Below are 62,381 nucleotides of genomic sequence, written 5' to 3'. Positions count from 1 at the left end.
ATGGTCTGGTCTTTCCACTTCATTTTATACCTGGGGAGCCTGGGTCCTCCGGAAACTAACACTGATTACACATGCACACTCACATATAGGCTTAATAAATACATCCAAACGTCAGGTATGTGGGAGGCCCTTCCAAATAGATCTCATTTGCCATTCTCACAACCCAGAGGAGACTTGATAGATTTAGTTCTTTTTACAGCTTCCCATTTGATAAGTATTTTGGTTTTTTTCCCCTCACACATTTCCACCAGGCAGATTCCCATTTAATAGACGGGAAGACTGAGTGTTAGAGTGCGTAAGAGGCATGTTCGGGATTGCTCAGCTGGGAGCTGTCAAGTGGTACTTGAACCCTTCTCCTCTGGCCCCCAGTCCAGTCCTCTTCTCGATTTAACCTCAAACCTCGGAGCCCAAAGGGTTGCCTGACAGCAAGCAGCTCCTCTCTCTCACCTGGATTCCCGGTCAGGAAAGGAGGAAGCGCTGGGCCCTCCCTCCGTCCCACCCAGCCACCCACCCGAGGTGCCATTAAAGTTAATTGTTTTTACTGCCAGTTTTACTTCGTCTTGTAAATCTTTTTATGACATGGCCCAGGAACACCGAGCTGTGCGCAGAACTTGGGGACAAAATAAGAGCTGGAATACAGAAGCCTGGGTCCCACAATTACCTGGAGGTGGTAAGACAGGGGTGCCTTTGGTTCTTCCCTGACCCGCTATCGGTGGGTGACAGGTCTCTTCCAAGTGTGGCTAGGGCTGCGCCTGTGTGTGTGCATGCATGCTAAGTCACTTCAGTTGTGTTTGACTCTTTGTGACCCCATGGACCTTAGCCGGCCAGGCTCCTCTCTCCATGGGATGCTCCAGGCAAGAATACTGGAGTGGGCTGCCGTGCCCTCCTCTAGGGATCTTCTCGACCCAGGAGTCAAACCTGTGTCTTGTGCGGCTCCTGCTTCGCAGGTGGATTCTTTACCGCTCAGCCACCGGGGAAGCCCTAGAAGGCCGAGATCCTTTGCCCCTCCTCCATCAAATGGACAGGCGTCCCTCTTAAGCCCACATTGCGGAACCTGCCAGAATCTGAGGCCCCTAAGCTCTGATTCCAGAGCTTTCAGAAAGGGGGATGGATGGGGAAACTCCAGTGCAGAAAGTGGGGCGTTTGAGGCACTGGGTCTCTCCCAGCTTCAGGAACATGGATGTATTGGCCAAAGCGCTGAAAGGCAGTGTTGAGGTGGACACACATTCTAGGTTGTGACGGTCCTGCAGACCCAGGTCTTTTCCAGCTGTGTGTGTGTGTGTGTGTACTCAGCCGTTCAGTCATATCCAACTCTGTGACCCCATGGACTGTAGCCCACCAGGCTCCTCTGTCCATGGGATTTCCCAGGCAAGAATACTGGAGCAGGGTGTCATTTCCTTCGCCAGTCGTTCTCAAAATCTATTCCGGGCCAGCACTCCCAAACCTGTCAGAAATGCAAGTTCTTAGGCCTCACCGCAGACCTCTGGGGGAGGGACTTGGTAATCTGATTTCAACAAGCCCTGTGGGGGACTGCCATGCTCGCTAAGGGGAGAACCACCTGTAGAAAGAATACAGGCGCAGGCTTGGGAGTGAAGAGACTGGGTTTGAGTTCTTTTGCTAAAAATGAGGCTTTGGCCAGGAAACTGTAGGAACTCAGTGGCGGGGTGGAAGGGCTGGGAGGGGCAGGAGAGGAGTCGGGAAATAGGCCGCTTAGGCCTCCGGGGAGGATGACGACCAGGGAAATACACCAGAGCGCTCTCCCACAGGGCGACTGAGGTCGGAGGCCGAGTCCGACTGCGGGCTCTACCCCGGGGCCGATCCAGTTCAGGGAGGTCAGAAAGGCAGCTCGGAACGCGCCCAACCGGGACTGGAAACGTGTAAAACCCTCGGTTCAGCCCGATTCCGCCTCGTCCAGGCAGCTTTCTTGGGGGCACCCTAACCTCTCCGAATCTCAGTTTCCCTATCTTGGGGATCCCTGAGGCCGGAAGTTGTAGAAGCACCTAGGAAGCTACGGGGCCCTGCATCGGGACCAGTTTCCGGCTTTTCGCTCCCCGTAAGTGGTTACAGAAAGTCCCCGGGTCAAGATCCCGCCGGCGAGGGGCGAGGGGCGAGGGGCCAGGGGCGAGGGGCGAGGGGCTGCCGGGATTCCTGGCGGCGGCGACTGATCTTTTCCGAGAATCCTCCAATGGTGGTGCCTTCGGGCGGTACGAGAGGGGCGTGAGGTTAACTTCCAGGCTTTTCCTTAAAGCGTCCGGCGAATAACCCGGGGGTTTGCAGAGTTAATGAATTGCACTGGAGGCTGAGCGCGGGGACTCTGATTCCGAGAGCCCCGGCGCGGCTGCGGGGACCCAGTCCTGGAGCGCAGAGCGCAGGGCGCACCGCCTGGGGTTAGAGGTCGACCGTGGCCTTCTCCCAGGTGAAAGGAAAGGGTGAGGATGGGAGGATGGGAGGCGGAGGAGGGCTGGGAGGTGGGCTTTCTTGCCTCTGGAGGGTTCAATAGGCTTTCCAAGTGCTCTTTGTTTTTAAAATTATTTTCTATTGAAGTATAGTTGAATTGCAATGTTGTGTTCCAAGTGTTCTTTGAGCAAAATCCAAACAATGACCCGATCTCCAGTGAATGTCAGTGATGGAGTGCTCTTACCCTCGCTTGCCTTTCAGGACTGAGCTTTTGTTACATCCTGCCAGCAACATCCAGTGGCGAGGGTTCTCCCCAGGACCCCAGACCCAGCTTGGGTTTGAGCTCGGACCACTCTCCCCATCTCCTCTCGTTTCCAGCGGGCCAAGCTCATGGAAGGAGCGGGGACCAGAGAACTCTGACCTCCCCAGTTGGAGGAGATAGAGGTTGGGCCAATTTCTGCCCTCCCAGACCCCGGTCCGAACAGCTGGAGGGGCCTTGGCCTTGCCTGGGGGCCTTGGCTCACCCCCTCCCCTGCGGCCCCCCTACCCCATCCCTGCCAGGCTTTGAAAAGCGCCTTTTACGAACTTTTCCATTTTCCTTCTGGAGGCGTGTTTGTTCTCAGTCACCTCGCTCTGTTTTATGAGCTTCAGAGCTGATCTGCACGTTCTTCCCTCCGTGTAATTTCAATTTGAACTCTCCCCAGAGCGGCCTTTTCCCTCTTGTTGGCTGCCAAGTCGTTTGAAGGCCGCACAAACATTCTTCCTCTCTTGCGTCCCAGGGAATCAGGGTCTACACCCGCGAGGGTGGGCGGAGGCGGTTACCCCGAGAGTTCCGCTGGGTTGGAGCCCTTCAGCAGACGCCTTCCGATCGATGGCTGGCAAGGATGGACTGGGAGAAGGGAAATATTTGCATAACTGGCCCTGTGGCCCCTCTTTTTGAGGAATATGATGTGGTGTGCGTGTGTAAACACCCCCAATCCATATCTGAAGTCTTGGGAATGAAGATAGAGGAGGTGCACAGGGCTTATGGCTGCGGTGATGGGAACCGGCACCTTCTCTCTGTTAACAGCCTGGTTTCAATTTTCAGCTGGTCTCCTGGCAAGGCAGGATTATCCCCACTTCACAGATGAGGAAAACTGAGGCTGAGGTTGGTTCCCCATCCCACCCTGTTGGGATTCAAGTCTTAGTTTGAGTGAACCCTTTTCATAGCAATACTTCTCTGTACTTATCGCTTCCATCAGTAACTACTTAGGACAACTGCCCCTCCTTTGTTAAGTACCTAATCTGTGCAGGGCACCATTCTAAGCCCCTAGCTTTTTCATTTCTCCCAAATGTTTCTCACAGTGACTGTATAAACTATGTTCTTAACACATGATAGTAAAGTGTAGGCACAGAGACGCTGTCACCAGCCTCAGGTCACACACCAAGGGAGACCTGAGTCAGGAGCTGAACTCAGAAGCAGGCACTCCTGACCGTCAGTATCCTGCCTCTGGGACAGCCTCTCCCAGCTCTCTTCTGAGTCATATGAAAGAAATCCCAGGATTACTGACCCTGGGCTGCATTTTCCTCCCCAGGGTCACGCCGAGGCAAACAGGAGGATGGGGGTGGAACAAGGGTTACATAAGGCAGTAACTTCAAAGGTGGTCACCACTAGAATGCACAGCCTTGGCTCTGGGCGGTTAGCCAGCGGCACAAGTCTACACTGCGGGCTGTCCACCCACGGTCTCTCACCTACCTCTTTGTAGTCCAAGGACTGAGCTGCTGGTGGAGGCAACCGAGGGCTGGAGGTCTAGACGTTGAAAGTAAGGGAAACAGAGATCAGGTGTTGATAATCAGAGCAAAAATAATGATACCAGACGTTTTTATTGAGCACTTACTATGCTGTGCACAATATATGGTTCTATTCCCTTTAAAAGGCACAGAGAAGTTAACTCATTTTTTTCAGAGTCACACAGCCAGTAAATTCCTGGCTTCAGACACCCTCCAGTAGGGAGGAGGCCATTAGTGGGGGCTCACTTCATGTAAATTTGGCATATTCTGGTGGAAGCAGGTTCTGATTTTATCTACAGCACAGAATGAGAGGATCTCAGGGCAGTTGGTGCAGCCGGCATCCAGGTGGGGAAACAGGCCTGGCGAGGGGGCGGAGGATGTCCTGTAGGCCCACATCGAGTCAGGAGGGCAAACAGAGGTGGAACCCCCTGGTTCTGGGCCTCAGCATCTCCCTCCCATGCCAGGGAGCCTGCCACAGCCCTGAGGGAGGAAGTGAGGGAAGGGCCTGAGAGGGCCTGAGACAGACATGGCATTTTTCTTTTGTCCTCAGCTTACTGTGTGACTTTGTGGAAGTTGCTCAACCTCTCTGGGCCTCAGTTACTCCAACTGCAAAATCATGGTACAGGGGTTAGAGCATGCAGTTTGCTTTCATCATGCAGCATGTGGGACTTTAGTTCCCCAACCAGGAATTGAACACATGTCCCCTGCATTGGAAGCATGGAGCCTTAACCACTGCACCACAAGGGAGGTTCCCCAAAGGCTTCTTGATCACAGCCCAAGGATGGAGTATATGGGCTTCTACAGGATAAGTGGGTTCTAATCCCATCACTGGGATTCCTCTGAGGCCTCCGGCCCTTGGGACCACTGAGCCAAGGGTGCTGGTGGGGGGCAGGGCGGGGCTGGAGGGTGAAGGTCTGGGCTGGACTAATTGGCCTTGGCCTGGAGGGTCTCTAAGACCCAGTAGCTCTGGGTGCTAATGCCTGCATGTATATCCAGCCAGAGTGACTTATGTGAATACTTGTTTAAGGCCCACATAGACATGGTACACCCCTCCTCTCCTCAGCTTCCGCTCCTCCCCCTTCTTCTTTCTATTATTATTATTAGTGCTAGGGCTACACTTTTTCCAGCAGCACAGTAAGTCAGCTGTATTTCAATTTACTGTATACCATCGAGAGTCAGAGAGGTGAAGACATTTGCTCAAGGTGCTCAGCCAGTAAGTGGCCCAGAGACAGACAGGTAAAAATAGAGGGCAGACGGACTTCCCCAGCAGTCCAGTGGTTAAGACTCTGTGCTTCCAATGCAGTGGCCGAGAGTTCCATCCCTGGTTGGGGAACTAAGATCCCACATGCCACGCAGGGCAGCCAAAAGATTAAAAAAAAAAAAAAAATAGAGGGCAGAGGAAGTCGAGGGAGCAGGCACTGTGACAGAGGAGAGAATTCCCATCTCCTTGCCCTAAATCTGACACTGAACTGGATCATCCTTGATATGATCACAGACACCCAAAGACACCTGGGACACAGAACAGCCCCAGGAAGCGGGTTGTTCCCGGATCAAGGGCTATTCTTACTCTGTGATTCACAGCTCCAAAAACGTGCTGATGGCTGCTTTGGGGGCTGATTTATGTTGGTATCTCCATTCCTGGTAACTCCCTGGGGCAGCGGAGTATTTCATTCAGAGATCTCAGGCTTTCCTATTCTGTTCCAGGGAACTGGGAGGATAAGGTGTGTGCCAAGGTGGGCGCTAGTGCCCAGGGAGGCAGATGGAGGCAGCCTGAGGACCCAGCTGATGCCAGGATCTTGGGATGCAGGTTTCAGTCAATGTTATCAACTCCACCGGGAACCAGAGGCCTCACTGAGGGAGGCTGGAGGCAGGGGCAGGCAGCAGTGGATAAAACCACTGTGCCTTCAGTTAGTCAGATGAACCCTGGGGTATTATTTTATAGACCCAGAGAAGGGCTCTGCTTGGTCAAGACCACTCGAATCAGGGATGGAGTCGGGGCTGGAGTCAAGGGTGGGATCCTGCCTCCGAAGGCCTGGAACTAGCCTTTCCCAGCTTTCCTGTACCGGAGAGACGGCGGAGGAAGCGGTGGTGGTGGGGTGTCTCCTTCATGGCGCCCCCCTCCCCGCACCATGGTGTCGTCGGGGTGGTCCAGCCTCAGCCTCCCTGTGCCCTGGCGCTGCCGGGGCGGCGGCGCATTTTTCCACATCGTGGGCTGGAGAGATGGCCCAGCTTGCCTGGGCTGGGAAGAAGGAAGGGAAAGCAGGGCCTGAAGGGCGATGCGGGGGTGGGGGGAGCGTAGGAGGAGGGAGCTGCGAACAAAGGGGCCCCTCGCGCTGGATCAGGCAGGGCCGCAGAGTGACGATCCACAGGCGCACGCGGTGCGGCGGGTTCCGGGGAGGGCGGGGGCGCAGGGAGACGCAGAGACACAAACCCACACAGAAGAGAGTCCCAGGCTGAGGGGCGGAGGTGGACGGACCGGGATCGGGAGCGAGAGATGCGCAGAGGAGACAGAGGGAGGCAGGCTGGGAGGTTGATGGATGGAAGGAGAAACACCCGGCACGGAAGGGTACTGATGCGCATAGAGGAACACTGGGCAGAGAGAAAGCAGAGAGGAGAGAGACTCGGGGAGGGAGAGACCGAGACAGAGAGAGACCGAGAAGGAAGCCTAAACCAAGAGAGGCAGGGAGAGAGACAGTGGAGAGAAAACAAAGACCCAGAATCGATACAGAGATAGACAGACACTGTGAGTGGTAGAAACAAACAGACCTGGAGAGACAGAGAGACAGAGAGGAACTGAGCAGAGAGAGATGATCCAACTGGTCAACGAGACGTGTAGCCAACAGGGGACAGAAAACCACATCCACGCAAATTCACCTTGGCTGCAGGGATCTGAGGTCTCCTGTGCGATGGGTCCTTGGCTGTCCTGGGTCAGGGGACATTTGCCCCCTCCACGTCCCAGCATAAAGGTCTTTAGGGGTTAGTTTCTTTTCCAGATAAAGTGTTTTCTGTCAGTGGTTTAAATGACCTACCAACCCCAGCACACCCCATCTTCGATTTTTAAATGTCATCCTGCCACCCCTGGGGTGGGCATCTTGAGGGTGTGTCTATCCCCAGGCAGGGTCTTGGGGACACTCCTCAGGCCCTCAAGGGACTTTTTGTCTAGCTTCAGGGACACCCTTGCCTGCGCACACGAGTGTGCACAGGGTTATGCAACCTTCCCAAGATACAAGCATCTTCATCATGTTTGTGTGCACACACCTTCCTAGAAGCCCACCAGACACACACACACAACACTCACTGCAACACACATGTGTGAATTCACACATTCAATATTTGTTGAGGATCTATTACATGCAAAGTGTTAGACTCGGCATTAAAGATAGAAAATGGAGTAGGAAAATTTCTATTAAAGAAAATGGAGGAGGAAATGGCAACCCACTCCAGAATCCTTGCCTGAAACATTCAGTAGACAGAAGAGCCTGGTGGGCTGCAGACCTTGAGGTTGAAGAGCTGGATGCGACTGAACACGAAAGATAGAAAAACAAGACAATGAGAGGGATCTCTCAGTCTTCCTCTGTAGGCAAGGGTGTCAGGGAGGCTGCTGGGGCCCTGGGCGTGGGGACTGTCCTGTCTTTGAAAGTGTCCAGGGTTGAGGTCTGTGGTGTGGCAGAGAGGCAGCGCCCCCACTGCCATCAGGGCTGATAGCACCCACCTTAGTCTGGGTGAGGGGCCTCCCCAGGTATGTTTGTTGTTTAGGCACTGAGTTGTGTCTGACTCCTTTGCGACCCCACGGACTGTAGTCCACCAGGCTCCTCTGTCCATGGGAATCCCCCGGCAAGAGTACTGGAGTGGGTTGCCGTTTCTTTCTCCAGGGGATCTTCTCGACAGGGATTGAACCTGCATCTCCTGCATAGCAGGTGGATTTTACCACTGAGCCACCTGGGAAGCCCCTCCCAGAGTGTAGATTCTTTCTTTCTTCATCCTCAAAGCCTCCCCACTGATACGGGGATTCAGAGGACTGAGGGTCCTGTCCCCCCATCAAGTCTCAGGACTGTCCCCCATATCTGCTTCTCTGGGGGAGTCAGGCGTAGGAGATTGTCTCTTGCTCTCAAGTTGGGAGCACCCCCTCCCCCAAAGGGGATCCTGTGAGAAGTGGGGGAGAAGTTGGATTGCCTTTTATATTGGATTGGCCCAAAAGTTCATGTGGGTCTTCCCATAAGATGGTATGGAAAAACCTGAACCAACTTTTTGGCCAACCCAGTACTTGTCCCGGCATCTCGGGAGGGAATGCACATCTGTCCAGCTGGGCTGAGGGTAATGATCAAACCCAGTGACTGCTTCCAATGCTGGTTGGGTCTTTCTTTTAATTTCACTTCATACGTCCTAGTGATTGAATAGTGATTGAATGGGTCTCCGACATTGGAGGCAGATTTGATTGGGTAACAGTGAATGTTTATTGAGTGCCCACCACACCTGGGTGCTTTGCCAAGTGCTTTGCAGATACTGCCTGATGGAGGGCTCAAAACAGCCCTGTTACGTGGAATGGATGATCATGAGTCCCTTTGTACAGATGCAGAAACTGAGACCCGGGGAGGTCTCACAAGGGGCACAAGAAAGCTTGTGCCCCAAATAGTATGGCCAGAATTCACGCCAAGGCAGGCTGACTCCAGAAGTCAAGCTTTTGACTTACCTGGAGATCCAGTGGTTAAGATATTGTGCTTTGGCTGCAGGGGGCTCCAGTTTGATCTCTGGCTGGGGAACTAAGATCCTGCATGCCTTGAGGTGAGGCCAAAAAAAAAAAAACAGAAAAAAAAAAAAAAAGAGCAGAAGTCAAGCTTTTGGCTAATATCCACCCCTGGAGCAGATAGCTGTAGCCTATCTCTGCAGCCTCAGGAAGTGGGCAAGAGGGGGAATTTGTGTGTGCTTGCAAGTATGGGTGTCGTGGGTGGTGCAGATTTCCGGGGTCAGCCAGCAACTGCCCTGGGATTCCAATGGCAGAGGCCCAGGCTGGGGAGAACTTTCCAAAGGCCAGCCGTTTCCTCTGGGCTGCTCCGGGGCCTTGCCTGGGCCCACCAGCTCATTTAAGCTCTGCTCTGGTCCTGTTGCAGCACTACATAGTGGCCGGCTCCGCGCCCAGTTTGCCTGCCGTGTAACAGGATAGTTTATATTATACCGCCGAGCAGAAATAAAACTACTGACTCAAACATTGCAAACAGATGCCGCCGGCCAGAGCCCAGGGTCCGCGGCCAGATGCTGTTCTGAGAACCCTGGGAGGGCAGAAGCCGGGAGCCTGGTCCCTCCAGACCCTACAGGTTGGGGAGGGGGCCGCTGCAGGAGGAGGTGTGGGGGCGCTGCTAAGGGGCTTTCGGAAATGGAGGGGGGCAGGAAATGAAGAAGGAAAGGGGGGCCCATCTTTTCTTTCTCAAATTTTCTTCATGAATTCAGCCAGTTCGCCACTTGAGACCTGCCAGTTTCTGGATTTTAATGGCTTTTTTCTCCCAGGCAGAGGTGAAAGAAACCCGGGAAGCCTCCTGGAAATCCCATGTGAGTTCTCCTCAGATACCCCCAAATAAACATGCTCTGAGTGCCCTAAACCCCCCTCCAAGAAGATTTTTGCCCCTAAGCGCTCGAGAGAGTTCTAGAACTTCCATCTCCTAATTATCTCCCCCAGCCCCACCCATGTTTGCTGCTTCATCTGCTAGACCGCGGTCACCAGGACCTTCTTAAAACCTGCCAAGTCCTGCTCTTTCTCCCACACCTTGAGTGGCTCCTCACTGTCCACCGTAGCGCTCCTCAAAGGGCAGTCTGAGGAGGGCTCGCGTCAGAATTCCCTGGGGTGGTTCCCAGGGCCCCACCCCTGGGTTAAGGAATCCACCGCTTTAGGGGCCTAGGAATCTGCATTGTAAACAATCTGAGAGGCTTTCTGGAAGGAGACTAGATGTAATTATTTGTTTAGAAAAATGAGCACATTGTAGAGTCAGTAAGGTGATGTCGCGTGGAAAGCGGGTGCAGCTCTTTTCATGCTGTTTATTCAGCAGGTGTTTGGACTACCTACGGCGCGCCGGGCACTGAGCTAGGGGCTGGATCCCTGGGATCCAGTCTAGACAAGGTAAGTGAGGTTCTGGTTGTCTTGTATTTCCAGTGACTTGGCAGAAAGAAGAGCTGGATGATGACTAGAAGGTTTCGAAGACATCATGGGGAGACATCTCAGGAGGGAAAAGTGAATTATCCACAAGGATTCAGGGGCGGTGCTCCTCATCAAAGGTTGGTGTCAGGAAAGACTCTGAGGTCAGAATCCAGACACGGAATTGAAGGTGCTGATGAGCTCCCCAGCAGCACAGACTTTGGGGAGAAGGTGAGAAAAATGAGGAAATGGGGCGCCCCTGCTTTCTCATCTGTGCGTGTCTCCTGCACACTCTGAAGGCAGGGACCTTATCTCCTCATCTTCCGCGTAGCCCCTGGAGGTGCCCGCAGTGGTCTGGAAATGTTTGTGGAATGAATAAAAGTAGGGTGGTAGGAGAGGAAGGGGGAGATGAAAGACAAAGAGGAGAGGAAAGAACAAAAAAAGAATGAATAAGGAGGGCTTTCCCTGGTGGACCAGTGGTTAGGACTGTGAACTTACACTGCTTGTGGGGGCATGGGGGTCCATCCTCCGGTTGGGAAATGAAGATCCTGCATGCCTTGAAGTGCGGCAAAAAAAAAAAAAAAAAAAAAGAATGAATAAGGAGATAGAAAAAGAGGGGAAGAGATGACCAGGCCTCCTGGTTAGTTCATAAACCCCAGATGTGATTTGGAGTAGGAGTGAACACAATGTATGTGTGCATGAGTGTGGGTAGGAATAACGCCCTCGAGAATATGAGAGTCTGTTCTTAGAAACCAAGGCATCTAAGAACACAGAAGTGGCCCCTTCCCTGTGGTCCATTGTCTCTTGGGGGGGGAGGAGAAGGGAGAAGAGGCTGATGTAAAAACTGGGGATGGGAATTCTCTGGTGGTCTAGTGGTTAGGACTCTGCGCTTCCACTACATGGGGTTGGGGTTTGCTCACTGGTCTGGGAACTAAGATCCCACATGCCTTGAGGTGTGGCTACAAAAAAAAAAAAAAAAAGGAATTAAGAAAAATATTGGGGGTGACAGTGGGCATGTGGAGCTGACCTGGCTAGAGATTCATATCAGTGAGGGCAGTCACAGAGGCTGCCAGGGAAAAGGCAATGGTGTGTGTGTGTGTGTGTGTGTAACAGGCAGAGACTTTCAAAGCAATCAAAATAACTCTGACGAACACTCTCTCCTACCCTCTCCCTCTCGAACCCCATTTCCTCCCAGTTGAGGCTCAGGGCAGACATGCCGGAATGTAATTCTAAGAGGCAGGGGAAGCCTGAGCAATTATTTTTACACTAAAATAAAAAAGTTTTTTTTTTTTTAAGCCCTCAAAGATACAGGCATGCTTCAGGCTCAAGACTCGGTGGAGGCCCTGACCACCCCATCCCTGAGCGTGCCTCCCCTCCACCACCCCCATATGGTCTGGCCTCTATCTTCTGCCCGCCTGTGACAGACAGACCAGGCCAGGCACCCCCCAGAGACCACCCCCTCCCTAACCGGAGGCCTGTCCCCTCTGAAACTGATCCCGGGTCTTTGGATCTAATTTGTTTCTCTGTCTGCTGGGTTTGGGAAGGGAGGGGGGGGTCTGGCCTGGAGACATAGTGGTCACAGGTGACATCAATCATGTCTGCGTCTTCCCAGGGACGGGGGTAGGATATCAGAGAGGTGACCAAGCATTTGCCACATGATTCAAATCATCTCAGCATTGATTAATTGGGTTCATCCTGAGTTTCTGAATCATAACAACTGTTTTTCTCCTTCACCTAACGTCAACAGACCCTTAAAGGGGAAGGATCCATTTACCCGCGGCATGTGGTGCGTTGAACGGATCAGCTCCCATTAAATGTTAAATACTGGATGCGTCTTAGACAAACTCGATTTGCTCGGGATACTTTTCAAAGGTTGGGCGATGATTAGACATCTCTCTCCCCGCCTCGCCCCTTCCTCTCCGGCTTTTTCCCCGGGATGTGTTTTGGCTTCAGCCTCTGGCAGATGGGATGCGGGAACGTGTGGGCTGATGCAGAGGGTCCTTGGGGGTGGGGGGTGGAGACGGGGGGCGGCTGAGCCCCCACAGGCTGTTTAAGAGAGATACAGTTTCTGAAAAGTTTAATAAGGCAGAAAACAATCCGGATGCCAAATTTGCCTTCCAAAAGCTAAATATCCGGAATGTTTCCTGCCCCTAAATGAAGGAGAAAACAGCATTTCCCAAGCCAAAAAAAGAAAAAAGAGAGAGGCAGTTTTCTAGAGAAGAGAAATTATGTTTTTGCACTGGTATGGGTTCTGAAAGCTAAATAACCCAGTATGCTCGGCCTGGAAGCAAAATCCAGCTCTGAGGTGATCAGTCTGTGAGTGGAGGGGTCAGGGAATAAAAAAGCAAAAACAAAGTTCAGGTGAATTTCTAGTTGTCTTTCCTACATATGAAAGGAGATGCCCACCTTGGTGACACCAGGTGACACAGGGCTGTGTCACCTGGGACAAGTCACTATGTTTGAATCCCAGTTTTCTGACATCTCACTTTATAGAAAGAGGATGAATCCTAGTCACTGATCTGTTGAGAAGTTTAGATGAAAGAAGGTTAATGAAATAGCTCAATAAATGCAGAGGCTTGATAGGTTAAATGGTGTGTGTTGAAGGTAGGGACGGGGCTATGGCTGGAAGACCCTGGTGCATTGTGTGTGTGCATTCGTTTGGTTCACAAAGTTTCAAAATTTAGACGCGCTCCAAGATTTCACCAAGGGGACAGTTTTGGCTGCGATAACTGGTGGGAAACCTGGCAATGGAGGTCAATCTGTGAGTGTGGGCTTGGCAGCCTCCAGTAATGTTGGAAGAGTGAACTGGAAATTGATTATCGTGTCTGGAAGGTTCTCAGGGAGAGTGGAGGCTCTTCACCCCCAAGAAGCAAACCTCCCGGGAATCTCCCCATCAGCAGTATTTTTGTCTTCTAACACCACGTTCAGATACTTGAGGTGACCTGTGTCCTCTGGGACGCCAGTCTCGTCCTTAGTGACGGACAGAAGGTGACTGAGGCTTTGGACAGGTTCACCATCTACTGTGGCTCTGGGTTAGGGTGAATCTTCCCTGCCTGAGCCTTGTTTTCCCGACTGCTGCTGTTGCATCTGCTAAATAGTTTTGTGGAGTGACTGGGCTTTCCTGGGAGACATCGAAGGGGGTAGATAGATCATAGGGGGAGAAAGAGAGGCAGAGGTGGAAAGAGTCCAAAGACGGAAGGAGACGACAGAGAGACACCCAGACACAGAGGGAAAAACACAGGAGAGAAAAGGACAAAGAGGAAGGGAGAGGGGAAAAAAAGGAGAGAGAGACAGAGAGAATTACCCCCACCTAGATAATACAGAGGAAAGGAGCCAGGAGAGGGTCAGAAATACCTGGCCGTACCTGCAAAGAGAAACAGAACCACAAAGACACAGTCCTACAAGGAAAAAGACAGAATATACAGAGAGCTAATGAGTAGGCAGATGTGATACTTGAATTGTCATATCTTGGACTAGTAGGTGACTGATCCTGACTCTCTTTTCTCTCCTAGAATGTGGAATTCCCTATCAGCATCACCAGGCCTTCAAAGTCCCTTGCTTGCCTGGTGCCCTGGGGGCCACTGCTGGGATATCACAAAGTAGACCTCAGGGCTGCGAGGCAGGATTACATCAGGGGAGGGATGGATGGCGGGGGTGGGGGGAGGATCAAAGGCATCCAGGGCCCTGGCTTCATTGGCAGGACTCCCAGTGGGGCCCACAGGCCTGAATTCCTGGCGGGACCCCCAGGAAACATTCTGATGGGCAGATAGAGCCGTTCTAACCGCAGGCTGCCTTCTCCCTCCCCCTCTTCCTTGTCCTCTGGTTTGTTCCTTGAAATCAGAATTGGGGGTTGCTGAATGCTTCACCCGACTCCGGACAGCAGGGTCTGCTCTTCTAAGGTATCCCCATTCATTCTCGAGTCTCAGTTCCCTTGTGTGTGAAATGGACATTCTAGTAACAGGCGGGGATCCCGAGTTGTCTGAAGACTCAGTGGAGTGATGTTAAGTATTCAGGAGGGAAAAAGAAGAAGGAGAAGGGGAAGAAGAAGAGGAAGAAGAATATGGTGAAAGGGAATTCCCTGATGGCCAGTGGTTAGGATTTGGTGCTTTCACTGCTGGGGCCCAGGTTCGATCCCTAGTCCAGGAACTAAAATCCCGCCAACCAAAACAGACAAACAGAACCCCAGTGTTTTGTTTGTTAAGTGTTCAGGAGGCAGAAAGATGTGCTGTTTTGAAGTGAGACACTCTTGGGTTTAAATCAAGCTGTCTTTCCTATAGTTGTTCAGTCATTAAATCGTGTCCAGTTCTTTGCGACCCCATGGGCTGCCGTACGCCAGGCTTCCTTATCCTTCACTATCTCCCTAAGTTTGCTCCAACTCATGTCCATTGAGTCAGTGACGCCATCCAGTCATTCTCATCTTCTGTCGCCCTCTTCTCCTCTTGCCTTCAGTCTTTCCCAGCATCAGGGTCTTTTCCAATGGGTCAGCTCTTTGCATCAGGTGGCCCAAGTCTTTGAGCTTCAGTTCCAGACTTTTCCTGAGACTTAGTCTTCTGCTGTGTAAAATGGGGATCCTAGAAAGATGTCTCGCTGCATAGCCATGGGCTGTAAACCATCACCCGTGCTCAGCCGAGCCTGGGGCCCGGTGCCTAGGAAGCACAGGGCCCATGGCGGCTCCAGGAGACAGAAGCCAGATTGCTGCCGAGACAGGGGGTAATATATGGCATCTAACTCCAGCCGAGAATTGAATTCAACCTCAGCTGGAGAATTAGAACATTGTGATTAGAAACAAGAGGGGAGAAGGGACAAAACAAGCTGTCTTCAAGTGCATGATGACAGAGCACAGACTCTCCTGGCAGCCCCGGGGGTGGGGGTGGGGGGGGATGCTGGAGAAAGACAGGGCAGATCATATTAATAACAATAAATTATATCTGCACGGTGATTTATGGCTCTGATGCGCTTCCTATTTTGTTATAGTAAGTGCCTTCGGAAGGGCGGACTCCTCTGATGACGGTCACAGCCCTTTTAATGTTGTGGCTGCTGTTAATGACAGTGGTGTGATCTGTGTTATCATTGATGTGATTTCTCCTAGTTTTCAAATTGGGGAAACTGAGGTTCAGGGACAACGGGTAGCTGGCCCAGGGAAAGAGTTGGCCCAGGATTTAAATCCAGGTTTTGTCCTCCTGGATCTTTGCTGGCTGCTTCTTGGAAATGAGAGTCTCTTTTCGGTGCTGCCATTTTATCTCCTCTGCGCCCCCCGGGGAGTTTCAGTTTATTCTTTCTCATGGCAGACAATCCAGTCGTCTCTGCTTGTCATCCAATGGTGAAGAGGCACAGAGATTCCTCCTGTTGAACCCCGAGGTCTTCCATCTGCCTAACCCACCAGCACTCCATCTCCACCCTTTATTCTCACTGGTGGGAATTCCCAGCAAAGAAGGCGTTCTCTCCAGCAGCTGCCCATTGTGGGGCGGGCACGGGTGACTCGGATATGGACTTGAACTTCCAAGTTCCCCCCACTTAGCTGGCTTCACGTCTCTCTTTGAACCCAGCAGTAGCTGGTTCACCGTCCTCTCTCCCTCTCACCTCCTGTCCTTCCCTTCAGGAAACCTGTAGTCCCGATGAACGACCGCGTTGATTTGGGGACCAGGTTCACTTGGTGTTTGCAGAGCGAGCTATTTCAAGAATGTGCAGATTCAGTCCTGGAAATGGCCTAGGAGGAGACTGGCTGGGCTTCAGAGCAGCAGAACAAATGAGCTCCCCCGCCCACCCGCCCCCCGCTCCTTGCACCCCATCCTGCCATTTCCTTTGTCTCAGTCCAAAATCCCCCTTTACATGGTCCCGGAGGCTTCCTAATAAAATAGAACTGTAACTTTATCTAAGACGAGTGCAGCACATGTAGAATGGATAAGGTGTAATTAATAACAGAAAATAATGTTTCCCCCCTCCTGACCTCTCACCCCTATATAAGTGTCTTAAGTTTTATGGCAGCTGGGCCCAAAATGAGTGTGTGTATGCATGTGTGTGTGTACGCCCGTGTGTGTGTGTGTGAGTACGCCCGTGTGTGCGTGTGAGTGTGTGGTGCATGTTCCAGTGTGTGTGTCTGAGCTGAGCCTATGTGGGGCCAATACGTCTGTCTGCTGAGTATTCACCTAGCCCTGACTGGAATTGGTTTATGTTTCTGGGTAGACTGGCCTCTCGCTGAACCCAGGCACTGCCTGAAATTGATCTGATTCCTTGAAGTCCAGATTTGGTCTAGTTCTTGAAATACCTTGTATCTATTTCTATGCAAAACTTGGGGGCAACGCAGAAGCTGAAGAATGGAAAAACTAAAGGGGTGAATGTGGGTGTGTACACACACATAATCTTTTAGATGATCTAGTATGTTTCAGAACCCTGGTGGATTCTGAGGAGGGCATATTGATACTTCTTTGGGCAGGAAACCAAGACCTACATTGGCCTTGATGCTGTAAACCATGGGACAAACAAGGATCTCCTTATGCAAAATGCTCTCTTAAGCAATTGCATCTCATGTGGGGCTTTGCAGGTGGCTCAGTGGTAAAGAATCTGCTTGCGAATGCAGGAGCCGTGGGTTCAATCCCTGGGTTGGGAAGATATCCTGGAGGAGGAAATGACGATCTGCTCCACTATCTTGCCTGGGAAACCCCATGGACAGAGGAGCCTGGTGGGCTTTAGTCCATGGGGTCAAAAAAGAGTTGGACATGACTGAGTGACTGAGCCCTGAGCATGCTCTTTGTCATGTAGCATCATCCACCCTGTTCATCTGAGAAAGAAGTGTGCTTGGCCCAGTGGGGTAGGGGCTGGAGGAAGCAGGACAAAGGATGAAGGGACTCCCATTTCCAGCTCACCACAGACTGTTGTCTGCTGTGGAAATTGAAGGGCACATGCACCCATCCCGTTTGTCTTCATGGAGCTACAGCTACGTTCCCCTCAAGTAGTATTATCTTGCTTTAAAGGTCGCTGGGCTGGCCCGAGCTCTTGGTTCCTCATGATTCATTACGTTTGATGCTCAACTGTTGGAGAAGTCTCTGCAGCGCCAACCTCCGGGTTAATGGAAGCCACACCAGCCGCGAAGCCCGGTGGCTTTGAATCCTCCCAGGATGGGGAAGCCTGGGCAGGACGCAGGGAGCTGCCTCTTTTGATCAGCAGCACTGATGTGAACCCGAGGTCACGCATGTTGGGGGCCCTGTGAGTGAGTCCTGTGAGACAGCGGCAACTGGGCCCTCCATCTTCCTTCCCTTCCTTCCCACCTCAGGCCTGGGGAATCTTGTTTTCCCTGGTTGCTCTTCTCTGGGCTGACTTTTCCGGGACCCCTAGGGCACCAAAGGTACTTGGGTTGGGGGGGAAGATCTGGAGCCTTAAATCATTTGAGAGGACCCCTCTGTCTGCCCCTCTGGCCTTCCTTTCTTCCATTTCTGGCTCTTTCAGGCGAAGATAAAACCAATCCCTACCCCCCCTTCCCCCTCCCAGGGAACGCCGGCTCTCCGATGTTAGGTGACAGGCTGGATCTGAAGGGAGATCTCTTTCTCCCCGGGGGAGTCGTTGGGATGTTGAGTTCTTTTATGGACATGCTTGAACTCCAGAGAGCCCCCAAACTGACAGCCACCTCTGCTCAATTGATCGTATATTTTCCTGACATTCTGTCATTCCATCAAACTTGCCCAAATGCTTTGGCCTGCCATATTTTTATGATCCTTCTTCCAAGAGAGGATCCGTGGAGAGTGGGTCAGCATGATTTATCTCCCAGGAGAAGGGATGGAGAATTTCTTATCTCTGGTATCAAGAAGTGGGATTTCCCTCTTATCACCCTGTGTCTTTTGCTTTGGGGTTTTAAATGCGATACCAATGGGTTGGATTAAGCAATTCAGGGAGTTCTTGAGGCTTCCAGCTTCAGAAAGTTGATGATGACCAGGAATTGAGGACTCCACCGTCTCCTAATTTTACATCCTCCTAGTTATTTAAAATCACAGGAAGCCAGTCCTGGAGTTTGTTGTTGGGACCAGAAGATCTTGATTGGATTAAAATATTTCCCAAGGGGAGGTTTGGAGGCTTTGGCAAAGATAATGAGAGGAGTAGCTTTTCAAAAACAAAACTTGAAAAATTAAGCAAGTAATATATATTCATTACTGGAAAAAAAGTAGAAAAGACAGATAAGGAAAAAAATTACCGGTAATCCCACCCCATGGGGCTTAGTATTCATATATTACCATATATCTTTCCAGTCTTCTGGGTATGGTATATGCTTTCTAAACGAAAATAAAGAGATTGCATATGTTGCTAACGACAGCTTTTATTCACAAAAATTATATATACCTGTAAAATATTCAAGTAATATGGAAAAGAACAAAACCACCACCAACAGAAGCTCACATTGCAACCACTATCTACCTTCAGGTGACTATCTTTCTAGATACTTCTTTCCATATTGTTTGATAACTGCTTTAAAACTTTTAAAACTTCTTAATGTAGGGAATTTCCTGGTGGTCCAGTGGTTAGGATTCTTCACTTCCACTGCTAGGGACTCTGGTTTGATCCCTGGTTTGGGAACTAAGATCCAACCAGCTGCCTGGTGCAGCCAAAAAAAAAAAAAAAAAAAAGTGCTATTTGGCACAATTATAAAAAAAAAAATCTTAAACATAGAATTCACTTCTTCTTGCCAATAATTTTGTCTCTACACCATTATTTCTTAGGGGTAGATTGTGTTCCTTTATAAAGATGCACCAAGGTTTAGCTAATATATAAAGAAGGCTGAGTGCTGAAGAACTGATGCTTTTGAATTGTGGTGCTGAAGAAGAAACTCATGGGACTCCCTTGGACTGCAATGAAATCAAAGCAGTCAATGGGAAGGAAATCAACCCTGAATATTCATTGGAAGGACTGATGCTGAAGCTGAAGCTCCAATACTTTGGTCACCTGATGTAAAGAACCGACTCATTGGGAAAGACCCTGATGCTGGGAAAGATTGAAGACAGGAGGGGAAGGGGGTGACAGAGGATGAGATGGTTGGATGGCATCACTGACTCTGTGGACATGAGTTGGAGCAGACTCAGGGAGATAGTGAAGGACAGGGAAGCCTGGTGTGCTGCAGTCCATGGGGTTGAAAATAGTTGGATATGACTTTAGTGACTGAACAATGACAATCCCTGCCACTGGGCAGTTAGATTATTTCCAGTTGTTCACAAAGACCTCTTCTCAAAGATTAGTTGATGTTTTGCAAACACTCTATCAGGTGGAATATGTGTCCCACTCACAGCGCATTAAACAAAGGTGTACCACACCTTTGTGTGGTACTCACAGCCCTGTATAGCAAGAAAGAAATTTGAATCCCCTAAGACAACCTTTGGTTGCAGAAAGCCTGACTAAACAGTCCTTTAAACAAGGAGAGGGTGTTTGTTGTTGTTCTTTCCCTCATATGTGAATAGTTCAGAAGTGGGCTGCCTTATGAGATCATCAGGATTTGGTTTTGTCTTTTATCAGTCCATCATCCTTAGCATTTGGCCTTTTTGCTTGTGCCTGTCTTCCTCATGTTCAAATATGGCTGCCTCAGCTCCAGGCATCACATCTGCATTCAGACAGGAAGGAGAAAGGGATGGCATCAGAAAGGTATCTTCTTTAGTCTTTCTCCTTGATGAGAAATCAAAACTCTCTGCAAATCCTCCTGGCAGACCTCTGCTTACAATTTCTAGCCCAGACTGTGCCCCACGGACTACCAAGAGGCCAGAAAGGTGAATCTTTTCTTTTTTAAACTGAGCATGCATGTGTAAAAGACAGGAAGGGAGAAGCCTATTGGGAATAGCCTTGTCTGGGGGCATTGCCTCCACTTAACCACTCCCAACCCATTTACTCTGACATCCTGCATCTCACCTGCCTCTTACCATCTCCAATCCCTACTCCCAACTCTTCTCATTTTAGTCTGGCCTCTTGGTTGGGAGACGCATTTAGACTCCTCCATATTGGACTGGGGTTTCCCATGTGGCTCAGTGGTAAAGAATCTGCCTGCAATGCAGGAGCTGCAGGAGACCTGGGTTTGATCCCTGGGTTGGGAAGATCCCTTGGAGGAAGAAATGGCAACCCACTCCAGTATTCTTGCCTGGGAAATCCCATGGACAGAAGAGCCTGGTGGGCTACAGTCCTTGGGGTCACAAAAGAGTCGGACATGATTTAGCGACTAAAACAACACGCAACATGCTGGACTTGGCTTTTCACTCAACTTTGCCCGTGTTAGCAAGATGCTCTCTAGTCTGTTAAGTGCTGGGTTGTTGGAAGACTTGCTTGTGTGAAGATGGATTCAGTGCTGGGCTCTGCAGTTCTGGGGCCAGGAATTCCTTCTCTGAATTCCCAGCCTCCAGCCGAGGCACTTGGCATAATTCATGCTTGTGAAATCCAAATAGAGGGAGGACAGTGGAGTGTCTTTGTAAATCACAGTGATTTCACAGACGTGATAGAATCAGACCTGATAAAGAATGGCCTGAGTGAGATTTTCCCAGGGGGCATCTCTTCAGTGGCCTGTGCTTAATTCTTGATTTGGGATACTTTTCGCAAGAGGAGACACTCTATGGCATTAAGATCCTGCGTCTTTGGACTTCCCTGGTGGTCCAGAGATTAAGTATCCACGTGCCTGTGCAAGCGACATGGATTTGATCTCTGCTTTGGGAAGATTCCTTAGTCAAGGCTATGGTTTTTCCAGTGGTCATGTATGGATGTGAGAGCTGGATGGTGAAGAAAGCTGAGTGCCGAAGAATTGATGCTTTTGAACTGTGGTGTTGGAGAAGACTCTTGAGAATCTCTTGGACTGCAAGAAGATCCAACCAGTCCATCCTAAAGGAGATCAGTCCTGGGTGTTCATTGGAAGGACTGATGTTGAAGCTGAAACTCCAACACTTTGGCCACCTCATGCGAAGTATTGACTCATTGGAAAAGACCCTAATGCTGGGAGGGATTGGGGGCAGGAGGAGAAGGGGACGACAGAGGATGAGATGGCTGGATGGCATCACTGATTGATGGACTTGGGTTTGGGTAGACTCTGGGAGTTGGTGATGGACAGGGAGACCTGGCATGCTGCGATTTGTGGGGTCGTGGAGAGTCGGAAACGGCTGAGTGACTGAACTGAACTTGAGAAGATTCCACATGCTGCAGGGCTGTTAGTCCTGCGTGTTGTGACTACTAAACCCTAGTGTTGCAACAAGACAAACCACTGCTATCAGAAGCCTGAGCACCATTAACTAGAGAGTAGCCCTCTCATGCCTCAACTAGAGAAAACCTGCTCATAGCATCGAAGACCCATGGCAGCCAAAAATAAACAAATGAATCAAATAAATAAACAATAGCAAAAAAGATCCTGCATCTTTGAGAATGCTGCTTTTTGGCTAGATATCATGGAATACCATTCAGGTGGAACACACTCCATTTTCTCTTGGGAGGATTTTATTTTATTTTTTTACCCTACAACCCCAAAGATCCTTAGGTGAAATATAACATTGTTTGGAGAGTCTGTGATCAGGTTTTCTGTGACTCTGCAGCTCAGCCAGATCTGGATCCATGAGGATGGTTTCATGATTTTGTTTACCAAAGTGAATCCATGGTCTAGACAGGATGGAAATAGCTAGAGGAACCTATTCTCCCAGGTTTATTTGTCAAATAAAACTGGGGGCAAGGATGGAAGTTGGGGGGAAAAGTGAGGCCATAAAGACAAAAGTATAAATAGGAGAAGAATTAGCATCCTTTGTGAGGGTATTGTGTGCCATGATCCGAGGGAGGGCCTCTGCCATCTACTAGCTAACTTAATCCTTGCGATGGTCACTTGATATAGTGTTCTGGATATGATTGCATTGTGCTATGTTTAGTCGCTCAGTCATGTCTGACTCTTCACAACCCCATGAACTGTAGCCTGTCAGGCTCCTCTGTCCATGGGATTTCCAGGCAAGAATACTGGAGTGGGTTGTCATGTCTTTCTCCAGGAGATCTTCCTGACCCAGGGATTGAACCCAAGTCTCCGGGGTCTTCTGCATTGGTAGGTGGATTCTTACCAGGAGATCTTCTCGACCCAAGGATCAAACCTGAGGCTGTGGGATCTCCTGCATTGGCAGATGGATTCTTTACCACTGTGCCACCTGGGAAGCCCAAAAGTGCCAGAGGTAGATAAAATTAAATACAATTTTACAGACAGAAAAGTGAGGCCAGAAGAGGTGGATGACCCATCCAAGATAGCACACAAAAATATGATGCAGGGCCAGGATGGAGCCGACGGTTATGGAATCGAGAAAATGCAGAAGACTACATATGAAATTGTGAATTTATTGGTGTAACAAGAAGAAATAAGATCGTTTCTTGTTTGTCGTTGTTGTTGTTCAGCCCCTAAGTTGTGTCCGACTCTTTGTGACCTTGTGGACTGCAGCATGCCAGGGTTTCCTGTCCTTCACCATCTCCAGGAATTTGCTCAAACTCATGTCCATTGAGTTGATGATGCCATCCAATCATCTCATCCGCTGTCTCCCCCTTCTTTGCTTGCCCTCAATCTTTCCTAGCATTAGGGTCTTTTCCACTGATGCTCTTGCTATCAGGTGGCAGAAGTATTGAAGCTTCGACTTCAGCATCAGTCCTTCCATTTCTGGTTAAGAGATCATTAACAGTTTAGGTTCAGTGCAACCTAAGCCATTTACTGAGGGAGAAACTGACTCCTTGCTGGGAGGCTGTAGGCTATTGGACTGAACATACCATTAGTCGCAGTGTAATCAGCTGGGTAAATATTGGTGAAATTGGGTGATTCTTCTCAGAGTTGGGTAATCCTGGTTTTGAGAGGTCAATCAGTCCAGCTCTTAGCCTTTTAGCAGAAACTCTCATCAACCTCAGTGGACTCAGAGGTCAATCTAAGTTTTGAAGGTAACAACTGATATGCTCCTAGCACTTGATTTTTACTGAGGACCTTCATATGCAGTGTCTCCCTAATTTGAAGATGCTCTTAGAACTCTTCCATGGACCAGGGATATATCTTTCTCAGTCCCACTGGATAATAGCTTACATGGATTGAGTACTTATGAGGTGTTCCGCAGGGCCTGGGGTTCTTTATTCTGGTTACAATCATCACAATACTTCTCTGGGGGAAGGATTAATATTCCCATGTAGCAGATGAGGAAACTGAGGCTAAGTAACTCATGCAAGGTCACCTAACTTAAAAGGGCACAGTAAAGATATGGACTTAAGCCAGCATGGTTCCACCCTTATCCTTTACAACAGCCGTGTCCTCACTTTGAGCTACGGGCCATGGGTCCATTCCAGTGTGCTTGTCAGGGCTCCTCTCGTTGGCTAAATGTGTTCTTAGGACACCCTAGTCACAGCCCTGGGCTGAAGCACAGTGGTTAGAACCCCAGCCGTCTAGCCCAGGATTACTGACTTTGGGATTGGATGATTCTTTGTAGGATGTCTGGCGGCATCCCTGGGCTCCACTCTCTAGATGGCGTAGCCGCCCAGTCCCCAGGTGGTGGTGCCCAGAGTGCCCTTGACCCAGTGTGCTCGTGTGTGTGTGTGTGTGTGTGTGTGCACAGGCGTGTCCAACTCTTTGCATCCCCATGGACTGTAGCCTGCTAGGCTTCTCTGTCCATGGAACTTTCCAGGCAAGAATACTGGAGCAGGTTGCCATTTCCTACTCCAGGCGATCTTTTGACCCAGGGATTAAACCTGTCTCTCTGTGTCTCCTGCATTGGCAGGTGGATTCTTTACCCCTGCAGTGCCTGCGAAGCCTCCCCGGCCTCCACCCGCCAATGTACCCGGCGGGCCCACATTGCCCCTGGTTGAGAATCTTTGCTAGACTCCTGGCTCTGTCGCTTCAGAATCATGTCCTTTGGGGGACTTCCTTGACGATCCAGTGGTTGAGACTTTGGCTTCTAATGCATGGGGTGCAGGTTTGATTTCTGGTCTGGGAGCTAAGATCACACATGCCTCAGAGTCAAAAAAACCAAACCATAAACAGAAGCAGTACTGTAACAAATTCAGTAAAGACTTAAAAAATGGCGCGCGCGTGCACACACACACACACACACACACACACACACACACACACACACAGTGAATCTTTTGGAGCCTCAGTTTCCTCACTTGTAAGTTGGGAGGAGAAATAGCACCTACCTTGGAGGTTATTTTGAGGGTTCTTCAAGTGAATATTTATAAATCGGAAGAAAACAATGCCTGGCACTTAATAAATGACGAATGAGCTGTTACTCTTTCTCTTGCTACTTGAAGATGAGAAACATCTTTTATTATCTTCCCCCCATCCCATCCCTCCCTTTTATTATCTTTTATAGTCAATGCTGGGTATTTGGAGAATGTTCGCTGAACAAATGTATCATCTTGAATTACTGTCTTCTCCATCTGGACAGTAGACATCTTAGCCTACACCTAAGTCTGCCAGAAGTCCCACGTCCCAGCCTCGTCACACACCCACAAATCCTGGGAAATTCAGAGCTTAAAGGAAGCCTCCGATGGAAAATTCCATAGATGCACTTTCTGCTGCAGATCACCCCTCTCTGCTCCCCCCCACAACCAACTGCAGCTCCGAAGACAAGCCAGAGAAAAGAGAAGGGAGACGTGAAAACAATTCTGAATTCAGCTGGTGTGTGTGGAAGTGCAATATTCCAAACACAATTAAAACCCAATCAGGGTCCAGAAAAGTGCTTAAATGTGCCTGTCAAACAACAGACCACATGTGGCGTAGGCATCTCCCTGGGGACCCCTCCTTTAAGGGCTGTCGTGATGGCAGTGAGGACCCCGCCCCAGCAGGACCCTCGTTGTCCCACCCAAGCCTGACCTCAGAGACCAGGTGTCCCTGGCCTAGGATGGAGTCCTGGGCCATCTCTGTTTTGTTTGTTGTTGGCCGCATCATGAGGCTTGAGGGATCTTGAGTCCCTAATCAGGGATCGAACCGGCGTCCCTTGTAGTGAAAGTGCAGAGTCCTAACCATTGGACCACCAGGGAAATCTGTGTTTACATTTTTAACTGTAGGTAGGGACCTCCTGTGGTCCAGTGGTGACCACAGTGGTGCTTCCAAAGCAAAGGGCACAGGTTGGATCCCTGGTCAGGGAGCTAGGATCCCACATGCCTCAGGGCGAAAAAACCAAAACATAAAACAGAAGCAGTGTTTTTTTTTTTTCTTTTCAGTTTTCTTCTTTTTTTATTTAAAAAAATGTTTAAATTAATTTATTTTTTGATTGAAGGATGATTACTTTGCAGAACTTTGTTGTTTTCTGAGAAGTGACAGTGTAACAAATTCAAGACTTTAAAAGTGGTCCAAATTTTAAAAAAAATCTTAAAAAACAACAAAAAAGCAGCAGGCAAACATACACACACACACACATGGTTTTTGAAGAGGAGAGGTTGGCTGAGTTTCTACGAGCATTCACTTATTTACAGGAAAGAGTGGAAGTGGTTCTCTTGTTCAATCAACAAGCACTTAATTTGGGGGCTGCTTCTGTGAGTCCAGCACTGGACTACATCAGGGATTCTCAACTGGGGGCAATGTCGTCACAGGCCATGGGACAATATCTAGACACACCATGATGTGGGGCGCCTCTAGTTTGTAGAGGCCAAAACCACCTTGAAATGCTTATGACAGTTTCTGCAGCAAAGAACTATCCAGTTCAAAATAACAGTAGGGCTGGAGCTGAGAAACCTAGCTGAGGCCCCAAGGATAGACAGATGAGGTCCCTCTCTTGACTAGGTTTCCTTGAATGCAGTCATCTTTTTTTTTAGTTTTTGTTGGGTATAATTGATTTATAATGTTGTGTTAGTTTCAGGTGTATAGCAAAGTGTATCAGTTATACATATATCCACTCTTTTTTAGATTCTTTTTTCATATAGACCATCACACAGTATTTAGCAGCGGTCCCTGGGCTACACAGTAGGTCCTTCTTAGTTACTGTTTTATTTAGAGTAGTATGTGTATGTCAATCCCAATTTTCCAGTTTATTTCCCTTCCCCCTGCTTACTCCCCATCTATTTATTTAAGCAGTTGGACTTGGAGAGGTGTCCCTTTAAAAACAACTTCAGTCTTTTTTCTCTGTCCGAGCGTGGACCTGTTGGTGAGTTGTGTGTGTGTGTGTGTGTGTGTGTGTGTGTGTGTGTTCAGAGCCGTGGTGAGTATGTTTGGACTTGTGCGGCTGTCTGTTTATGTCTGCGTACCTCCGTGGGGCTCTGTTTTTCAGAATGCTTCTGTCACTTCCTTCCCCAGCTTGCCGAAGAAGCACGGGTGACTTGTGAAGACCTTCTAAGGTTGAATTTGTCACCAGGCAATGTTAAGGCATCATGGGGGCTTCTTAGGTGGCTCAGTGGTATAAAGAATCTGCCTGCAATGCAGGAGACACAAAAGACACAGGTTCGATCCCTGGGTGGGGAAGACCCCCTGGAGGAGGACTTGGCAACCCACTCCAGTGTTCTTGCCTGGAGAATCCCCATGGACAGAGGAGCCTGGCGGGCTACAGTCTATGGTGTCGCCATAGTGGGACGTGACTTAGCTGGCTGAGCACGCACGCATGCGGGCTGAGCTTTCTGTGTGGTCCTGTCTCTGCCCCCAGTCCCTCACTACTCTCCCTGCCCCCACCTTGGCCATAGCACTAAAGGTCAGTAAACCCGCCTCCGAGTCGAGGCTTTGAACTTGGAGTTTAGTTTAGGCTGACTCCGCTGTGCCTGCGTGAACATCCAGGAAGCTTTAAAACTGGTATTTCCGAGGAATCAAAGAACAGTCACGAACGTGATTGATCTAGACTGGAGGTTTTAACTTCGTCCCCGTTGGCCTTCTGGGCCAGATGTGGGGGACTGTGCTGTGTATTGTAGGGTGCTCAACAGCATCCCTCACTCAGGTCTGCTAGCTGCACCCCAGTGCTGACAACCAAGGACGTGCACAGCCCCACGTCCCCTGGAGGCATAACACTGCCTGGTTGAAAATCATCGATCTACAGATACACAGAGAAGCAGGGATGCCCCTCACTTCTTTTTGAACCAAAGAACCCAGGTTCAAGTGTGAGACTGTGGGATTCCACTTCTATAAGGTGAAAAAACCAGGCAATGCTAAACAGGGGAGTGGTTGCCCTTTGAGGAGTGGGAAACAGAGACTGGAAAGGGACACCACGGAGCCTTCTGGGGATTTTATTTTATTCTATAGATGCTGGGTACACTTATGATATATGTGCTTTTCTCTGTGTATTTTTACACCTGAATCAAAAAGTGTGTGTGTTGATGGGGAAACTTATTAAGTGAACACATTTGGAGAATCAGAGAAGAGTGTCTTAGGAAAAAAAAAAAATCCAAATGGGACAGTTTTCATCTCCTTCCCAAACCCTGTGGTGGACGGTTTATGAGCAGCTTTATTTAAAGGATTCTTACGGAATCCCTCCATCTGTTTCTAAAGCTGCAGAAACAACAACTCTGCAAGGCAATGATCAGACTGAGGACAACACACTGTTGTTAGCTTCTGTACACCCCCCCCCCCCCACACACACGCACCCCAAACAGAGATGTCACCGGGTCTGTGTTGAATTGAATTTCCTGTCTTTGTGTTCTCCGGGGCAGCCCTGTGGAGGGGAACACGCTGCAAACTGATATGTGAAATGAACCAATAGGCCCAGTTGAGACTTCTAAAAACAAATAGCCCCTTTAATCTTCTGGAGGGAGAAGAAAGAATCATTTACATGGGCAATGATCAAGCTCCCTTCTTTGCACCCATTTCAAGGCTTGGTCTGGACCCTCTTTCCTAAATCCTGTCACCCATACCAGCCCTGTCTCCATCCAGAAGACTCCAAATTATGATCCTTCTGGCATTTCCATGTCTTTTTTTTTTTTTACTACTTTAAAAATGATTTAAAAATTATTTATTTTAATCTTGGCTGTGCTGGGTCTTTGCTACTGTGTGAGCATTTCTCTAGTTGCGGTGTGAGGGTTGCTCATCGTGGTGGCATCTCTTGTTGCGGAGCACGGTCTCTAGGATGCGTGGCCTTCACTGGTTGTTCCATGGGGGCTCAGTACTTGTGACTCCTGGGCTCTATAGAGGACAGACTCAATGGTTATGGTGCGCGTGTTTCGTCGCGGGCTCTTCTTGAACCAGGGATTGAACCTGCGTCTCCTGCATTGGCCGGCGGATTCCTTACCACCCAGTCACCAGGGAAGGCTCCGTCTCCAGGCCTTAGGGAACAGCCACGCAGCCACAGCGATGCTGCAAACAGAGGCGGTAGGTGTTCTCTAGGTCCTTGCACGTTCCCCTTTCAGGGAACCCCAAGGAAGTTTCTAGAAACAGGCAGGCCTCAAGATGTGTCTGAGAGACCGCCCCCCGCCCCAAGTCCTCCTCCTCCCAGGGGCCTCGTTGGGCATCAGCATTTAGGAAGAGGCGTGTGGACTCTGGCTGGGGCCTCCCCAGCTGGCCAGCGTTTATAAAGTGGAACACATCTGCTGTTGACTGTTAGCATGGAGGAGGGGAGGGTGTTGGGGGAGAGCAGAAACCCCAACATAGTGCCAAGAGAAAATTGCCTCTACGTTGGAGTGAAGGAGAAGGGCTTCATCAAAATGCCCCCCCTGGCCACCCTCGCCCCCTCCCGCCTCCCTCCCCCGCTTCCCTCTTGCTTTTTAAAAGTCTCCAGGTTCTAGCCAGCCTGGAGATTTATGATGTGTTTTGCTTTTTGAACACCCTAAAATCGTATTTGGGTGATAAAGAGCTGAGAGGTCTGTAGATAGCCTGTTGGTTGGAAAAAGAGAATGTGATGTACGGCGAATGCAGGCTATTTCGTGGTTCTAAACCCCCTCCCCCTTGCCTGGGGTGACACGTCGGAGCCACTGAAAGACACAGTGTGACAATCTCAGAGACACCCCCCCCACAACCCCCCATCACGTGCACAGAGAGGCATCACATGCTTACCACACATGCCTGAGAGCCACAGGCGTGCGGAAGCATGTTCACATGCAACACCTAAAACCATGTAAAACCGGAGACAGGCGCAGACCCATGTCTCATATCAGAATGGGATGGGAGGATGCACCCAGGCTCCACCGCGCACGAACATCCCTGCGGCCCTGCCGAGAAGCTTAAATGAATGAATTTTCCTCGCCATACGAGTGTCTTCCAAAATGCAGCCCTGGGGCCCACAAAACGCACTCCATCCTGCTTTCTTCATCAGACGTCCAGACCCCTCATAAAGCAGAAACCCTCAGAAACAGCAACTCACCGGGTTCGAAGCCCGGCCCTAGTCCAAGACTGGATGCCCCCATTTCTGCCTTCACAGCTGCTTCGGTCAACTTTGCAAGGGGAACTGGATGTCACAAGAGTGTTCCTGGAGACCCCAGGAGACAGGCAAGTCCAAGACAGACTATCAAGGACCCATGACGGATAAGCCCGGTGACAGCCAAGACAGAGAATTACATGGGGTTTCTTGGAGAGACAAAATAAAAACCGGCCCCCAGTCTTCCAGCCTTTTCTCCAAGATCTAATTACAGATGTCTTGACATTCCTTCTGCATAGAGTTTCCTTAAAAGATTTGCCAAGAAGAAACATTTGGAAACTGTGTTTTAGGTATAATCCGGTCTGGGAGTCACTTTTGCTTGCTTTGTCGTTAGATGACAGAGCGCTTAATTACAAGGAACGGGCTTGTACACTGCATTTGGAAAACTAGATTATTGACCCACATAATACACCCCATGCTGACAATGGCCTTTTGGCAAAATGTACGTCTCTGATCTTGCATTAATTACTACACAAATATACATATTGTGGGTACCGAGCTTATGCGACAGAGTCCTCTTGACACATGTTCACAATAAAAACACATTTTTTTTTTCTTTGCTTCCCCTGACCCTAAGGGAAAAAAGATGAACATTTTTCAAGATGCTGTTTTAATGGCATGAAAACTGTCTGCTGAATGTTCACTCCACTTTTGTTCTTTTTCTTTTCTCCTTTTATGAAAAAGCCTTTTAAACCAAGCGTTCCTGACTTGTAATTCCTTTCTTTGCTTTCGCTTTTATGCCGAGGGAGAGACAGATTAGATTAGATTAAAGACCCGGAGACAGCTCGTGAAATACATTCCATCTCGGGGCAATTTGGTTGATAGTCAATTTGTATGTGTGTACGTGCATGTGTGCATGTGTGTGTGTATGTGTGTGTGTTTCTTCTTGTGGCTGATGGTCTTTTTACAGACACAGGGTTCTGGTTTCTAGGAATGTATTTGTTCCCTTAACTTTTCCCTTTCAAAAGTCTGCAGCCTTTGATTGTGGCCTGACTTTTTTAGGGGTCTGTGGCATTTGGGGGGGGGAGGTAGTAAATCTTATTAACTTTTTCCTTTAACTTCTCACAATTTCTCAAAACTTCTTCCAAAAGCATTGGCAGTTTCTTCTCAAACTGCAGATGAAAGAGACAGTTTGTTTCAAAAAACCTTTCCCCACCACTCCATTGGGCCCCCAGGTTTGATGATGTCACAGTGGTAGCCGAGGCAACACACTGTGACATCACAGTCAAAAGGCTACTGACCTTGGCCTGGAATTCAAAGGAAAAGCTGCCCATAAACTTCTAAAGCAGGCAGGAGATAAATATCCTTAGTCATAAAAGAACAAACGAAGTTTGGGGTGGAGGGTGGGGGCTGGAAAAAAAGAACAGAATTTTTTTTTTTTAAGAAATACAGTAAAATACTCTGCCAAGTTTTCCAGGAAGTGCCAGTGGCCATTTTGCTGATGTGAACTAGACTTTAAAACCAAAAGAGGAAAAATGAATGTGCTGAAGAAGGGTAGTTTGCAATATTAAAAATAATCAGGTGAAGCCTACTCCTAAACCATAATCATAAAATGAAGCAGAGCAATGCAACAAACAAACATCCGTTTCTGAGTGCCGGGAGAAATTAGCTGCCAGGATAAGGGGAGAAAGTCAGCGAGGGGATTTATCCAAAAAGGGAAAGTGCTGAAAGCCATGGGGTCTCCTGGACTGGATCCTGGGACAGAAAAAAAAAAAAAAGGGTGAAATCTGAATAAGTTCTGGACTTTAGTTCATTGTAATGTCCCCATATCAGTGTCTTCATTTTGGGGACCCATGGTAAGACAAGGTAGTAACATTAGGGGAAGCTTGGTGAAGAGTAAATGGGAATTCTTGTATCATCTTTTTTTTTTTTTTTTTAATTTTATGTATTTATTTAAATTAATTTCCTTTGGAGTGTAGTTGCTTTCTGTATCATCTTTGCAATGTGTCTGCCAATCTGAAATCATCACAAAGCAAAAAGTTTCTTTTTGAAAAAGGAGAAAGTGGGGCATTGTGTTTTAGTGTGTGTCTTGGGAAGTCTTCCAGTTTTCTCCATTCACAGTCCACGTACCCGGGCTCTGGATTTCCATGATGGTGAGGAGCATGTGACCTGCAGGGAGCCAGCTAGACTCACAGGAAAGAGAGAAAAGCTGGAGTTGCCTCTGAACAACTTTACAAAAGGAAAGACAGTCCCCTGGGCCATTCTAAGTTATTCTTGTCTTCAAAGCCTTCCGTGAGTCACCTGGTCTAATTTCATAGATAGACTTCTTTCTCCAGACATCCTGAGGGTAGACTGACCACACAGAATGAGCTGATCTTCAGAGGCCAGGAGGCGTAGAACAGCACGGAACTGGGAGAGGAGAGATCCTGTCCCTGCTTTCACATGAACTTGCATGTGTATTGGGAAACCAGTTTCGTCTTCAGCCTCATCCTCCTTGCCTGCTAAAGAGGGATATAGATCACATGTGTTTACACTACATATCAGTGCTGGCTTGGATCGATTGGTAGGGACTGGCTAGGGCCTGGATCTGAGCCTGTGTTCAGTGAGTGTTGTGATCCATTAGTAATGTCTGTTACAGATGTGCAAGAGGACAGTTGAGGCATGTTTGCTATTCCAGGTCCTTGCACATTTGGGCCCTAGGCTTTTTGGGGCCTGCTAGTCCAGACTCTTGTGCCTCCTCTGGCATCTGTGTGAGCAATAGACAGAACACAGTCCCTGGAGTCAGCCAGTAGTGGCTTCTAATCCTGGCTTTCCTTCCTGCACTGAAGGTGATGTGGCCTATGACATTTAACAAATATGAACCACAAGTGTGCCAACCCCTGTGCATATCCCCTGCCATCTGGAGGCAATAGACAAGTTGACAGGCAATAAAAATGCACTGTGCTTAAGTGCTCTGATGACAGAAAAAGTGTTCTCAGGGTACCGAGTAGGAAAACCTGATTCACACCTGAGGGGCAGGCCAAGAAGACTTCCTGGAGGAAGCAACATCTAAGCTGAATTCTGAAAGATGAGTAGGTATTATCCTGGGGGAGGGAGCAGAGAGAGATGAGGATGGAGTTTGGCTGGGCTCAGATTATGTAGGGAATTTCTCATTCATTCTCAGGGTAAATGGGGAGCCACTGAGAAATTTCAGGTAAGGGAATTTCATTAGCAAAAAGAAAAAAACAAACAAATGAACCCGAGTCTTTCTGTTTACAGAGATAGAGTAGGGGCAAGACTAGAGACCATTTTTAGAATGAGGAGTGGCTTGGGAGCCTGGGGTGACATCACAGGTGATCTTGGTTACCTTGACCAGTGACATGGTTTCCTGATTGTGTGTGTCAGCTGTGCAGGGTCCAGGTGAAAGGGTTTTGTTCCCCATGATAACCTTGAGAGATGACTCAGCAGAGAAGAGGGCAGGCAGCGGAGAGGGTGCAACAGTCAGTTCATCTACAGATGACAGGCTGTCCTTGGCTCATGGGAAAACAAGGCAGAAAAGCAACAACAGCATAATAATACCTGTACCAGGCAATACTACTTCCTGCTTCCTCCACCCTGGACCAGGCCACCTTTATCTCTCTCATTTGGGTGACTTAGTGGCCTAAGTCTCCTCCCTGGTTCCCACCCTGGACAAATTCTCTGTTTTGCTCTTAGTTTTCAAAATTTCACTTTGTTGAGGTATAATTTACACAAAATAAATGCATCCCTTTCAAGTGTATGGTTCAATGAATTTTGGCAAATATATGCATCTGTGTAACCACTAGTCCAGTCAAGGTATAGAACATTCTTCTTCATTTCCAAAGTTCCCTACAGTGCCTCCTCAGTCACTTTCCTGCCTTCACCCATACTCTCTGTCTCAGGTTGACCACTGATCTACTTTCTGTCAATGTAGAAGAATTTGATCATTTCAGAGTTTTATGTCAATGGAATCATCCAGTATGGATTTTTTTTTTTGGGGGGGGGGTCTGCCGTCTTTTGCTTGGGACTGCATTTTTGAGATCCATTTGTGTTGTTTCATGAATCAGTGGTTTGTTCCTCTTTATTGATGAGAAGCATTCCATCACATGGGTGTGTTGCATTATATCTATTCACTTGAGAATGGATATTTGGGTTATTTCTAGTTTTTAAATATTATGAATAATGCTGATATGAACAGCCAAGTGTAAGTCTTTTTGTGGACATATGATTCTTTGCCTTGGGTAGATATCTGAGTTGAATTGCTGAGATATATGGTAAGTGTATGTTTTTTTAACATAAACAACATAAATGACACCTAAGAGCTGAAACTATATAAATTCTAGAAGAAGAGAACATATAAAGAAATCTTTTTGACCTTGGAGTAGGCACAGATTTCTTAGTTAAGACACACAAAAACCATAAAATAAAAATAAATGATAAATTGCATTTTATCAAGATTTAAAACGTCTGGTCTTTGAAAGATTTTGTTGAGAAAATGAAAAGGCAGGAGAAAATATCATCTGTAAATCATTTATCTGACAAAGGACATGTATTGAGAATATTAAAAGGAGTCCTATGACTCATTAAATAAGAAGACAAATGATCCAATTTAAAAATGGGCAAAAGAAGAGGTATGAACCATCAAATAACACATACAAAAGTACTCAACACCATTAGTCATGAGGAAAATGAAAACAGTAACAAGATATCATTATGCACCCAACACAAAGGCTGAAATTGAGAAGACTGACCATGCCAAGTGTTGACAAAGATGTGGAGCAACTGGAATGCCCAATGGGAACACAAAATGGTACAGCCACTTTGGAACTGTTTAATAGATTTTTTGAACTCCTTTGTGAAAGAGTGAAAAAATTCTTAAAGCCCTCTCTGTTCTCCCCACTGTGCTAAAAAAAAAAAACCCAAACTTTGTGCTGTGATCTATAAAGCCTTCTATAATCTACTATTCTTCAACCTCTTGCACCCTCTCCTTCAAGTTACTCCCTTTCTGCCACAATGACCTTTATTCTGACCTTGAGGCAGAGCAAACTCCTTTGCTATTTCTTTCACCTGCATACTCTTTCCCTGGCCCTTTATATGGTGGTCTCCCTGATCAAGTCTCCACACAGATGTCTTCTCCTTAGAAAGACCTTTGCTGTGCATTAAAAATGATCCCCCTAAATGGAGCTCTGTTTAGAGTTATGTGGAGGCCTGGATGGGAGGGGAGTTTGGGGGGAGAATGGGTACATGTATATGTATGACTGAGTCCCTTCTCTTTTCACCTGAGACTATTACAATACTGTTACTCAGCTATACCCCAATAGAAAATAAAAAGTTTAAATTAAAAAAAAAAATTAAAAAAAAGAATTGAAAAAAAGAATGTAAAACTTAAAAGTCCTCCTGCCATCTGCCATATCTTATTGTTTTACATTTTTGTTCTTTTTAAAAAATGTATTTAGTTATTTGGTTGTGCTGGGTCTTAGTTGAGGCATGTGGGACCTAGTTCCCTGACCAGGGATCAAACCAGGAGTCCCTGCACTGAGAATGTGGAGTCTTGGCCACTGGACCACCAGGGAATTCCCCTTTTTACCTCTGAAAATCTCCTACATACTTGCTCACTATTTACCTCCCCTCTCTTCCAACTAGAAAGAAGGCTCTGAGAAGGCAGAGATTTTGTTTCTCTATTCAACACTGTGCCCTGTAACAAAGTCCCTAACACACAGTAGGGCCTTTGCAAATGTTGAACCCCGTAAGTGTCATTCATAGGAACAAGGACAGTATAACTGGTTTCTAGCAGTTCTGGGATATGAATCCAGCTCTCTCTGGCCCTAAAGGCTTGGGTCTACCCCTTCTGAAATCTCACAATGAGATGGCGCTAAGTCTTGGAGGGCAAGACTAGATTCTAACCGCAGGATATATACTCTAGTCAGTGAAGAAGAATTCCAGGCATGAGAAAGGCCAAGTTAAGCTCCTAGAATGGCAATAGCTTGAGGGAAAGCCCAGGGTGTGTGGCTGTGGGGCCCAAAGGAGCCCAGTTATGACTTCAGTCCAGTCAGCTTCCTTCCTTCTTGGAAGTCAGCAAGAGAAACAGGGTGAGTTATTGACATCCTCACCCATTTCCCGTATGAAGAGAGAAATCTCCTAAGGACAGGGATGGGGTTGAGGATGTGGGGATGCTGCTTCTGTATTGAGTTGCAGCTGTCAGGATTTGAGTAAGATCCGGGGGCACACAGGTGGTGTTAGGGGTAAAGAACCCGCCTGCCAATGGAGGAGACGCAAGCGATGTGGGTTCAATCCCTGGGTGAGGAAGGTCCCCTGGAGTAGGAAATGGCAGCCCACTCCAGTATTCTTTCCTGGAGAATCCTGTGGACAGAGGAGGCTGGTGGGCTACAGTATAGGGTTGCAAAGAGTTGGGTGGGACTGAGCAACTGAAAACACACTCACAAATACATATACATGCGTGCGCCTCGTGGGGACACTCTGTGGGACCTTGATGCCTCGGGTGGAGGTGGAGAGGGATGGGCCTACTGGATTGGGCCTCAGGGCACCTTGGGCAGGATTTCAGTGGATTTGAGTGTTATCTTTTCCACCATGGTTGAAGTGTGAAGGCAGAAAAGCAGTGTTGAGGTGATTGTAAGCTTGGAATCAGCCAGATGGAATTTCAGATTTGACTCTACCACTTACTAGCTGTGACCTTGGTTGAAGACTTTTTTCCCTTTGAGGCTTACTCTGCTCATCTGTGAAATGAGGATGATGGTACAGCCATTTACCAGGTTCTCTTTTTTTTTCAATTAAATTTTTTGTTGTTGTTGTGGGTATAAGTCACATAATACAAAACATACCATTTTAACCATATTTAACTGTACAGTTTAGTGGCCCTAAGTACACTCATATTGTTGTAAAACTCTCCTTAGCATCGATCTTACAAAGTTTTCACCTTCCCACACTGAAACTCTGTCTTCTTTAAACACTAAGTCCCCACTCCTCCTTCTCACCCCCACTCCCTGGCCCCTGGCATCCACCAGTGTACTTTCTGACTCTATGAATTTGACTATTCTAGGTACCTTTTGTAAGTGGAATCAAACTGTGTTCGTCTGCACCTGCTGTATATAATTTGGGGCTTCCCAGGTGACTCAGTGGTAAAGAATCTGCCTGTCAATGCAGGAGACATGGGTTTGACCCCTGGGTTGGGGAGATCCCCTGGAGGAGGAAATGGAAACCCACTCCAGTATACTTGCCTGGGAAATCCCAAGGACAGACGAACCTGGCGGGCTGCAGTCCATGGGGTCACAAAGAGTTGAACACAATTGAACGTGCACACTCATTATACATCATTTATCAGGTTCTTAAGTTCATTCCATGAGGAAATACGTATCAGATCTCTTGGCTCGGTATCTAGCACTTAGCAAGTGTTTAATAAATGGGGCCAATTATGATTATAATGATTGTGCTTGCACCTTCTAGAACTCCAGTGAGGTTAGCAGAGGAGCCAAGATTGGAAGGGGACTCAAAGAATGGATGATGTCAGCGATCTACCAATAGTATGGGAGTCTCCAAGAATCCAAGTTTAACACTCAAAGCAAAGACCCCTCACCTGGAGGCCTCCGTCCACCTGAGCATTCTTCAAGGATCTCCTTGTGGCCCAGGTTATCTAATTTTTGGATGGAGCGGGGAGCAGGGGACAGACCATCCAGACAGCATGAAAGGGACTTCCCTGGTGTTGCAGTGATTAAGACTCTGCCTGCCAATGTAAGGGGCCAGGTTCCATCCCTTCTCAGGGAACTAGGTCTCACATGCTGCAACTAATAAGAGTTCAGATGCTGCCACTAAAGATCCTGCATGCCAAAACCAAGACCTGGAGCAGCCAAATAAATAAAACAAATAAAAATAAATATTAAAAAAAAAAGACAACATTGAAGACTAGAGACCTATGTGTATTCAGGATCGGGAGTTTTGTTTTCATTTCTTTACTAAGACTATGGGCAAGTAGCAGAACTTACCACTTGATCAAATCTGTCAAAAATGAGAAGTCTTACCCCCTAGTGGTAAAGAACCTGCCTGCCAGTGCAGGAGATCTAAGAGATGTGGGTTCGATCCCTGGGTCGGGAAGATCCCCTGGAGGAGAGCATGGCAACCCACTCCAGTATTCTTGCCTGGAGAATTCTATGGGCAGAAGAATCTGGCGGGCTACAGAGTGGGACACAGCTGAAGCGACGTAGCACAGCCTCTTCCCATTGGACTGTGGAGACCAGGAAATGAAGAGGGGCGAAGAGAAGCCCCTGACATGGGGCTGGCACCCAAGAGGTCATGAGCAGAGGAGTACGTGGGCTGGCCCAGCCTGTGCCTTCACTCTGCCTGAGAAGTTGGAGTCTTTGAGTTTCTGAAGCTGCCCACTTGGCTTCAGAAGAGAGAGATTCCCAGACGTTTCCAGCACTCCAGACATGCCCAGACTTGCAGGTGCCATTTTGAATTTTCGAGAGGCCCTTGACTTAAGGGTGTGAGTTCACGGAAAATGCTTTTGTCTAACGTGTAACCCTATCTCAACTGATGCAGATTTCCTTCCCAGCCTAGGAGTCCTCTGAAGAACCCACCCACCCTTTATCTCATGGCTTGTTCCAATAGTTTGGGAGATAGGCCAGGGAGATACCAAGGTCCCCAAGATCCCCAGGAGAGATCAGCTGTTGACTTCAAAGAGTCAACGCCTTCGGATCGGAGGGATAGAGGATGAGTGATTACAGCAACTTTGCAAGCAGTGAGGTCCCCTAGCCGGCCGGACTGACAGGTCCTGGGCCTTCATTCAAAGGAGCAATCGATCAGAGATGATGATGGGGGTTTTGTGGCTTCATGCGAGTCTCCCAAGATGCTCAGGGAAACAAGGAAAGGGGTATTATTAAAGTTGAGTTACAACTATGTACCACATGCCTTGTGAGGTCAGGTGACTGACAGGAAATCGAGGCAGGGAAACATCTTGCCCAGGGGCCACCCAGCTGTTAAGATAAGAAAGCAGGGATTGGCCCCTTCTATTCTACCTGACACTTCCTCCTTCCACTCCTAGTTTCACTACCTTGTGTTTAGCACCTGCTATCTTGCCTGGAGAATCCCCTGGACAGAGGAGCCTGGTGGGCTACAGTCCTGGGGTGGCACAGAGTCGGACACGACAGAGGTGACTAAGCAGTCACAGCATGCGGTTATACTGGGAGGAGGCACCCAAGACCCCTCTGCCCTGTTTCCATCACCTTGCCCTTGTCCTCTGGATTCCAGCCCACCTTCGCCTTCTTTCCCTTCTTCTTCTTTTGAAAATAATATTTATTATTTTTTGGCTGCACCATGTAGCGTATGGAATCTTTGCTCACCTACCAGGGACTGAACCCGCAGCCCCTGAAATGGAAACTCAGTCTTAACCACTGGACTGCCAAGGAACTCCCTCTTTTCCTCCTTAGCAAAAAACCCCTTTCTCTCCCCTGCCTTTGCTTAGGAGACCCCTCCCTACCCAGCTCGGGCTTATCTTTCAGATTTGCACATGCAAGGAAGTCCTCTCTGACCCCAAGAGAAATTCGGAATCCTACTCTCAGGCCCACGACACACCCTGTCCTCCATCCTGCAATCTATCACCTCTTGGAAACTCACTTGTGGAATTCTTTTGATTAAGGTCTGTGGACCATGCCAGAAGATTGACTCTAAGCCCCGTGAATGCACAGAGCTCATTTGTCTTGTCCGTGGCTGGATCCAAACGCAATTGAAAGAGCAGTGAAAGTGAAAGTCTCTCAGTCATGTCCGACTCTTTGAGACCCCATGGACTATACAGTCCATGGAATTCTCCAGGCCAGAATACTGGAGTGGGTAGCCGTTCCCTTCTCCAGGGGATCTTCCCAACCCAGGGATCGAACCCAAGTCTCCCAAACTGCAGGCAGATTCTTTACCAGCTGAGCCACCAGAGAAGCCCAAGAACACTGGAGTGGGGAGCCTATCCCTTCTCCAGCAGACTTCCCGACCCAAGAATTGAACCGGGGTCTCCTGCATTACAGGCGGGTTCTTTACTAACTGAGCTGCGAGGGAAGCCCTGGAAGAGCAGGGAGGTACCCAAGAAGACCCCAAGGGAAAGAATCAAGGACCACACAGATGGGGAGAAGAACTGGAGAGGTCAGTTGCCTCCGAGATACTCTCGAAAGAGCCTTTTTCATGCTTCCTGTCCCAGCTCCTCAGATTCTAGGCAAAGGTGAAGTGCCAGACATTCACCAGGACTCCTAGTATGAAGCCAATATGTGTTCTGAATGCCATGTGTTTATGCTTTCCCCTTTGAAGGCTGCCTGGGAAAGGCTAACAGTCATGGAAGTAACAAACACTTTGCTTTCTCTTCTCTTGCCAAAAGCAATCTTTAATCACCCCACCAAGTAATGGGCTCAGAATAGCATAATGGAAACAAAGTACTTAAAATACTTTCTTGGGTGGATAAACACAGCGGAGGGGGGAAAAAAGTCTTACAGGCCCAGCCCCATCCTTTTTCACTGTATACACAGCTAGGGGACATGCAAGGAAGAGAAAAAAGTCCTTCCCAAACAAACAGGTCATTGTAAATAACCAGAACACACATATTTTTAGTGGTAGCAGGATCCTTCAACCTGAAGATGATGTTGTAGTATTTGCTGGGTTTCCCCTTCCACTTAAAAAAAAAACCAGTCACCAAGTGACAAATAAGTAGGTCTGACATAACCAACCAGTGGGAGGGAGTTTTCAAGGAGATTATGAGCAGAGTCTCAAAGAGTCTTTCTCAAATCTCTTTAGATGTGGAGACATGGGGGAAGGAGAAGGGTGGTGTCACGCAGAGGTCTCTGTGATTCTGAATGTTTTACTGGTGTTCAGGGGAGGAAGTCTGTGCTGCTGCCCACTTGGGCTAAAGCCAAAGACGGAAGGAAAGTAGCTAAGCTCTGGGTTATGGAATCCAGGCTGCAGACACCTAGAGAAACGCTGAGTTTGTTATTAGAGAGACACAGATCTTCATACTGCAGAGATAAACTCTTTAGTTGTGGCATCTTGAGCCAGGGATTGAACCTGGGTCCCCTGCATTAGGAGCTCGTAGTCTTAGCCACTGAACCAGTGAGGAAGTCCCAATAGACTCTTGAAATGGCTACCTCCTCCAAGCAGCCCTTCTGGATTTCCATAGCTAGTTGGAATCTCTCTTCCATGAGATGAACAAGACAAGAACTAGGAGCCTTCTAAAACTTAAAAACTGTATTCCCCTTGGCCAAGTTATTTATTCTCTCTGAACTTTGGTTTTCCCATCTGTGTCATGGGGGCAAAAATACCTCCTTTGTGAGTATCCCTAGGCATAGAATTAAATACTAGTCTGTGGTCAGTTCCTCACCTGGAGCACTTAACTTGGTCTGCTGAGATGTCAGAATTACCCAAGTATGTCTCAGGGTCTCCTTGAAGTGGGAGGGAGCAGGAGAGGAAGATGTGGGCATGGAATTAGCATGTTTTCCCTGGACTATTGTGTCCTGGCCACTGTGTTAGACCCTGTAATATACATTATCTCCTATGTTCCACATGACAGCGTTTTCAAGGAGGTATAATTATCTCCACTTTTCAGAAGATGCAACTGAGGTTTAAAGTGCTTGAGTAACTTGGCCAAGGTCACACAGTGACTGACTGAGCTCTGCCGCGTCCAGTCCCCACTTCCTCATCCGCTAGTGTCTGATACAGAACCTGGTACACGGTAGGTGCTCAGTACACATATGTAGCTATAGCTGAAGTTCCCCTCACTTCTTGAATGTCTCTTCACTGACAGATTATCTATGAACAATTGCAAATGTTCTTGACGATTTTTTTTCCTTATGTTAAACTTGATCATCCGATATGGACTAGTTAATCATGGAGAAAACTAACATTTTTCAACACTTACAAAAATTTCTGTGTTAAGGTCAATAGATACAGGCTCTGTATAATAGGATACGGAAGAAAGATGTTTGACGTGGGGGTTAAGGTCATCTTTGCAACTGAAAGGCAGTTTATCAATATAGATCAAGGACTTTCCTGCTGGTCCAATGGTTAGAACTCTGTGCTTTCACTGCTGGGGCCTGGGTTCAGTGCCTGGTCGGGGAATTAAGGTTTCGTAAGCCATGCAGCCTGGCCAGAACTGAAACAAAAAGAAAAGAACACAGACCATGATGCAGAAGAGCTGATTAAGTTGGAAGCACAGTGGTGATGCTGGTGGGCCCATTTGATCCTGGTAGACTGGGGGCCAGGGGCACGAGGTGTCACTGGAGTTTTGACAGAGGAGAGTCTGATGTCCTCAGATGTATGGGCACCGGGGGCTTTATATCCGCCAGTAGAGAAGTCCTGGTGACATCCTCCCATCTTCTCTCCTACAGGACTCCCTCTCCTAGACCCTTCCTGCCCTGTGGCAAGGGGGAAAGCATCAGGTAGATGGGTTGCCCTTTTTTAGTCTGGTGTTTGGATAAATCAATCTTGGTAAACTCCAATTTTTCTCAGTTGTCAAAATAGCCACAGGCTGTTTGAGAGCATGGGCTTCCCTGGTATCTCAGTGGTAAATAACCCAGCTGCCAATGCAGGAGATGTGGACTTGATCCCTGGGCCAGGAAGATCCCCTGGAGGAGGAAATGGCAACCCTCTCCAGTATTCTTGCCTGGGAAATCCCATGGACAGAGGAGCCTGGCGGGCTACAGTCCATGGGGTCGCAAAAGAGTTCTACATGACTTAATGACTAGACACCATTTAAGAATGAACATGGGAGTCAGTGGCTTAGCTTGGGGGTGGCACTTACCAAGCACTCAGTAAAGGTAATTATTGGTAGTGTCAGTATCACACTCATTCATTCACATGTTTATTAAACAAGTATTAAAGGAACATCTTCCCAGTGCCACTCTAGGTGCCAACACACCACAAGGAACAAAGTAAAGTGCCTATATTACTGAGGGTGGGTGCTAAACAAATGAGGGTCATGCAGCAGGTTATAAAAACCTAAAACAGGCAAAGGGATGGAGAGTGAGGGAAGGAGGTGCTGTTTCATAGTGCAGTCATGAGGAGACTCTGGGGCAGAGGCTGAAGAAGTCAGGGAATCAAGGCTGTGAAATTTGGGGGAACAGAGGAAGGAACAGAAAGTGCAAAGTCTCTGACCCCAGGACAGGGTTGGTATGTTGGAGGATGAACAAGGAGGCTCCCATGACTGGAAGGAAAGTGGTCTGAGAGGCTTCAGTCACCACTAAAAATGGTATAAATGGTGGCAAGAGATGAGACCAGAGAGTTGGGAGTTGGGAGGAGCCCAGATCCTGTAGACCCTCCCAGGGCAAGTGTTTTGGCTTTGCATCTGAAGAAAACAGAGAGGCTGTCTTGAAAAGGAGTGACCTATCTCCCTTTCTACTCCCTTTCCCCACTCACCCTGCTTTAAATTACTTTCAAATTTATTTTTAATTTTTATTTTTCTATTTTTAGTTTTTTTGAGGGCCATGCCATTGCACAGCTTGTAGGATCTTAGTTCCCTGACCAGGGATTGAACTCAGATCCCCTGCAGTCCTAACCACTGGGCTCCCAGGGAATTCTCTCCCTTTTTTCCTTATGAAAAATTTCAAGCATATAGAGAAGATGAAAAGTTATACAGAGAGCACCCACATACCCAGAGAGTGGATTCTCTACTTCACAATTTCGTCTGTTTGCTTCATCACACATCTACCCCGGTCTTCATCCCTTTCTCCATCTATTTTTGTTTTGCTTTCATCTTTGTTTTTGTTTCATCTTTTTGTTTTGCTGCACTTCCAAAGTTGCAGACCTCCGGTGACCTCATCCCCAAACACTTAGGCATGCCTATCACTTAGCAGAGGTCAATATTTGTTTTTAAAGAGAAAATTTGCATACAGTGAAATGCACACATCTAAAGTGCATCATTCTTTGAATTTTGACAATTTTTGGCATACTTGTGCAGGCCCAGCCCCTATCAAGCTAGAGAGTTTTATCACCCTACCCCGCCCTCCTGTCCTGCCCCCAGGCAACCACTGTCCTGATTTTTCTCACCAGGTGAGTTTTGCCTATTCCAGAACTTTATGTAAATGGAATCATGCTGTATGTAGTCATTCTTCTTTCACTCGATGTAATATATTGGGTTGGCCAAAAAGATTGTCCCTTTTGCTCAACCGAATATTTGCAATTCATCCATGCTATAACTGCCCGTATATATATATATATATATATATATATATATGCATCTCAATAGTAGCTCAGACAGTAAAGCATCCACCTGCAATGCAGGAGACCTGGCTTTGATCCTTGGGTTGGGAAGATCCCCTGGAGAAGGAAATGGCAACCCACTCCAGTATTCTTGCCTGGAGAATTCCATGGACAGGGAAGCCTGTTAGGTTACAGTCCATGGGGTCACAAAGAGTTGGACATGACTGAATGACTAACACACACACGCACGTATGTATAAAATGTGGGGTTGTTGTTGTTCAATTGCTCAGTTGTGTTGGACTGTTTGTGATCCCATGGACTGCAGCACTCCAGGTTTCCCTGTCATTCACCATTTGTGAAGTTTGCTCAAACTCTTGTCCATTGACTCGGTCATGCCATCCAACCATCTCGTCCTCTATGGTCCCCATATAGTGGGGTAATATTTTTTTGTGTGGATATACTGCAATATATCCTTTCTCCTGTTGATGGACACCAGGGTAGCTGCCTTATATTTTAAAAAGACTCCTCTAGGAAATTCCCTAGTAGTCCAGTGGTTAGGATTTGAGTCTTTCACTGCGTTGGTCCAGGTTCAGTCCCTGGCTGGGGAACTGAGATCCTGCAAACTGGGCCCCCTAAAATTATAATAAAATAAAGTTAAATAAAATTAAAAGATCCCTTTGGCTGCAGGGTGGAGAGCAGACTCTTGGGCAAAAAGGCAGAAACTTGTCCAGCTTGGAGGCCACCACCAATTGTTCAGGTAAAAGATAATAATTTGATGATGGCATTGTTTTTACTACTGTGTTAAGCTTTTTAGACACTTTATCTCGGTTAACAAACATCTTGGGGGCTTAGAAAACTCCCTTCCTCCTAGAGATAACTCATTCCTTCCCAAGGAAAGACACGATTGTTATGCTTCCCTTTCATAGTCAATCGTGTTAGTCACTTTAGTCAAAGGTTTCCTAAATCTTCTCAGTTACAAATTTGCAAAGAGGAACCTGGTAACTGGACTCTAGCAGTTAAGGCCCCGGGAAAGGGGATGAATTACAGAAGCTCCTCAAAGCCTAGGTCAAATGGGAAATGCCAAGAGAGAGATTAAAAGCTCTAAGTAGCTTTCCATCAAGGGGATTGGGGTTGGGGTGGGGTTAGATGGAAAGTTCTAATAATAAAAAACAGCTCATGGCTTTGAATGTTTACTACAAGCCAGACACTGTGTTCAGCACTTTCCATACATTTTCTTGCATCAGAGGCATGAGTTAGGAATGTTCCCATTTTATAGAGGAAAGCGAGGATTTAAGCCCATTGCAATCTGATTTCAGAGCCTGCACGCACCACTGTGGCTGGACCAATTTCATTTCCTTTGGAAAAGATGACTGAAATACATGCAACTAAGCAAATGGATTTTCTTTCTTTCCCAATAGAATGGACCGCATATCGGTCCATATGTTTCCTGAAATCACCATAGAAAAGAACATCATTGCTCAGCAGTAGGATGACCAACTCTTCTGACTTTGCCTGGGACTTGCCCTATTTGAACTGGAATAGTCACTTATCTTACTCATGAAGGATGGTCACTGTCCATGTAGAATGTTTCCATTTGTGATCTGGATTGAGTCGTGAGAGCTTAATTGACTCTAAGATGGTGAGTTTACCCACCATGTTACTCCTTTAGTTCTGCCATGCTCAGCCTTAGGACAATCTGTTTGGATAAGATCCACTGGGATAAACAATTATAGCAACTTTTATTGCTGATTAGCTGGTATTTGAGGACAGGCTGATGGGTATGTGTGCCTTTTGCTAGAGGGCTGGGGACCATTCAGTGGTTCTTCAATATTAACTTAGTTGCCCTGTGGTGTGTGTGATCTTAGTTTTCTGAGCAGGGGTCCATTGCATTGAAGGTGGACTCTCAATCACTGGACCAGCAAGGAAGTACCTAGCTCCAAGTGTTGAGTGCCTGAAAGTGTTTTTTCTCTTCTCTACATAAAACAATGTCTCTCCAACACAGCTTTGCTTTTCCAACTCCGTTGCTAAGAGCTGCATTGAGATCACAATTTTTTGAATTTGGATTAAGACATTGACTTGCTAAATGTTCTGGGGCCTTCAAAACCTCATCCCTTTAATTCTTCTCACCTACTAAGTAGATCATCAAAGAGGACTATTAAGCGCTTCCAGTCTCTACCAGCTTCTAATGAACACTCTAAATAATAGAACCACACCCGGGCTGGAGAAGGAAATGGTAACCCATCCCAGTATTCTTGCCTTGGAAATCTCATGGACTGTGGAACCTGGTGGGTTCCATGGGGTCGCAAGAGTTAGACATGACTGAGTGACTAAACCACCACTTCCACTAAGCCACAACCACCAACACCACTTCAGGGCAGCCAATTTCAGGGCCTGCTAGATCATGCATTCTGCACAAGGATGGAGGCAGATGACTCAGAGGTCCATGAGCACAATTTGACAGAAAAAAAAAATGAAGATTTCTAACTTGTGATAGACTAAAGTTAGGGTGATTGGTTTAGACTAACTCTCCTTAGGGTGAAAGCTTTTAGGTGTTCACTCATTGCCTCTTGTGCTTAAAAATGTCTTCCTTTCTAACCCTATTTCTTGCTCTTTTTTTTTTTTTTTTTTAATTGCTGCTGCATTGCACAGCATTTGAGATCTTAGTTCCCTTACGAGGGATTAAACCCAGGCCCCCTGTTGTGGAAGCACAGATTCTTAACCACTGGACCAGGAAGTAGGTCCCTCTAATCCTATTTCTTGACTTGTTCTTGGAGCTGTTGATTTGTCTCCACTCTCTACCTAAAGTCTTGGATCTGGCTATCTTCCTCTCTTCTCTAGATTTCCACAGGAGCCTTCTGTCAGCTGTTTCCACTCTTCCCTCCATACATCCACTTTTTCTGCAGCCCAACTGATCTGAGATGTGATTCTGATCACTACTGTCCTGCTCTCAGCCCTGCCATGGATCTCCTGTGGGCCTGGGGTGATGCTCAAATCCTTTCAGATCTGGCTGTGTCCCCCTCTCCAAGCTCATTCTCTTGCCACTGGCTTGGAAAGTATTTTCAAGAGTTCCTCAGCTATCTCTTCCTTGCATCTAATTGATCATAGTCCCTCTGACTCAGTTTCAGATTTTCCACTCTTGAATGCCCCATCCATTCAAGGATGTGAGACTTCTGTGTGTTAATTACATCTCTGGAATTTGCCTTCCCTTGTCTCTCTGAGGCTGGTGCCCTGGTGTTACCCTGGAAGGCAGGAAGGAGAGCCACCCCTTAAGGTACATGGGTGAGATGACCTGGGTTCCAGCATGGTGGAGTGCCATCAAGAAATCCAGCCAAAGGGACTTCCCTGGTGGTTCAGTGGCTAATACTCTGCCTTCCATTGCTGGGGACATGGGTTCAATCCCTGGTCAGGGAACTAAGATCCCAGAGGCTGCATGGCACAGTCAAAATAAAAATAAATAGGTAAATAAAAATAAAACAACAACAAAAAAGATATTCGGCCAGTAATCCCTTGATGCTGCTGATCTTCCATTAGTAGAGCTCCACTGATGTCAGAGGAAATTCTAGGGACCAACTGACAACGAAATTAGGTTCTTAGGACCCAAAGAAGTGGCCAGATTTAGCCCTGCAATCATGGCCTTCTCACCCATTGGCCATAGATGTCTTCAGCCCTTTATCTACCACTGGCTAATGTCAGTTCAAGCTCAGACCACTTGGGAGACCAAATCACAGCCTTTCTGTATCGAACCCATCTTGGCCTCCCACATCAGCCACTAGAAAAAGGAGTAGATATGGGGTCTTTGGGGGAAGTCAGCCACCAGGTGGGACCCTGAGAACTTGATCATTAGGTTTTATACTGCCTCCTGCAACCTGTGTGGAGCCTCTGGAAGCTGTCCATTGGACTTCCTGGTCTATGCAGATTCAGGTCCTATTCAACTCAAGTGGAAGGAAGAAGAACAGGGGAGAAAACAGGAGCCAATCTCACAAAGACGGAAGCAAAAAAAAAAAAAAAGCCTTGGAGAGGAAAAAAGGCAAAAAGAAAAAAAGGAACAAAGCTGATGACAATCTCAGCCTACCTTGTCCCTGAGCAGAAACTCAATTCATTTGGTTTGTGCTTGGAGATGTAGCACAGTTTTCAACAGATGTGTTATACATCCTGTTATTAGGGCTGAAAGAACTATCTCGATATGATTGGGAAAATTACTATTTTAATATCCCTTTTCCTCCTTTAAGCCTTATGCATATTTTCCACTACACAAGTCTCTGGTTGCTCGCAGTTCAATATAAATGAATTCCACAGATTTTCTCTTCCTCCTCTAGTTTATGTGAGTGAGTTATTTGGGTTGGACTCCTGTTTGCATGTGTGTGTGTGTATTTAATCTTTGCAAGGAAGAAAAAGGCAGAACATCAAATAACAGGAAGAAAGAGGAAAGAGAAAGACAAGAGACTCCCGTCTAGAAGCCAGGAACTAGGATAATTATGGGCATTGTTTTTTTTTTTTTTTTAAGTAACAATATTTACTACTATTATTATCATCTTTGTGGCAGATGTCCTATGATTTTTGCATCCTTTCTAAACTTTATAAATCTGTGAGCTGATACTTGTTTTTTGTCCACCTTACAGACGAGAAGATTGATGCTTAGCGAGATTACCATTTACCCAAGTTCTGGAAAGTGATGGAGGCAGCCTTCAGATGCAGGTATGTGTGACCCAAATCTGTACAATGAACTGTATAAAGCCACTGTGAAACAACAGGACATACAGAATGGCCATTGACAGTTTTTCCTGCTTTTCCTTTTCTGTAAATCACCTTGATTTTTTTTTTCCCCTTTGGAAATTGTGCCTCCTCTGCTCTGTGTCCTCATAATTCAGGTGAGGCTGACCCTCATCCCCAAAGGTCCAGGAATGGTTGCATGACCAAGGCCAGAACGGTTGGAGCATTCTGACTCTTGGCCAGAGTCCATGGCTTGTGGATGGCCCTATGACCGACCCGGACCAGGAAGGACAATGAGATGCATTCCTGAGGACAGGGAAAAAACTGGAGCATCTTCTTGGTTGGGGTTGCTATTTTAGTAAGATGTTAGCTTGGAACGTCTGAGGGTCTTCTTGGCTATGGAGAGTCGAGAGCCTGCTTGGAAGAAAGTCAGCTGAATGAGATGTGAAGACGAGAGTTGAGGAGGCAAAGGCTTGAGTGTTTAGATCCAGCTCTGCCCAAGACTAGAATCCACAGGTGGACTTTTGAGTCACAGAAGTTGTTACATTCCTGGCCTTCTAAGATCTTGGAAAGGAGAGCTACATACCACCAGTGAGATGAGGGCTCGGTGGGGCAAGGTGGGGCAGTGGTGATTGTGATGTTGTGATTCATGATAAGAAATACATATCTGGTCTTCAAGTTCCTGTTTCTGGACCAGAGCTCCTAAAACCCTTGGAATTTCCAAAGTGCTGAGAGCCGATAAATGTCTTTTGTTATGTGAATGCAGTGACTTGGAAGCACCTAAGGATGGGGGCTGATTGCCCGGCGGAGATCCAGTCAGGGGATTAGAGGGTTGGAACCCCACCTCTCGACCTCTGGAGAAGTGGGGAGGGGCTGGAGAGCGATACCAGTCTCCAGTGGTCGATGATTTAATCAGTCATGCTCGCGGGGACTTCCCTGGCGGTCCAGTGATTAAGACTTTGTCTTCCAATGCAGGGGATGTGGGTTCGACCCCTAGCCAGGGAGGTAAGATCACACATGCCTGTTGGCCAAAAAACCAAAACATAAAATGGAAGCAATATTGTAACACATTCAATAAAGACTTTTAAAATGGTCCACATCAAAAAACAAACAGAAAGAATCTTGAAAAAAGTCATGGCTGTGTAATGAAGCCTCCATCAAAACCCCCAAATGAGGAGGTTCCAGGACCTTCCAGGATGGTGAGCCTGTGGATATTTGAGGAGAATGGCACCCTCAGGTTAAGGGTGTGCCCCTTCCCACATGCCTTGCCCTGTGCTTCTCTTCCATCTGGTTATTCTTGAGTCATATGTTTTTGCTTTCTTTAAAAAAAATCTTTTAAAATATTTATTTACTTATTTGTGGTTGAAACTTAAGGTGTGCAGGGTCTTAGTTCCCCGACCAGGGATTGAACCCATGTTCCCTGCATGGAAGTGTGTAGGCCTAATCACCAGGGAGCTCCAGGGAATTCCCAGCCCAGCTAGTCTGCTGAAATTCTGAAGTCTACAGGTGCTGATGGCAGAAAGTAGTAAGTACATCCACCGTGTCCCAGTCCCTCTCTCTTCCTGCGGCTAGGCTAGACACCTGGTCAAGAGATTAGGTGCTAGTTTAAGGGCAGAGAGGGAAATTCTAAGTTTCAGGGTGCAGAAGTTTCCAGAATCTCTCAGATAACATATTGGGAATGTGGCTTCCCTCTCCCCATCTTCCTTTCTAAAAGTGTCATGATCGCTGGGCTCCCGTGGATGCATTTGAAACTGGCCAGCTGTGGGCTACCCAGCTGACAGAGGCCACAGCTGGAGCAAGAACAGTGGCTGGGTTTCTTCCAGCTGCAAATGAAAGGGTCAACACCTTGAAGGGAAAAGAAAAAAAAAACAACACGTCTAGGCATCAGCTGGTGGAAATGGTCCCAGAGTTCATAATCACAGAGAGGAAGGCAAAGAGTTTTGTTTTTTTTTTTTAAATTGTTTTCATTGGCAGCTGTCTACGGATGATTCCGGTTGAAGCAGGTTTGGAGATTGGAACCCGGGCAGGTGTGAGTGTGTGTGTGTGTGTGCGTGTGCGTGAATACGTGCGCATGCAAGAATCCACATGGTATTAATACAAAAGAAGGTGGAGGAAAGCTGGTTGTCTGTGAATGCAAGTGTGGAAATGGCCTGCAGTGAGAGAGGCAGATTTGTGTGTGTGTGTTGGCAGGGAGCTGAGGGCAGTGACCATTTTCTCTGTGAAAGAGTGGAGAGCGGGAATTGCCCAGCAGAGAAAAACCATCTTTATTGTGTGTGTACACACCAATCAATGAAGATGGAAAATCGTGGATGAAAGAGCAGGAAGGAACTCAAACATGGGACAGCGGAAACCAGGCGGGGTGCGTGAGATTGCAGGAGACAGACCCGGAGCCAGCGTGCCACGAGCGAGGGCCCCATCGGCTCCCTCCTGGCCTTCCAGAAATAGTTTCCGGGAACTGTGGTCCTCTCCCGGCCCGGCTCTCGGGCCAGCGGGGAGATAAAGCTGCCCGCGTCGCTTGTCTTGGCGGCCTCTCAGCTGACACTGCTGACAGGCTGCTTTGATCTCGGGTTATCAGGGCCTAACCCTGTGCCCCGGGCCTGCTTTGCCAGCGCCCACCCGCCGCTCACCTCTGCAGAGGGCGTCCCGTAAGGTCAGAGTTGGGGGGAGTGGCCCAGCCCCTGGGCCCGGTTGGCCTTGGAGCCTCACTCGGTGCTTGATGCAATAAGGGCACCATCTTTGTTGTCTCAGAGTCAGCGATGAAAAGAGGGCCCAACTGGGGGCAAGAAACTTTTGAAGTGGAGCCACGCGGAATGACACCCTGAATGCAGCCTGTCCCCCAGCCTCCTGGGCCTTCACTGCAAATGAGTGGTGACAGGAGAGAAAAAAGTGGATCAACCGCCAGAACACTTGCCTTCCTGTCTCAGGACTGCTGCTGAGTCACCAGGTGACCTCGGGCAGGTCCCATTTCTCTCTGGACCTTCGTTTCCATCCCCCTTCTCATAAAATGAAAGTGCTTTCATAAGCAGGGAAAGCTATTCTTAAATGCAATCAGGTGCAGAAATCCCATATGCAAAGCAGCTCATAGGAGACGGAGGCTGGATGCCAGGGGATGTGATGAACTGGTACCCTGACACTCAACTTTGTGTTGACCTCTGTTGAATCTGCCTGCCCATGCAGGAGCCGCAGGGGACTCAGGTTTGATCCCTGGGTCAGGAAGATAAACCTTGGTGAAGAAAATGGAAGCCCACTCCAGTATTCTTGCTTGGAAAATCCCATGGACAGAGTAGCTTGGCAGGCTACAGTCCACAGGGTCGAGAAGAGTTGAACACAATCGAGCACATACACTCTGCTCTAGTCGGTGCGTTATTTCGTGTCATTATTGATTTATTTGTGGCTGTGCTGGGTCTTCATTGCTTCGTGCTGGCTTTTTTCTTGTGGCCAAGCGGGGGCTCGCAGCCGTGCACGGGCTTCTCACCGCGGTGGCTCCTCTTGCTGTGGAGCATGGGCTCTGGAGCTCTAGCTCAGAACTTGTGGTGCACTGGCTTAGTGGCCCCAAGGCATGTGGGCTCTTCCCGGACCAGGAATGGAACCCGAGTCCCTTTCATTGGCAGGTGGATTCTTCACCACTGGACCACCAGGGAAGTCCTATTTTTTATTTTTTTCTTTTCTGCCTGAAGGTATATGGAACTTCCCCAGCCAGGGATCGAACCTGTGCCTCCTGCCCGGGATGGGTGGAGTCTTAACCTGGACCACTAGGGATGTCTCTAGTTAGCGAGTTAGATTCCTAGGGCTATGGTCACAAGGTACCACAAACTGGGGGTGCGTAACACAGTAGAACATCATCATTCTGGAAGCCAGAAATCCAAGATCAAGGTGTTGGCAGGGCCATGCTCCCTGTGAGAACTGTAGGGGAAGAATCCTTTATCACCTCTTCAGCTTTGGGTCCTTTGTTGGCATCTTTGGCATTCTATGACTTAGGGCAGCATCATTCCTAGCGTCTGTCTTTGCATGGCCCTCCTGCTGCATTTCCTCACATCGTCTTTCCTCTGTGCATGTCTGTTTCCAAATTTCCTTTCCTTAAAAGTTGAGACATAATTTGATGTATACTGTAATGTTAGTTTCAGGTGGACTGCAATGTGATTTGACTTTTGCATACATTATGGGTTTATCACCGTGATGAGTCTAGTGATCTGCACCCATACAAAGTTACTGCAATATCATTGACTGTATTCCTTATGCTGTATATTACATCCCATGACTCATTTTAAAGCTGGAGGTTTGTACCTCTTCATCTTCTTCACCTCTGTTGCATCCATCCTACTCCAACCCCTCCCCTCTGGCAACCCCCCATTTGTTCTTTGCATCTGAGTCTTTTTGATTTAACTTTATCGTTACTATTATTTTGGGCCTCCTCGGGTCGTAGCTGTGGCCTGCAGGATCTTCGGTGGGGCCATAGTTGTGGTGCGGGCGCTCAGAATCTGCGGTGCTTGGACTTAGTTGCTTTGCAGCATGTGGGATCTTACTCATTCCCTGACCTGTGAGCTAGAGCCTGTGTCCCCTGCATTGGAAGGCGGATTCTTAACTACTGGACCCCCAGGGAAGTCCTTCTGTTTTTGTTTTGTTTATTATTTGTTTTGCTTTTTAGGTTCTACATGTAAGTGACATCATACAGTGTTTTTCTTTCTCAGTCTGATGTGTTTCACTTGCCATAATACCCTCTAGATTTATCCATGTTGTTGCAAATGGTAAGATTTAAATTTTTTTCTATTTTCTTTTTTTTTTGCTGAGTAATATTTCTTTGTCCATATTTATATAGGTATATCCACCACATCTTCTTTATCCATTAATCCATCAGTGGACACTTAAGTTGCTTCCATATCTTGGCTATTGTAAATAATGCTGCTATGCACATGGGTATGCCTGTATCTTTTCAACTTAGTGTTTTTGTTGTCTTTGTGTAGATACACAGAAGTAAAATTTCTGGGTCATATGGTAGTTCTATTTTTAAATTTTGAGGATCCTCCATACTGTTTTCCACAGCAGCTACACCAATTTACAATCCCACCAAAAGTGTACTGAATTTCCCTTTTTTATAAGGACACCAGTCATATTAGATTAGGTGTCCCTAAGGATTTTGGGCTTCCCTGGTAGCTCAGGTGGTAAAGAATCTGCCTGCAATGCAGGAGACCCCGGTCTGATCCCTGGGTCAGGAAGATCCCCTGGAGAAGGGACGGCCACTTCAGTATTCTTGCCTGGAGAATTCCATGGACAGAGGAGCCTGGTAGGCTACAGTCTATGGGGTCGCAAGGAATTGGACAAGACTGAGTGATGAACACTTTCACTTTTAAGGACCTTACGTTAACCTGATCACCTCTGTAAAGACAGTATTTCCAAATCAGGTCACATTCTGAGGTACTAGGGGTTAAGGACTCAATATACCTTATTTTTTTGTCGGGGGGAGGGGTCACAATTCAACTCATAATACCCTCTTTACCTTTTCTACATTTCTGACTCATAGAGTCTGTGAAAGATAGTGAAGTGAAAGTGAAAGTCGCTCAGTTGTGTCTGACTCTTTGCGACTCCATGGACTATACAGTCCATGGAATTCTCCAGGCCAGAATACTGGAGTGGGTAGCCTTTCCCTTCTCCAGGGGATCTTCCCAACCCAGGGATCTAACCCAGGTCTCCTGCATTGCAGGCAGATTCTTTACCAGCTGAGCCACCAGGGAAGCCCCATAGAGTCTGTGAACATAGTCAAATGGTGGTTGTTTGACATCACAGGTTGGGGTGATTTATTACACAGCCATGGTAACTGTAACAGGTGGTTAAACTGAAATAACCAGACGCTGGAGCAGTCCTATCCAAGTTCAGGCTCCCCTTGACATCTTAATCCATTCGATTTACTTCTTGGGGCCTAGTTTTCTCATCACGAAAATGGAGTTTGATAGAAAGAATATCTGTCAAATCCCTGCCATCACAGTAGGTTCTTGATAAAGGTTTTTTTTTTTTTTCTCTCTCTATTCTCTCTTACTAAATGACTCTGAACCACAATGCTCTTGAGATTTTGGGAAACATCTGAGTTTCTGAATTGTGTGGGAAACCCCTGGGTCCCAGGAACCAGATCCTTATTTCATGCCTACTTTGGATGAGGGAATGTGTTTCCTTGGCAAGCTCGATGTTTGGAACCCCTTCTCCACTCAGACTTTCAAGACAATTTATTCTGAGCTAACCTTGGTTTCTTGTTACCGAAGAGAACCGAGGCTTATGCAGAGGCCTTGCAGAACGCCTCCAACATCAAACAGCAACTACCCTACTGCGTTCTGAGACACTGAGCGTAAATAAATTAAAACCATACCCGCTCCCTTTCCCTGTAAGCGCACACACGTAATTTCATTACAGCCGGAATGAAGTGCTGCAGGCAAAACGTGTTTGGGGCTTGGCTGAACCCAGAGTGCTCTGGGAGACACCGATCTTTTTGGCCAACCGGAGGAGGGAAACTTGTTTGCCTCTTTTTCTCCTCTCTGCCCACTGGGCGTTCTGTTGGCATGGGGCTGGCATGAATGCATTTGGTTTCAGACCTTCAGAGGACGGTGGTAATATGGGTTCTTTTTTCACTTCCAGAAATTGTGGTGAAATGTACATAGCACAAATTTACCGTTTAAATGATTTGTAAGTGTAGAATTTAGTGGCATTTAGTACATCCACAACTTTTTTTTTTCTGTTGTGTGGGATCTTAGTTCCCTGACCAGGGATCAAACTCACGCCCCCCTGCAGTGGAAGTGCAGGGTCCTAACCACTGAACTGCCAGGGAAGGCCATGATTTGCCTGTTTTGAATAGTTTATGTAAATGGAATTGTATAATATGTGATGTTTTGTGCTTGGCTTCTTTCGCTCATCATCATGTTTTCAAGCTTCATCCGTGTTGGAGCATGGATCAGTGTTTCATCCCTTTTTAATGGATGAATAATATCCTGTTGTTTGAATATATACTGCATTTTGTTTATCCATTCATCCACTGATGGACATTTGGGTTGGTCCCACCTTTTGGCTATTGTGAATAATGCTGTATGAACAGTCATGTAAATGTGTGGACGTTTGCTTTCACTAGTCTTGGGTATGTACCTCAGAGAGGAATTGCTAGGTTACCTGGGCTTCCCCTGTGGCTCAGTGGTAAAGAATCCACCTGCAGAGCAGGAGCTGCAGGAGATGTGGGTTTGATCCCTGGCTTGGGTTGATGCCCTGGAGTAAGGAATGGCACCCCACTCCAGAATTCTTGCCTGAAGAATCCCATGGACAGCGGAGCCTGGTGGGTTACCGTCCATGAGGTCGCAAAGAGTCAGATGCGACTGAAATGACTTAGCGCACATGCACCGCTGCACACATGGGAACCGCTTAGCACACAGGACAGCGCAGAGGGGTTAAGCGACTTTTCTGAGAACACACAGCTAACGAGACAAAGCCACGAAAAGGCAACCTACTGAAGAGTTTTCAGCAGAGAAACAAAATAGTCAGATTTCATTTCTTCCTTCTTACCTTCACTTTCTCCCGCAGCATGCTCAAGCAGCAGCCATGGGTTGGAGAATGGTGGAATTAGGTAGATAGGAATTGGAGAGCAGAAAAAATCATGTCAGTATTCGTGGAAAGGTTTCATTTCCCCTCATGTGCTTGGACATGGACGTTTAGGAGGCATGCGGATGAACTTGATGAGAACTGCTCTCTTACTAAATCACTGGGCTGTTTGACGAGGCTGGGAAAGGACTGGGGCTTGGACAGTGCAGTCTGGTCAGACGGGCTCGATTGGGAGAGAGTGATGTCACCAACACCCCATTTTCCTTTGCCTGTTTATAGTTTCTCCTCTCAGGAGCCCCCAGGGTGTTGGGACAGCCTCAGCTGTGTGGATTTTATTGTGTGCTTTTGAGGTGCACACCGAGGCCGGGTTGCTTCTATTGCCCCAGGGGCAGGAGGGGGTGGGAGGAGGCAGGAGGATGGGGCTGAAAGGTCAGGCTTTTCCATTTAACGTCTGAGCATTGATCCCCATCAAGACAGAGCCATCAGTCAGGATCTCTGCCCTGGTCTCTTGGCCTTGGTCTCCCCAGTCCAGTGAGGGAAATGGGCTAGGCTGTCCTTGGTGACATCAGCTATTACTAGTTGGCAAGCCTTTATTGATCACTTACTATATGCCTGCATAGTTCTGAGTACTGAGGAGTGAACAAATAAGTTCCTTGCCTTATTCTTTATATATATATATATACGTATTAGAGCTTCTCTGTAGCTCAGATGGTAAAGAATCTCAATGAAGGAGGCCTGGGTTCAATCCCTGGGTCAGGAAGATCCCCTGGAGAAGCGAATGGCAACCCACTTCAGTATTCTTGCCTGAAGAATCCCATAGACAGAGGAGCCTGGTGGGCTACAGTCCATGGGGTCGCAGAGTCAGACACGACTAAGTGACTCACACGACTACAAATACACAGACACACACACACACACACACACATTTATTTATCTGGCTGCACCAGGTCTTACTTGCAGCACATGGGATTTAGTTCCCCAACCAGGGGTTGAACCCGGGCCCCCTGCACTGCCGGCAGCGGAGCCTCAGCCACTGGACGACCAAGGAAATCCCTGGTCCTGGCCTTCTGAATTCTCTTCTTGGGAGGAAGACTGACAGCCAACAGAGAGCGACAGGATGTTATCTGCTGGTGGCACGTGCGCTGGGGGGATACAGGACAGGAAGATATGGGTGAGAGAAGGAAGATGCTAGTTTGCATCACAAGTAGTAACCTTCTCACCGGTAGAACGATGCATCTTCAAATATGTCCACATCCTAGGGCCTAGAACCTGTGACTGTGTCATCTTATGGGGTAAAAGGGACTTTGCAAAAGTGATTAAGATAAGGTAGGATGGAGGATCATCCTAGATTATCCAAGAGGGCCCAATCTAATCGTAAGATCCTCATAAGAAAAGAGCAGGAGGATGAGAATCAGAGGAGATATGACAATGGAAGCAAGTCCAAATGATGCAGAGTCATGAGCCAAGGGGTGTGGGTGGTCTCCAGAGGCCAGAAAAGGCCAGGAAGCAAATCCTTTCTAGTAGCTTCTGGAAGAAATGCAGCCTGGCCGACTCACTGTAGACTCCTGAGCCCTAGAACGGGAAGGTAACGCATCTGCGGGGTTTTAAGCCACTGCTGCTGCTGTTTAGTTGCTAGGCTGTTTCTGACTCTTTGAGACCCCATGGACCATAGCCTGCCAGGCTCCTCTGTCCATGGGATTTCCCAGGCAAGAATACTGGAGGAGGTTGCCAGTCCCTTCTACAGGGGATCTTCCTGACCCAGGGATCGAACTTGAGTCTCCTGCATTGGCAGGTACATTCTTTCCCATATGAGTCACCACAGAAACCTTTTAAGCCACTAAGTTTGTAGTAATTTGTTACAGCAGCCATGGAAAACCAATACAGATTTGAATGAGGTGAATCCCTGTGGTTCCCTGGTGAAGAACATTCCATTCTAGGTGGAAAGAACAGCAGGTGAAAGGGCCCTGAGGTGGGAGTTAGGATAGTGCAGCAGTGCTGATAGATGTAACATACCATGGGAACAGACGGGAAGGCCCATGTGTTTGTGAGTTCATAACCATGGAAGAAGGCCATGGCACCCACTCCAGTGCTCTTGCCTGGAAAATCCCATGGATGGAGGAGCCTGGTAGGCTGCAGTCCACGGGGTCGCAAAGAATCGGACATGACTGAGCGACTTCACTTTCACTTTTCACTTTCATGCATTGGAGAAGGAAATGGCAACCCACTCCAGTGTTCTTGCCTGGAGAATCCCAGAGATGGGGGAGCCTGGTGGGCTGCTGCCTATGGGGTCGCACAGAGTCAGACACGACTGAAGTGACTTAGCAGCAGCAGCAGCAACCATGGAAGAACTCAAAATAGAACTCAGAATAGAGGTGCATGCACTGAACCCTCCAGGGCTGTAATAAGAACACTGGCTCTTGAATCCGACTGACCTGGGTTCAAATCCTGCCTCTCCCCCTTGTGATGTAGCTTTGGATAAGCCACTTTCTTTTCCACATCTCTGCTTCCTGACCTGTTGAAGTGGGTCAACACTATACATTATTGATTCAGTGTATAAAATAGATAACTAATGAGAACTACTGTATGGTGTGGTCTTCCCAGGTGGTGCAGTGGTAAAGAATCCACCTGCCAGTGCAGGAACTGCAGGAGACGGAGGTTTGATCCCTGGGTTGGGAAGATCCCCTGGAGTAGGAAATGGCAACCCACTCCAGTATTCTTCCCTGGAAAATTCCATGGGCAGAGGAACCTGGCAGGCTACAGCCCTTGGGGTCACAAAGACTTGGACATGACTGAGCGACTGAGCATGCATACCCTGTATAGCACGGGGGACTCTGCTCAGCGCTCCGTGTGGCCTAAAGGGGAAGGAGACCCCCAAGAGAGGGGATATAGATGCATACCCGGAGCTGATTAACACTGGTGTGCGGTGAAACTAACACAGCACTGTAAAGCAGCTATGTTGTCGTTCAGCTGCTAAGTCATATCTGACTCTTTGCGACCCCATGGACAGCAGCCCGCCAGTCTTCCCTGTCCTTCACTTTCTCCCAGAGTGTGCTCAAGCTCAGGTCCATCAAGTCGGTGACGCCATCCAACCGTCTCATCCTCTGTCGCCCCTTCTCCTTCTGTCCTCAGTCTTTCCTAGCATCAGGGTCTTTTCCAATGAGTTGGTTCTTTGCATCAGGTGACCAAAATATTGGAGCCTTGGCCTCAGCATCAGTCTTTCCAGTGAATAGTCAGAGGTGATTTCCTATAGAAATTAATAATAATAATAAAGAATACATATACACACAAGGGCCAACAGTAATTCTAAGTGGCGTTGTTGTAAACTCATCTGTGAAAAATCCTTACCCCAGCCTGTGACCCATTTCAGGTGCATGGTGTACCATATCAAAATATGGTGATGGGGAGGACGGTGATGAGGAAGAGGGTGATTGTGGTGCAGGAGAAGAATTGGGGTGGCATCTTGAGTGCAGGGAGCAGCACAGGAAAAAGTCAGGAGGTGTGCCCACAGGCCGCCTTCCTGATACCGTGATGAAATTGCTTTATTTACAATTTTTGGCTCTGCTAGGTCTTTTCTGCGGCACTCAGGGGCTTCTCTAGTTGTGGTGCTTAGGCTTAGGTGCCCCACAGTATATGGAACTTAGTCCCCCACCAGGGATCAGACCTGTGTCCCCTGCATTGGAAGGTGGATTCTTAACCACTGTACCACGAAGGAAGTCCCAAAATCATTTTAGAATGCTTCTGCAGATTTCCCTTCTCTGCCTTCTCATCTGGTGTTGCTGACAGGGTCTGAGACTGCCTTCACCCATCTTTCCGAAGAGAGATGTTTCTGGCTGATGGTGTGATGGTCAGACCAGTTCCTGACTGCCCATTCTGCTGGTCCCTTGAGAAGAGGCAAGAAGCTGGGGAAAAAAATCCCTGCACCCCAACCCCTCCTATGATCAGAGAGCCTTGGAAGGGAAGCAGGAAGAGGGGTTAGCTGATTAGGCTCTGCCTTTGCCAACCTCCGCCAGCCTCCAGGGTGAGTTATAACTGTGGCTCTGCTCACCTGGAGGGCAGTTTGGGCCCTGGTGAAGGCCTATCAACTGTATGCAAAAAGATTTGCCTGAGTCTCTTTCAGCCTTTTAAAAGCCTTTTGGTTTCTCTAGGCAAATGCTGTGCTTTGATACCCACTTTCTTTACAGGTTATGTAAATATCTGTTTTGATGCACCCACGTGGTGGGCATGTGAATCAGGAGTGGTTTGTTGTCTTGGTCTCTTCCAAGCAGGGCGGAGGGTCAAGATGGATCGGTAGATGGGCATTGGAGAGGGTGACTCCATTTGGAGAAAGGGCAAGGTCAAGGGGGTTTAAGCCTGACTACTCAAATTGTGGCCCTTAGCCCAATAGCAATAGCCACCTGGGGAATCAGAATCTGCTTCTAACAAGATTCTCAGGACTTGGGGGCACATATTAAAGTTTGGAAGCATGGTGTGAACTGGTGGATCTCAGACTTCACCATGGATTTAGAAATCTACAAAGAACTTTAAAAATATACCAATGCTCAGGTCCTGCCCCAGAGATTCTGATGTCATTCGTCTGAAATGATGCCCTAATATGAGTATGTTTAAAAAGCTCTCCAGGGGATTTCCCTGGTGGTCCAGGGGCTAAGACCCCACGCTCCCAATGCCGGGGGCTTGGGTTCGATTCCTGGTCTGGGAACTAAAATCCCACATACTGCAACTAATAATTCCCAGGCTGCAACTGAAGATCCTGCATGCCGCAAGGAAGAGCAGAGATCCTGCAAGCTGCGACTAAGACCTGGCCAAATAAATAAAAATAAATATTAAAAAAAGAATAAAAAGCTCCCCAGGTAACTCCAGTTGAAGGTCTCTGATTTTTACTTAGAACTGTGGTTCTTAAACATCTTCATGCTTCAGAAAAAGTTGGGGAACATCTTTAAATACAACCTCTGGGCCCGAGCCAGTGGTGGACTGGTCAGTGTTTAATAGCCGGCTCTCTGGGATGAGCATGGGGTCATGAAGAAGTCCAGATCCGTAGCCAATTCCTGTGGTGTAAACATCCCCACTGTGGCTTTTGTGATCCAGTGCACACTGGCTCCGCTGGCCACACACCCCCAAGTTTCTGACTCAGTAGGTCTGGGGTGGGACCTGAGAATCTGTATTTCTTTTTTTTTTTCCCATTTATTTTTATTAGTTGGAGGCTAATTACTTTACAATATTGTAGTGGTTTTTGTCATATATTGACATGAATCAGACATGGATTTACATGTATGAGAATCTGCATTTCTAACAAGTACCCTATTCAACTTGGGTTACTGGGTTACTGTTCTTCTAGGGACCCTGCTTTGAGAACCATGTTAGATGAGAGCTTGGAAACAGGGGGCCTCTTGCAGGCCAATTCGGATCAACTTGTGGTGGGTACCCAGAGGGCTGGATCGAGTAGGATTCTGAGACTGTGTGAGATTGAGTGAGTAAAAGTGATCTATTCAGTTAATGTTCCCACCATGGGCATGTGATGGAGGCAGCAGCTGTCCCTGGATTTTCTGAGTGCTCCTTTGTAATTCCTTTATGAAAACAGAAAGGAGCGGGGAGTTAGATGGAGTTGCATTTCCTAAGGACGTAGGGGAGATAAGAAGTGAAGCTCTGGACTTCCCTGGTGGTTCAGTGGTTAAGCCTCTGTGCTCCCACTGCAGGGGGCACAGGTTCAATACCTGGTCAGGGAACTAAGATCCCAACATGCTGCATGGAGCAGCCAAAAAGAAAGTATTGAAGCTCAGTGTGTTCCAGGCTATCTCAATGATTAAGAGCAGTTTTGGGGGGCTTTTTGACTGCACCATGCAACTTGCGGGATCTTGGTTCCCAGACCAGGGATTGAACCTGTGCCCTCAGCAGTGAAAGTGTAGAGTCTTAATCACTGGACCGCCAGGGAATTCCCAAGAGCAGAATTCATGACTATCTGAGAAAGCATACATGGAAGATGAATATTAGTGCAACTCCCTGATTTTATGGAAATGATTTCAAAAAAGGGATGGTTTCCACTCAAAAGGCACAGAGCTCATTTGTTTAGATACCCTCAGGCTCTCAGATCTTGGAAAACATGGGAGACGACGTTTCAGAAGAAAATCACCAAGAGTTTTGAATGCCCCAGCCGAAGAAAGGAGAAGATTGGGCAGAAACCATAAAGGAAGTTTTGCCCACCCCAGTGATGGGGCCATGCTAGGAAAAAGACAGGGAGGGACCCTGAACGAGGCGGGCAGGATGCAAGATAAGAAATTCCGATTTCAATCTCCCTAACTTCCTCAGACCCGGGCTGTCTATAAACTGTATGCAAATATGTTTGCTTTCCATTTTATTTCAATCAGAGTCACTCAGCTGTCAGGAGCTGTGTCAACATGTCAGTTGGGTGGAAGAAACAAGCGTTTTGAGTGGAAATA

The 62,381-nt window shown here is 47.7% G+C and overlaps 1 long non-coding RNA gene across 1 annotated transcript; it reads left to right on the top strand.

Annotated features, from left to right (window-relative positions):
- The first annotated feature begins 1,777 nt into the window (after positions 1 to 1,777).
- LOC139037716 (uncharacterized) lies at positions 1,778 to 48,640 on the top strand. The gene is made up of 3 exons (XR_011490555.1): positions 1,778 to 2,053; positions 10,310 to 10,431; positions 48,291 to 48,640. It is a non-coding gene; the product is annotated as an uncharacterized lncRNA (long non-coding RNA).
- The last annotated feature ends 13,741 nt before the right edge of the window (positions 48,641 to 62,381 follow it).

The sequence above is a fragment of the Odocoileus virginianus genome, chromosome 12, assembly GCF_023699985.2.
Source record: "Odocoileus virginianus isolate 20LAN1187 ecotype Illinois chromosome 12, Ovbor_1.2, whole genome shotgun sequence".
NCBI classification, from domain to species: domain Eukaryota; kingdom Metazoa; phylum Chordata; class Mammalia; order Artiodactyla; family Cervidae; genus Odocoileus; species Odocoileus virginianus.
This window is presented reverse-complemented; position numbering and strand designations above follow the sequence as displayed.